The sequence below is a fragment of the Rhinatrema bivittatum genome, chromosome 5 (assembly GCF_901001135.1).
Source record: "Rhinatrema bivittatum chromosome 5, aRhiBiv1.1, whole genome shotgun sequence".
In the NCBI taxonomy this organism is placed as follows: domain Eukaryota; kingdom Metazoa; phylum Chordata; class Amphibia; order Gymnophiona; family Rhinatrematidae; genus Rhinatrema; species Rhinatrema bivittatum.
Window position 1 is genome coordinate 9,832,413 of NC_042619.1, and position 71,240 is coordinate 9,903,652.

The following is a 71,240-nucleotide window of genomic DNA, read 5'->3' on the forward strand; positions in this document are numbered from 1 at the left end:
AGCCACTGGATGTTGAACAATGAGAAACTGTGACTCTCGTGGGGTAATATATTTGCGCTCTACTGCCTCCTGAACCATACCTTGAATCAAAGTTTTTAACTCATCCGTGGGGTCATTTACAAGAGGTCTGTATGATAGAGTGTCACTTAATTGACGTCTATTTTCAGACACGTAGTCTGAACTATTCATTAAGACTATTCCCCCTCCCTTATCAGCAGGTTTTATGACTATATTTGGGTCCCAAGCTAAGGCCCTCAAAGCATTATTTTCATCTTTACTAAGGTTGTAGTGTATACTGTTTATTATTTTTCAGCCCATTGATCTCATCTTGCACCAATTTTTCAAAGATCACTAGTGTAGGGTCATATGGCTCTGGAGGGACCCATTTAGACTTCGGAAAAACTAATGATGAGTCTGGGGCAGGGGGTGAGTCTTTGAAGAAGGCCTTGATTTTCAATGACCTAAAAAAAGGTGGACTTGAATGTCAAATTGGTCTGGCACCACTGTGGGGACAAATGATAAACCCTTCCTAAGTATTCTAAGCTCAATAGTGGAAAGTGTCCTGGAAGACAAATTGAACACCAAGTCTTGTTCATTCATTGCCACGGGTTCTGATATGGGGTTCCATCCGTGAAGTCTTAAAAATAACATTCCGACAAATCAATTTTTAAGACTCAAGATTGCTCTGCACCATGAAGCAGGACTATATGAACCAAGCTAAGCAGATGCAGTCTTGGTTTCAACAAAGAGAGTACCCCAGCAACAGGGATTTATTATTTTTACAGCAGAGTAGGGACACTAGTCCCCAGGTTAATTGTATATTGCCCTTTTGTTAGTAAAACTATTTCGCAGATCATCAAAAAACATTGGATAGCTTTATCATTGGAACAACATTTCCATAGTGACCTTAGGTTTACCTACCGTAGAGGTAAAAATATACGGGATACATTAGTACATTCAACATACTCCGATGTCGACATTAGGTCTTGCATAGGAATGCACAAGCCATGTGGGCATTGTTCAGTGTGTGATCACACCTTCACTGTAACTGAATTTATACATCCCACTTCCAAGAAAGTTTACAAATTATATAACAATACAGACTGTGACTCTCTGGGGGTTGTATATATAATTAGTTGTCCGTGTGAAAAACTGTATGTTGGTAAAACTTCTCGTAAAATTAAAACCCGTATTATCGAACATAAATCCTCTATGAAGACAGGTAAGGGAAAGGCTCCTTTGGTATCGCATTGGATGCAGTTCTCACACACATTGTCAGATCTACGATTTATGATAATTGATGTTGGTAAACCTACGGTGAGGGGAGGGGATCTAGCGACCACCTTAATCAGAAGGGAACACAAATGGATATACACCCTCGCCTGTTTCTCCAGCCGGTTTGAATGCTGAACTCGAGTGGCATTATTTTCTCTGATATCTCATACGTCATGGTCCTTCTTAGTTGTGATTGGTTGAAAAAGTCCCCATCAGCCTCTGGAGCACTTTTTGGCCCCATAACTGAGGGTTTAAATGGCTGTCAATGTTACTTACCTAAGGCGCTCCTGTACCAAAAATTTGGATTAATCAACAAAGCTAGCAACAGGAGCTTGGGACCTTCTTAGTGTTTGGGTATTTGCCCCAAAACGATTAGAATAAAAGATAGAGAAAAGAAAGGCAAAATATCAGAATAATAATAAGAGTCAGGTGAGGTTCCAGGTTACAGAGAGCGCAATATCAGGGCAGGTCTCAGGCTCGGGGCTGCTCCGTTATTATCTCTGCTCAGATGTCATTTTGCTGCTGTTTCTCCTCTCTCCCCAGGATTATAAAGAGGTTTTCCTGCTCCTTCTTTTGTGGGAAGTCTCGGATTTCCTATCTCAGCTCTGGGAAATGTGCATCTCTGATCTCTTTGTATCTGCACAGCACAGGAGGAAATGCATTTCTGTTTCTCCTTCTCCAGGGTTGCACTGCAGGCAGATTCGGGCTCCCTGGTGTTTGCAGTTTAGATTTTGCCTGCAGCTTTCTGTTTCCAGTCTGGGATCATTTATTCTGTATTGGGGGAGGGTCTGCCTGTTTCTTGCATTTGGGGCTGAGATGAGGTCTCTGCTCCCTGTAGTTTCTGTGGGAGGATCTGTAGCAGCCCAGCTTGTTCTGCTTCCCAGTCTGCACCTCCCTCCCCACTTTCCTCCCTCTCTGTCATCAGTGAGCACCTCCCTCCCCACTCTCCTCCCCCTCTGTCATCAGTGAGCGCCGGCAGGAGGAGGAGCTGCTGTGCTGTAGGGAAAGAGCCCAGCAAGCAAGGGAGGAAAGAGACTTTCTCTCCTGCAAGAGAGGAGCCCCCAAGGCGTTTCTAATCTGCTTCAGGGACCCCCAGAGAGAGGAGAATGCCTGCAGGAGCTGCTGCTCAGGTAGGAGATTGCAGGCACTGCAGAGGCAGACCGGGCTTTAATAGCACCAGACCAGAGCTGGGCTTTGGGCTCCCTGTGTGAGAAATTGTTACTCAGGATCCAGCACTTGAGATTGCAGGCACTGCAGAGGCAGACCGGGCTTTAATAGCACCAGACCAGAGCTGGGCTTTGGGCTCCCTGTGTGAGAAATTGTTACTCAGGATCCAGCACTTGAGATTGCAGGCACTGCAGAGGCAGACCGGGCTTTAATAGCACCAGACCAGAGCTGGGCTTTGGGCTCCCTGTGTGAGAAATTGTTACTCAGGATCCAGCACTTGAGATTGCAGGCACTGCAGAGGCAGACCGGGCTTTAATAGCACCAGACCAGAGCTGGGCTTTGGGCTCCCTGTGTGAGAAATTGTTACTCAGGGATCCAGCACTTGAGATTGCAGGCACTGCAGAGGCAGACCGGGCTTTAATGGCACCAGACCAGAGCTGGGCTTTGAGCACAGTACCAGGACTGTTTCATAATTACTCCATAGTAAATCAGGAGAGAATAGTTGAAAGAAAGGTAACGGGGATAATGAAAGGGGAGCTCCGACGTCTGTGATAATTCCTGTCTGTTCTCTGTGTTTTAGGGCTGGTAGGCAGTGAGGGGTGAGAGTGGTCTCTGTTCAGCAGATTATTGATTTAAACAGAAACTTACTCTGAATTAACCCCGAGGGCCTGATTTATCGCTGCCAGGGGAAAGCTTTAGGCTTTAACTGCCCCATCTCACCTAAGGTGGGGCTTTTGCCTCTCCCCGTACAGAGCGGGCAGGTGGCTGTGATGGGCTGAGGGAGGCGGGGCCTTCAGTCCTCTCCCAGTGCATTCTGGGACAGACCACAGTGAGAGGGAGGGGCAAGAGGAAGGAGGAGGGGGATTTAAAAACGAATGAGAAGAGAAAGCAAAGAATTGCTGCGCACAAACTATTCAACTGCTGAAAGAAAAGAATGGAAAACCTTTAATTAAACAAAACATGAAAAGCTTGCATTCTAAATATAAACGCACTTTTTGGGTATCATAAGTAATTCACTGCATGCAAAGTAATAAAATCACCCAGAACCTCCCCCGTTACTGCCAGGGACACCGGTGGCCTTGCCTGAGATTAATCCTGGTAGGAAAGGCTGATGAGGAGGGGTTTTCAGACCCTTAAACCCTGATCTCAGCCCAGGAGTGCAATAAACCCTCAGTCAGAAAGGGGCTGGGGGAGACTTTGCTGGGTCTCCCTGCTCCGGGTCTGGGGGGTGAGAAAGCAGAAGAGTAACTCTGTTCTCTGCCCGGGACTTCCACACACAGGGAAACCTCTGCTCCTGCTCTGCTGAGCCCCAGCGCTGGGAGCTCTCCTGATGGACCTCATGCAGAAGGGTTTGTGTTTCAGGTGCCAGTGACCTTTGAGGACATCGCCCTCTATTTCTCCCAGGAGGAGTGGCAGCGTTTAGAAGAAGGGCAGAAGGAGCTGTACAAGGAGGTGATGAAGGAGAATTATGAGACCCTGAGCTCGCTGGGTAAGGGATCATTTTACAGGTTTATTAGCAGTGAATTCTGAGTGTGAGGGCTCCTGGTGTCACCTGGTGAGAACGTGAGAAAGTGAGCGAGGGCTGCAGGGATCACTTTGCTTCCTGTCACCTGTAACCATGCAGCAGATGCAACATGACCAGGGGGTAAAAAGTAACATGGGGCTGTGTCAGGGGGTTATAGTGAGGGTAGAATGGATGTCACGTGGGGCTGTGTCAGGGGGTTATAGTGAGGGTAGAATGGATGTCACACGGGGCTATGTCAGGGGTTATAGTGAGGGTAGAATGGATGTCACACGGGGCTGTGTCAGGGATTATAGTGAGGGTAGAATGGATGTCACACGGGGCTGTGTCAGGGGTTATAGTGAGGGTAGAATGGATGTCACACGGGGCTGTGTCAGGGGGTTACAGTGAGGGTAGAATGGATGTCACACGGGGCTGTGTCAGGGGGTTATAGTGAGGGTAGAATGGATGTCACACGGGGCTGCGTCAGAGGTTATAGTGAGGGTAGAATGGATGTCACACGGGGCTGTGTCAGGGGGTTATAGTGAGGGTAGAATGGATGTCACACGGGGCTGTGTCAGAGGGTTATAGTGAGGGTAGAATGGATGTCACACGGGGCTGTGTCAGGGGTTATAGTGAGGGTAGAATGGATGTCACACGGGGCTGTGTCAGGGGGTTATAGTGAGGGTAGAATGGATGTCACACGGGGCTGTGTCAGGGGGTTATAGTGAGGGTAGAATGGATGTCACACGGGGCTGTGTCAGGGGGTTATAGTGAGGGTAGAATGGATGTCACACGGGGCTGTGTCGGGGGTTATAGTGAGGGTAGAATGGATGTCACACGGGGCTGTGTCAGGGGTTATAGTGAGGGTAGAATGGATGTCACACGGGGCTGTGTCAGAGGGTTATAGTGAGGGTAGAATGGATGTCACACGGGGCTGTGTCAGGGGTTATAGTGAGGGTAGAATGGATGTCACACGGGGCTGTGTCAGGGGGTTATAGTGAGGGTAGAATGGATGTCACACGGGGCTGTGTCGGGGGTTATAGTGAGGGTAGAATGGATGTCACACGGGGCTGTGTCGGGGGTTATAGTGAGGGTAGAATGGATGTCACACGGGGCTGTGTCAGGGATTATAGTGAGGGTAGAATGGATGTCACACGGGGCTGTGTCAGGGGTTATAGTGAGGGTAGAATGGATGTCACACTGGGCTGTGTCAGGGGTTATAGTGAGGGTAGAATGGATGTCACATGGGGCTGTGTCAGGGGTTATAGTGAGGGTAGAATGGATGTCACACGGGGCTGTGTCAGGGGGTTATAGTGAGGGTAGAATGGATGTCACACGGGGCTGTGTCAGGGGTTACAGTGAGGGTAGAATGGATGTCACACGGGGCTGTGTCAGGGGTTACAGTGAGGGTAGAATGGATGTCACACGGGGCTGTGTCAGGGGGTTATAGTGAGGGTAGAATGGATGTCACACGGGGCTGTGTCAGGGGGTTATAGTGAGGGTAGAATGGATGTCACACGGGGCTGTGTCAGGGGTTATAGTGAGGGTAGAATGGATGTCACACGGGGCTGTGTCAGGGGGTTATAGTGAGGGTAGAATGGATGTCACACGGGGCTGTGTCAGGGGGTTATAGTGAGGGTAGAATGGATGTCACACGGGGCTGTGTCAGGGGGTTATAGTGAGGGTAGAATGGATGTCACACGGGGCTGTGTCAGGGGGTTATAGTGAGGGTAGAATGGATGTCACACGGGGCTGTGTCAGGGGGTTATAGTGAGGGTAGAATGGATGTCACACGGGGCTGTGTCAGGGGGTTATAGTGAGGGTAGAATGGATGTCACACGGGGCTGTGTCAGGGGGTTATAGTGAGGGTAGAATGGATGTCACACGGGGCTGTGTCAGGGGGTTATAGTGAGGGTAGAATGGATGTCACACGGGGCTGTGTCAGGGGGTTATAGTGAGGGTAGAATGGATGTCACACGGGGCTGTGTCAGGGGTTATAGTGAGGGTAGAATGGATGTCACACGGGGCTGTGTCAGGGGTTATAGTGAGGGTAGAATGGATGTCACACGGGGCTGTGTCAGGGGTTATAGTGAGGGTAGAATGGATGTCACACGGGGCAGTGTCAGGGGTTATAGTGAGGGTAGAATGGATGTCACACGGGGCTGTGTCAGGGAGTTATAGTGAGGGTAGAATGGATGTCACACGGGGCTGTGTCAGGGGTTATAGTGAGGGTAGAATGGATGTCACACGGGACTGTGTCAGGGGTTATAGTGAGGGTAGAATGGATGTCACGGGGCTGTGTCAGGGTTTATAGTGAGGGTAGAATGGATGTCACATGTGGCCTGGGACTGGTGCTGCTGTCATTAGTCCTAGCTTAGTAGCGCTGTTGCAGGTTTGGGTGTTCTGACTTTCTTATATTTTGTTTCCTGTGGGTCTATGTTGAATGTTAAGACTTTGATATTGTCTGTGTTTTATTGTAATCCACTGAGATTTGAAGATCAGATGAATCTAAATGTTATAAGTAAATAAATAAACAGAGGACCTGGTATGACCGGTGAGTGTGGTGACACTGCTAATCAATAGCAATCATAATGCAATCAAACTTGACACAATCACTGAAGTAAAGTTACCACCGGAGTAGAAAACCTTTAAAAAGGGAGACCCTGAGAGAACGAGGAAATTAATTACAGAAAAACTAAAAGGAGTGTTTGCAAGGGTTAAAGGTTTGCTTGAGGTGTGGAGATTGTTTAAAAATTGCCAAGAAAAAAGTCCAAAGAGAATTGAAATGTAAAATCACAAAAATACAAGGAAGAGCTCCTCAAACTGCTACATTACAATAAATAAATGCCAATAAATATATCTGCAAGAACACGCTGTTATAAAAAGTTAAATTAGCATTTTAGGACCTTCATAATCACAGGCTGAAGACAGCGCCACTGGCTCTTACTGTAAGTGATGGTTACCAAGCTCTTATTTTAATCATTGGTCTTTTGTTTGTATGTTTTTAAATATTTTGTTTGAAATGAAAATGAACTAAATTCTGTTTTCTTTTCGTCCTGCGGACTAGTCCATACAGGTGGAGGCAGAGACAAACATGTGCTGCCTCAGCAGATGTGCAGACGTGTGCTGCTGTAACAGACAGATGGATTCTTAGTAACTTACTCCTGTGGTGTCTCTAGCAGGAGGAGCTGCAGTCTGGAGCAGATGTGCAGATGTGTGCTGCTGTGACAGACAGATGGATTCTTAGTAACTTACTCCTGTGGTGTCTCTAGCAGGAGGAGCTGCAGTCTGGAGCAGATGTGCAGATGTGTGCTGCTGTGACAGACAGATGGATCCTTAGTAACTTACTCCTGTGGGGTCTCTAGCAGGAGGAGCTGCAGTCTGGAGCAGATGTGCAGACGTGTGCTGCTGTAACAGATAGATGGATTCTTAGTAACTTACTCCTGTGGTGTCTCTAGCAGGAGGAGCTGCAGTCTGGAGCAGATGTGCAGACGTGTGCTGCTGTAACAGATAGACGGATTCTTAGTAACTTACTCCTGTGGGGTCTCTAGCAGGAGGAGCTGCAGTCTGGAGCAGATGTGCAGATGTGTGCTGCTGTGACAGACAGATGGATTCTTAGTAACTTACTCCTGTGGGGTCTCTAGCAGGAGGAGCTGCAGTCTGGAGCAGATGTGCAGACGTGTGCTGCTGTAACAGATAGATGGATTCTTAGTAACTTACTCCTGTGGTGTCTCTAGCAGGAGGAGCTGCAGTCTGGAGCAGATGTGCAGACGTGTGCTGCTGTGACAGACAGATGGATACTTAGTAACTTACTCCTGTGGGGTCTCTAGCAGGAGGAGCTGCAGTCTGGAGCAGATGTGCAGACGTGTGCTGCTGTGACAGACAGATGGATTCTTAGTAACTTACTCCTGTGGGGTCTCTAGCAGTAGGAGGTGCAGTCTGGAGCAGATGTGCAGACGTGTGCTGCTGCTGTGACAGGCAGATGGATTCTTAGTAACTTACTCCTGTGAGGTCTCTAGCAGTAGGAGCTGCAGTCTGGAGCAGATGTGCAGACGTGTGCTGCTGCTGTGACAGACAGATGGATTCTTAGTAACTTACTCCTGTGGGGTCTCTAGCAGTAGGAGCTGCAGTCTGGAGCAGATGTGCAGACGTGTGCTGCTGTAACAGATAGACGGATTCTTAGTAACTTACTCCTGTGGTGTCTCTAGCAAGAGGAGCTGCAGTCTGCAGCAGATGTGCAGACGTGTGCTGCTGTAACAGATAGACGGATTCTTAGTAACTCACTCCTGAGGGGTCTCTAGCAGGAGGAGCTGCAGTCTGGAGCAGATGTGCAGACGTGTGCTGCTGCTGTAACAGATAGACGGATTCTTAGTAACTTACTCCTGAGGGGTCTCTAGCAGTAGGAGCTGCAGTCTGGAGCAGATGAGCAGACGTGTGCTGCTGCTGTAACAGATAGACGGATTCTTAGTAACTTACTCCTGAGGGGTCTCTAGCAGGAGGAGCTGCAGTCTGGAGCAGATGAGCAGACGTGTGCTGCTGCTGTAACAGATAGATGGATTCTTAGTAACTTACTCCTGTGGGGTCTCTAGCAGGAGGAGCTGCAGTCTGGAGCAGATGTGCAGACGTGTGCTGCTGCTGTAACAGATAGATGGATTCTTAGTAACTTTCTCCTGTGAGGTCTCTAGCAGGAGGAGCTGCAGTCTGGAGCAGATGTGCAGACGTGTGCTGCTGTAACAGATAGATGGATTCTTAGTAACTTTCTCCTGTGAGGTCTCTAGCAGGAGGAGCTGCAGTCTGGAGCAGATGTGCAGACGTGTGCTGCTGTAACAGATAGATGGATTCTTAGTAACTTTCTCCTGTGAGGTCTCTAGCAGGAGGAGCTGCAGTCTGGAGCAGATGTGCAGACGTGTGCTGCTGCTGTAACAGATAGATGGATTCTTAGTAACTTTCTCCTGTGAGGTCTCTAGCAGGAGGAGCTGCAGTCTGGAGCAGATGAGCAGACGTGTGCTGCTGCTGTAACAGATAGATGGATTCTTAGTAACTTTCTCCTGTGAGGTCTCTAGCAGGAGGAGCTGCAGTCTGCAGCAGATGTGCAGACGTGTGCTGCTGTAACAGATAGATGGCTTCTTAGTAACTCACTCCTGTGGTGTCTCTAGCAGTAGGAGCTGCAGTCTGCAGCAGATGTGCAGACGTGTGCTGCTGTAACAGATAGATGGATTCTTAGTAACTTACTCCTGAGGGGTCTCTAGCAGGAGGAGCTGCAGTCTGGAGCAGATGTGCAGACGTGTGCTGCTGTGACAGACAGATGGATACTTAGTAACTTTCTCCTGTGAGGTCTCTAGCAGGAGGAGCTGCAGTCTGGAGCAGATGAGCAGACGTGTGCTGCTGCTGTAACAGATAGATGGATTCTTAGTAACTTTCTCCTGTGAGGTCTCTAGCAGGAGGAGCTGCAGTCTGGAGCAGATGAGCAGACGTGTGCTGCTGCTGTAACAGATAGATGGATTCTTAGTAACTTACTCCTGTGGGGTCTCTAGCAGGAGGAGCTGCAGTCTGCAGCAGATGTGCAGACGTGTGCTGCTGTAACAGATAGATGGATTCTTAGTAACTTTCTCCTGTGAGGTCTCTAGCAGGAGGAGCTGCAGTCTGCAGCAGATGTGCAGACGTGTGCTGCTGTAACAGATAGATGGCTTCTTAGTAACTCACTCCTGTGGTGTCTCTAGCAGTAGGAGCTGCAGTCTGCAGCAGATGTGCAGACGTGTGCTGCTGTAACAGATAGATGGATTCTTAGTAACTTACTCCTGAGGGGTCTCTAGCAGGAGGAGCTGCAGTCTGGAGCAGATGTGCAGACGTGTGCTGCTGTGACAGACAGATGGATACTTAGTAACTTTCTCCTGTGAGGTCTCTAGCAGGAGGAGCTGCAGTCTGGAGCAGATGAGCAGACGTGTGCTGCTGCTGTAACAGATAGATGGATTCTTAGTAACTTTCTCCTGTGAGGTCTCTAGCAGGAGGAGCTGCAGTCTGGAGCAGATGAGCAGACGTGTGCTGCTGCTGTAACAGATAGATGGATTCTTAGTAACTTTCTCCTGTGAGGTCTCTAGCAGGAGGAGCTGCAGTCTGCAGCAGATGTGCAGACGTGTGCTGCTGTAACAGATAGATGGATTCTTAGTAACTTACTCCTGTGGTGTCTCTAGCAGTAGGAGCTGCAGTCTGCAGCAGATGTGCAGACGTGTGCTGCTGTAACAGATAGATGGATTCTTAGTAACTTTCTCCTGTGAGGTCTCTAGCAGGAGGAGCTGCAGTCTGGAGCAGATGAGCAGACGTGTGCTGCTGCTGTAACAGATAGATGGATTCTTAGTAACTTTCTCCTGTGAGGTCTCTAGCAGGAGGAGCTGCAGTCTGGAGCAGATGAGCAGACGTGTGCTGCTGCTGTAACAGATAGATGGATTCTTAGTAACTTTCTCCTGTGAGGTCTCTAGCAGGAGGAGCTGCAGTCTGCAGCAGATGTGCAGACGTGTGCTGCTGTAACAGATAGATGGATTCTTAGTAACTTACTCCTGTGGGGTCTCTAGCAGGAGGAGCTGCAGTCTGCAGCAGATGTGCAGACGTGTGCTGCTGTAACAGATAGATGGATTCTTAGTAACTTTCTCCTGTGAGGTCTCTAGCAGGAGGAGCTGCAGTCTGCAGCAGATGTGCAGACGTGTGCTGCTGTAACAGATAGATGGATTCTTAGTAACTTTCTCCTGTGAGGTCTCTAGCAGGAGGAGCTGCAGTCTGCAGCAGATGTGCAGACGTGTGCTGCTGTAACAGATAGATGGCTTCTTAGTAACTCACTCCTGTGGTGTCTCTAGCAGTAGGAGCTGCAGTCTGCAGCAGATGTGCAGACGTGTGCTGCTGTAACAGATAGATGGATTCTTAGTAACTTACTCCTGAGGGGTCTCTAGCAGGAGGAGCTGCAGTCTGGAGCAGATGTGCAGATGTGTGCTGCTGTAACAGATAGATGGATTCTTAGTAACTTACTCCTGAGGGGTCTCTAGCAGGAGGAGCTGCAGTCTGGAGCAGATGAGCAGACGTGTGCTGCTGCTGTAACAGATAGATGGATTCTTAGTAACTTTCTCCTGTGAGGTCTCTAGCAGGAGGAGCTGCAGTCTGGAGCAGATGTGCAGATGTGTGCTGCTGTGACAGACAGATGGATTCTTAGTAACTTACTCCTGTGAGGTCTCTAGCAGGAGGAGCTGCAGTCTGCAGCAGATGTGCAGATGTGTGCTGCTGTAACAGATAGATGGCTTCTTAGTAACTCACTCCTGTGGTGTCTCTAGCAGTAGGAGCTGCAGTCTGCAGCAGATGTGCAGACGTGTGCTGCTGTAACAGATAGACGGATTCTTAGTAACTCACTCCTGTGGTGTCTCTAGCAGTAGGAGCTGCAGTCTGGAGCAGATGTGCAGACGTGTGCTGCTGCTGTAACAGATAGACGGATTCTTAGTAACTCACTCCTGTGGTGTCTCTAGCAGTAGGAGCTGCAGTCTGCAGCAGATGTGCAGACGTGTGCTGCTGTAACAGATAGACGGATTCTTAGTAACTCACTCCTGTGGTGTCTCTAGCAGTAGGAGCTGCAGTCTGGAGCAGATGTGCAGACGTGTGCTGCTGCTGTAACAGATAGACGGATTCTTAGTAACTCACTCCTGTGGTGTCTCTAGCAGTAGGAGCTGCAGTCTGGAGCAGATGTGCAGACGTGTGCTGCTGCTGTAACATATAGATGGATTCTTAGTAACTTACTCCTGTGGTGTCTCTAGCAGGAGGAGCTGCAGTCTGGAGCAGATGTGCAGATGTGTGCTGCTGTGACAGACAGATAGATTCTTAGTAACTTACTCCTGTAGTGTCTCTAGCAAGAGGAGCTGCAGTCTGCAGCAGATGTGCAGACGTGTGCTGCTGTGACAGACAGATGGATTCTTAGTAACTTACTCCTGTGAGGTCTCTAGCAGGAGGAGCTGCAGTCTGGAGCAGATGAGCAGACGTGTGCTGCTGCTGTAACAGATACATGGATTCTTAGTAACTTACTCCTGTGAGGTCTCTAGCAGGAGGAGCTGCAGTCTGCAGCAGATGTGCAGACGTGTGCTGCTGTGACAGACAGATGGATTCTTAGTAACTTACTCCTGTGAGGTCTCTAGCAGGAGGAGCTGCAGTCTGGAGCAGATGTGCAGACGTGTGCTGCTGTAACAGATAGATGGATTCTTAGTAACTTACTCCTGTGAGGTCTCTAGCAGGAGGAGCTGCAGTCTGGAGCAGATGTGCAGACGTGTGCTGCTGCTGTAACAGATAGACGGATTCTTAGTAACTCACTCCTGTGGTGTCTCTAGCAGTAGGAGCTGCAGTCTGGAGCAGATGAGCAGACGTGTGCTGCTGTGACAGACAGATGGATTCTTAGTAACTTACTCCTGTGAGGTCTCTAGCAGTAGGAGCTGCAGTCTGGAGCATATGAGCAGACGTGTGCTGCTGTGACAGACAGATGGATTCTTAGTAACTTACTCCTGTGGTGTCTCTAGCAGTAGGAGCTGCAGTCTGCAGCAGATGTGCAGACGTGTGCTGCTGTGACAGACAGATGGATTCTTAGTAACTTACTCTTGTGGGGTCTCTAGCAGGAGGAGCTGCAGTCTGGAGCAGATGTGCAGACGTGTGCTGCTGTAACAGATAGATGGATTCTTAGTAACTTACTCCTGTGGTGTCTCTAGCAGGAGGAGCTGCAGTCTGGAGCAGATGTGCAGACGTGTGCTGCTGTGACAGACAGATGGATTCTTAGTAACTTACTCCTGTGGTGTCTCTAGCAGGAGGAGCTGCAGTCTGGAGCAGATGTGCAGACGTGTGCTGCTGTGACAGACAGATGGATTCTTAGTAACTTACTCCTGTGGTGTCTCTAGCAGGAGGAGCTGCAGTCTGGAGCAGATGTGCAGATGTGTGCTGCTGTGACAGACAGATGGATTCTTAGTAACTTACTCCTGTGGTGTCTCTAGCAGGAGGAGCTGCAGTCTGGAGCAGATGTGCAGATGTGTGCTGCTGTGACAGATAGATGGATTCTTAGTAACTTACTCCTGTGGTGTCTCTAGCAGGAGGAGCTGCAGTCTGGAGCAGATGTGCAGATGTGTGCTGCTGTGACAGACAGATGGATTCTTAGTAACTTACTCCTGTGGTGTCTCTAGCAGGAGGAGCTGCAGTCTGGAGCAGATGTGCAGACGTGTGCTGCTGCTGTAACAGATAGATGGATTCTTAGTAACTTACTCCTGTGAGGTCTCTAGCAGGAGGAGCTGCAGTCTGGGCTTCCAGGAAAGCAGGCCAGAGCCCTGAAATATGTAAAGAGCCCTGTACAGGCAAAGAGTTCTGTCTGTCCTGCTGGAAGGAAAAGCCCAGGAAATGGGATCCCAGGGCCTGAATATCCTGGTTAACACAGACTCCCAGGGTGGCAGTCCAGGCCCTGATGTGTCCCTGGTGTGAGCAGGAATCGAAGAAGAAGGTGGCACCTCGGGTAAAGCTGAGGAAGTCAGCATGGCTGATCGATCCAGCATGTTATGTTTGACTTGGGATTGTAGCATTTAGCTTTGGGAGCCTGCTTCAGGTAAAGGGAGCTGTGCTCTGTAATTGAGGTTACAAGTTCTCAGCCGTGAGATGTTCCTGTGAGGGCGTTTTACCCACAGGCAGGCAGGGCCAATGAGGAGTTGCAGAAGTGCTCATGAGCAGGCTGTGCAGCTGATTGCCTCCTTGCAACTCTAGCAGCCCCCTGGGCCGGACTCAGGTGCGGAGGTGCAGTTTATCATCCTGGAACCTGGTTGGGAGATCCAAGTCCCAGTGCCCTCTCTTATTCCAGCTCCTGGCCAGGTTTTGGTTTGTAGAAGGCTCAGTACCTTGTTTAAAAAATGAAAAAATCTCTTAGAGCTTATATAAGGTTCTAATGGAGTAAGAGGAATAAAGAACCTGTGGAAAGGCAGTGGTACCCAGTCTTGAGCAGGCTCAAAGGCCTCACTCACCCGCTGCTTGTGCCACACACACAAAAAAAATTCCTAGCATGTAGACAGATGGACTTAGGACCAGTGGGTTTGTGCTCCCCTACCAGCAGATGAAGACTGAGCAAGTTGATGTTACAGTCTATATATAACCTTGCAGTGACCCCAGCCTGCTAGTGTTCTCCATCTCCAGCAGATGGAAGATGTGTATCTCCCTGTGGGGATTGCTTTGAGCATTTTGGAAGGAGAAATCTGAAATTCTAAATTCAGGAAAAGGAAGCCCCGCTCTCCTGTGGTGATACCTAAAAGCCCCCCCAGGTGAAAATTCCTGAGACGATTTCCATGGTCCCTCAGCAGTGTGCCTTGTTCCGGTAGCTGGGTTTCCCGGCATGGACTTAGCTGATAGTTCAGCTGAAAGGCAGCAGGTGCAGGAAGTCAAGCACAGTGCTGACGACAGATGCCCTCTCCCCCCTGCAGCTGGAGACCGTCTCTGTGCTCAGCCAAGGTTTTAAAAAAGGAGAGAGTTTTGCCCTGAATCAGAGACAGTTAGAGGGGTTTCAGGACTTCCTCCGGTCTCTGTTCTCGGCGCACCGAGCCGATGTTCGTTTCCGCTCTTGTTAGGGTTGGGGAACTGGGCAGGCTGGAGGGTTCAGCGGCCCCGGTGGACTAGGCCCAGCACTTAGGCTTTTTTCTTGCATGCCGCGTGGTAGGCCACGGTGGTCGTTTTTGCATGGTCTTGTGCATGTTCTGCTGCCCTCTATAGGCCATCGGTGCGCACAGGGCGTTGGCTATGTGCATGCATTATGTGCTCAGTTCTTGGGTGCGCTATTTAGGAGCACAAACATTTCTACAAGCTTAACTTAGCGCACAGATTGTGCATGCGCCTTGCCATGCTTTCTTCTAGGCGCTTATTTTTTGGGCGCATTTCATTTTTGATTGCGAGCCGTTCTGACGCACATCTACTGCAGGGATGGTGCCGGTAAGCAAGAAGCCTAAGCATCTTCCTATTTGTGTTGCCTGTCACATTTGGGCTTCTCAACCTGACCTGGTTTCTAACCTGTGTCAGAGATGCTCAGACGCTCAGGGAGAGTTGACTTCCTTGGATTTTGCTAAGCCTGGCTCTTCCCATTCTGCTGATGGGTTGGTCATGGCCTAGAGTGAAGGGACTCCACATCTTGGTTCTCTCTTGATTCTCTTTTGGTTCTCTGCAGGCGAGGGCTGTTCTGTGGGACCAGTTCCAGTCCCTTCTGGACCCGGGTGGAATTTTTTCAAGGCTTATAAGCCTTTTTCCATGCGCAGTCCTCCACATCCCATGGACCCTCAGCCAGTGGCTCCTCCCTCTTCCAGTCTTATGCTTAAGCGCAGGAGCTCGCCTCGGCTTCCTGTGGGTGTTCCCGACAGGAATCCGGATGGCACTGATTATGAGGTTGATCCTGAGTCCCTGGAAGATGGGGAAATTCCTCTGAGGCTGGAACCGTATCGGACCGTGTTGCGGTTCTTTCACAGAGATGAACTGCCGGCTATGATTTCCCAGACCTTGAAGCAGCTGGGTCTCCCTGGTTTGGATGCTATGTCAGAGCCGAGGAAGAATCCCATTTTGGTTTCCTTACGTAAAGCCTCTTGTTTTTTCCCGGTGATGGATGCCATCCAGGAATTGATTGATCTGGAATGGGATGCCCCAGAGGCAAATTGTAAAGGGGGTTGGACATTGGAAGGCCTGAGCCCCCTGGATCCACCTGTGAGAGAGTGTTTGCATTTTCCCAAAGTGGATGCTCTGGTTTGTGCCGTGTCTGTCCGCATAGAGGAAGGAGCGGCCTTGAAGGATGTGCATGATAGAAGGACTGAGGCTATTCTTAAGCGAGCCTTTGAGGCAGTGGCGATGACTTTACAGATTGCCTCCTGTTGCGCCCTAGTGGTGAGATCTTGTCTGCTTCTCTCTCAGGAGGTTGATGAGTCCGGAGGGAATCCCAGAGCGGTTATGGAGCCCACTGCCACCTTTTTAGCAGACATAGGCTGTGATTTGGTCCGGACCTCGACCAGAGGAGTGGTTTCGGTGATAGCGGCCAGGCATCCACTCTGGTTGTGAAATTGGTCAGCTGATGCAGCTTCCAAAGCCAATTTTATCAAGATGCCCTATAAAGGCTGTCTCTTGTTTGGGAGTGAGCTGTAGAAACTGGCTAGTAAGCGGGGTAAAAGAGGATAAGAAATAGTTACAGCATCCCTTTCATATGAGGGGTCGTGTCTGGGGTTCCAGGCATTTACATCCCTCCATAGGGACGACCTTTCAGTGGACTCGGCCTTTTGGTAGGTCTCAGACCTTTTGTCAGCCCAAGAGAGGAGCGGGCTCGGGTGCTGGACCTTCCCGAACTTCCCAATGAAGGTTTGCTAACCCACCTTCTGGAACAGGAAATAGGGGGACATCTCTCTCTCTTCTATCAGAGGTGGTTCGAGATCACGTCTGACCAGTGGGTCCTGGAGGTGATAAGCGAATGGTATGCACTGGAATTTTGCAGTATTCCTCAGGACGTGTTCATGGTGTCCTCTTGCCATACCCTGCAGAAGCAGCAAGCAGTGGAGTTCATGCTTCAAAGGCTCCTCAGACTGAGGGCTGTAGTTCCGGTGCCCAAGCCTCAAGAAATTATGGGGTGATATTCCATTTATTTTGCTGTGCCCAAGAAGGAGGGCTCCTTTTGTCCCATCCTGGATCTCGAGGGTCAACCGTCACTTGAAGGTGACTCATTTTCGAATGGAAACTACGCTCTCTGTGATAATGGCGGTGCAGTCGGGGGAATTTCTGACCTCCTTGGAACTGTCAGAGGCTTATCTTCATATTCCCATCAGATTGGAATATCAAAGCTTTCTACGTGTGCAGTGTTGAGGCACCATTATCAGTTTCGGGCGCTGCCTTTTGGTCTAGCCACCATTTCCAGGACATTTTCCAAGATTATGGTGCTAAATAGCAGCGGCCTTGTGAAAAGAAGGAATCATGGTGCACCTGTATTTGGACGACTGGTTGATTCAAGCCAAGTCTCAGGAAGAGAGCTGCCTGGTGACAGCCAAGGTGATCTCCTTATTGCAGGAACTCGGTTGGGTGGTGAACCTGACCAAGAGCAATCTTCAACCATCTCTGTCATTGGAATATCTGGGGGTCCGATTCAACATGGGACAAGACAGTAGTTTCCTACCGGAAGTTCGGACCCAAAGAATGATGTCTCAAGTCTGTCAGTTGATGAACAACATACGCCCGACAGTTTGGTCCTACCTACAGGTACTCAGCTTGATGGCAGCTACCCTGGAAATTGTGCAGTGGGCAAATTTGAAAATTGAAAAAACTGTCTTTGAAGCTGAGAAGAGATTTCTGTGGGGAAAACCATGATTCTGAGACCCACCCCCTCCCCTGACATCATCGCAAACAGAGCCGGGCAGTTTGAAAGGCGCCAAGCAAGCACCCTTTCGTGCAACCCTTTGTGTTATTTCTTTAATATGCTCCTTGTTATACCTTTTGCTTAATTGTTAAGAACTTTGATTTTGATGGTTTTATTTTTGTAATCTCTTAGCCTCAGGTACAAAAATTTTAGATTGTAAGCCCTTTTAGGGGATAGTGAATTACCTATTGTACCTTATTGTAAACCGATGTGATATCTCTTTTTGAAATGAACATCGATATATAAAAATCGTAAATAATAAAAAAATATGCATCCTCTTCAACGCTCTATGCTATCTCATTGGAACCCGCAGTTTCAGGATTATGCAGTTCGGCTCCTCTTCCCAATGGAAATCTGCTCCCACCTCCAGTGGTGGTTGCAGGAGGATCATCTGAGAAAGGGAGCTCCTTTGTCCTCGCTGTCCTGGTTGGTACTCACGACAGATGCAAGTCTCCACGGTTCGGGGGCTCACTCTCTGGAGTTAATGGCCCAGGGGCGCTGGAACGCCGAAGAGTCCCGCTGGAACATCAATCGCTTGGAGGCCCAGGTGGTACGTCTGGCATTGAATGGGTGGAAGCTCATCTGTAGATGATCTCAGCCTCTCACACTGCAAGAAAAGACAATGTAAGAGCAGACATTCTCAGCAGGGAGAGTCTGGACCCAAGGAGAGTTGGTGTTGTCAGCTGATTGTGGATCACTGGGGCCTTCTGTTCCTAGACCTGCTGGTGACTTCTCAAATTGTGAAGGTTCCTTGATTCTACATTCGCAGGAAAGATCTGTGGTCCCTGGGAACAGATGCTCTCATACAGGCCTGGCCGGAAGACAGATTGCTTTATGCCTTTCCTCCATGGCCCTTGCTGGGCAGGATAATTCGCAAGATCGAAGGCCACAGATGGCTAATACTCCTAGTGGCGCTGGACTGGCCCAGGCATCCATGGTTTGTGGATGTTCAATGACTCCTGGTGGAGGCCCCCCTTTGTCTTCCACTGCACATGGATCTGCAACAGCAGGTACCGTTTCTTCACGAAGATCCGACTCGATGCTGTCTTACGGTTTGGCCCTTGAGAAGGCTCACCTATCATAGCGTGGTTATTCCTCTTAGGTGATTGCTATTTTGATTTCTGAGTTGCAGGCCTTGTCTTGCTAGAGGTGATTCCTTTAGGTGACTCCGGGGGCATTGCAGCTGTGTACAATTCCATCCTTTTTGCCCAAGGTAGTCTCAGACTTTCATTTGAATCAGTCCATCTCCTTGCCATCCCTGGATAAGTGTTGTGTTTGTGGCATTGTGGACCCTTGGACGCAATGGAGGTGACTCCGCTCACAGGGAGGAACCCCATGGGGAACCACTGCGATAGGCTGACACAGATAGCAGACACAGTATGGATAGAGTCTTTATTGTACTACTTGTAGATAGGTGGTGAAAGCAGGAAGGTAAGGCACTGATCCATGAAGTGCCAGTACGTTCAACAGGCTCAGAAGTATGGTCTCACCCAGATGGTCATGATAGGCAGGAGCCCGCAGTGCGGGTAACACCGTGGCTGGTGGGTGGAGTTGGAATGCCGGATCATAGAGGGTACTCACAGAATGAAGGCATTTCCTGGTGGTAGAATGGTGGAACCGAAGGTCCGTGGTGCAGGATATGAAGGTAGATAGGTCCTCAAGGAGCGAGTACCCAATGGTCCGATATCCTGAAAGTAGAATAGAGAGAGAGACTCCCTTGGAGCGGTTGTCTTAGTTAGTGAGAAACCCTGAAGGAAAATTGGAAGCAAGAGACCCCCGAGGAGTGGGTGTCTAGAGCTTCTTCCTGGAGCGAGGCCCTTAGCGTGAAAGCGGTGTCTAAGCGTGCAGCTTAGAGCAGTCAGAGTAGCAAAGCGAAGTCTTTCCTCACTCAAGGTGGTAGCGGAGGCGGTGGCTAGATATACCCAGAGGTACTGACGTCAGGTGGTGGGGCTGCCCCCGAGGTTCCTGCCATGACGTGTACTTGAGAGTAGGAGATGTAGGTGCTTGCGCCCTAGGAGGCCACGGGAGTGAGCATGGTGGATGGGGACACCCATGCTGGTCTGGAAACGCCAAGGCCCTTGGCACTCGGCACCGGAGGCAGCCATCTTGCCCAAAGAGAGTGAAAGGGGTGAAAAAAAAGAGGTAAGGCAGAGCGGTCACATCCGTCTGTGACCGATGGACGCAACAATAAGGTCAGGGATGTGGAGGAGTTTCGCCTTTTGCGCTCCTTGGATGTTTTGTCATGCGGTATCTGGAGATCTCTGAGTCTTTTCGAAAGATGGATCACCTATTTGCTCTCCATGTCGGGAGTAAGCAGGGTGCTCTGGCTTCACAGATTACCAATGCTCGTTGGATTGAGGTGGTGGTCACGGCTGCATATGTGAATGTTGGAAAGCCGTTGCCTAGTCAGGTTAGGGCTCATTCTACTAGGGCTCAGGCAGTGTCATGGGCGGAGCTTAGTCTGTTGTCTCCCATCAATATCTGCTGAGCTGCGACGTGGTCCTCCTTACACACTTTTTCCATCGTCTGGATGTGCAGGCCCGGGAGGATGCAGCCTTTGCACGTGCCTTGTTGACTGGACCGCGAGCAGCCTCCCACCCTGGTGGGGAGTAGCTTTGATACATCCCAAGGGTCCTGAGTCCTTCTGTCTACACGCTAGGAAATGGAGAAATTACTTACCTGATAATTTAGTGTAGACAGATGGACTCAGCTTCCCACCCTCAGCTGCCACATGAGTGTGTCAGTTGTCCTCCTGTGGGGCTCTGGGTCCCAAGGGATTACTGGTAAGTCTTCATCCAGTCCTAGCTTGGGGTACCTAGAATCTTGTGTGAGTTCAGTGTTTATGGTTGGTTGAGTACAGTTCTGGTTATCTGTTTTTTGTTTTTTTTTAAATTTTATTTTCAATGCATTTTCAAATATTATAACAAGAATACCCTTGTACTGAAATACGGATAAAATCCCCTGGCTTTGACTACCCAGGGTCGCAACCTTGATTCCTGCATCCTGGCAGAAAGTAGTTCCGGCAAACCAAGTAAACAGAATTTGGTAAAATTGAAGTGGAGTTAAAAAAAAAATCTTTTATAAGACCGTTCAAAGCATGGGTCTGCTTAGGGTTTGCAATTCATTCCTGCTTATTCTCTCCGAGCTCTATGACCAGATATTGGTCAAACATCTGTTCCTGGATCCCTCAAGGCTCCTCCCCCTCTTGGGTTAGCAGGAGCTCCAGATACTTGGTGAGGCAAGGAGCAATACAAGGAGGGAAACTGGCCCCTCCTTTTAAGCAAATACTTAGTGCTGGACCGAAGGGTATCCCTCTGCCAACAGAAGCTGTTTTTAGATGGCTTTCAGTTTTAATTTTTTCCCCAAGTCTTTTGTCTGGGAGGCCCTCATATTTGCCTCTAAGGGGGAACAGATCTTTACTGTCCTTCAGAGAGTTGATCCGTTGGCGTAAACCTTAGAGATTGAGAGGAGACTGGGGTCAGAACCGGCGAAAACTGGATCGGAACCCTGATGGGGGACCAAAGGGGCCGGGTCCAGGTAGATGACAAAGGTCAGCTGGCTAAAATTCCAAACATTTGGTTGCAGATTAGGCGTTCTAAGAATCAGAACCTAGTGCCTGACCGTTGGGTGCTCTGTGCCAACTTAGAAATCCAAGAGTGCCCAGGCTAATTGCAGTATCTTGCGATTGTAGGTTAGAATGAACATACCAGAGGCCTTAATAGGGCAAGCTCTCACAGAAGGAGCTGTGGCCCTATGAAAGGGCAGATGAGGCGACTCTCATGAGAGGAGTTTTGGGTCAGACGAGAAACTTGTTAACAAGAAAAGGGAAAGCAGGAACCAGGATGCTTGGGTCTGCTGGGAGAACCGATGGCTGATATCCAGACTTGGGAGGAGGTATCGGCTAGAAACCCGTAATTCTTACCAAAAAGAGCACAATATTCTCTGGCCAGCCTTGGTGCTGTAAAGACTAGGCTACATAGAGAGGATAGGTAAGGATGTAAGATTAGGACCACTGGTAAGGCGGAAGTGGTCCATGTAGCATGCCTTAGAGTCGGGGGCCTCTGAGAGGTCAGTGTTATGAGAGGTACAATATGTTGGGGGAAGAGTCCAGGATCTTGATCAGTCCTTCACTAAGGGATAATGGGAGGAAGGCCGTCGGACAAGCCCCGCAAAAAAGCAAAGTCAACATGGGTTCAAGTTAAGCATTTCAGCTACATTTCCTTCTGAAAACGTTAGCGATATGCAGGGTGACTGAGTGTATGAACTCGTAAAAGCTTCCTGTAGAATGCGGGCTTATTGCAAGGAACAGGAAAAGGAAACCTACCTCATGTCACTTGCATATTAGGATACAATTCTTTTGAGGAGTCAAGATCACAAGTTTTCCACTGAGGGAAGTCTCCTCAACTTGGTAAGGAGCTTACTGTGGAGGAGATTTACCATCACTTTCTTTCAAGCACTATAGAGGAGCATCTCTTGGACTTGTTGGGAGTCTGTCTCCTGGGTGTTCTGGAGCAATCCTTCAAAAAAAAAAAAGGATCAAAGGGATCACGGTGCCCAATATGTCCCCCAATTGTTTTGACAATAATGGGACATGTCATTTTTTATGAATGCGAAAGGTCAAGGTTAGAAGCGAAAGCTCAGAGCATGAGATAGGCTTAAGGCTCCTCGAGGATATCTGAAATTCACTACTGAGTGCAGGAACTCAAGCGGATGGCTATATTTGGCCGCAGAGGCCTGCAGGAAAGAAGTGACTTCAAAGACAGCAAGTGCATCATGGATTAAGGAAGCAATTTAAGGCAGCGTACGTACCAAAGGCAAAGCTAAGATTCAAAGCCTAAAAGTACACTTGGCGAAGGCCAGGCAGTGTCCCCTGCACCAGGCAGACCAGTGACCATAGGAAAAATCTGTAGGGCAGCTACAAGGGCATCTCAGTGTACATTGACAAAGTATTAGAGGTTAATAATTTTAAAGGAAAAAAAAAAAGACATGGCATTTAATATGAAAATCTTGGTAGTAGGCCTAAGTAACTCCCACCCAGGATAAGATCTGCTCAGATACATTCCACCTGTTAGGACTAATCTGCAGGATGAAAAGAAAGGTGAAATTTATACTTACCCGTTAATTTCCTTTCCTTTAGTCCTTGCAGACTAGTCCAGGACCCACCTTGAGAAAACAACTGTGGTTTAAAAAAAAAGGGGGGGGGGGGTGAGTGGACTTATAGTATATCTGTATATTTACATATACACAGATGCCTATAAATATATATAGACATATGGATAGAATTTAGCTAAAAGAGGGCCTTTCTTCCAGCAGAGAAATGCAGCCCAAGGGAAAGGGAGCAGAGTGTATCCTCAATTCTTGACCTTTGTGGTTTGGCTAAGAAAATTATTCTTGTGGAGAAATGTCCTTTTTTTTTTCTCTCTTTGTATTTCCAGGGCAACCTTAGACTCAAAATTACCATCGGCGAGTGCAACATTGTCCATGCAGAATACAGTAGTCCAGATTGGTATTTGGGTTCTAGGCCTAGTATCCAAGAAAGAGACACTGGTGATGGTAGTAGGTTCTTGTTAGAACGGCAGTTGTGGAAATCAGAACTAACAATGGCTCCTGGTTGGTTTCTAGCTTCGGCATAACATACTGAGGAGCTGAGGCAGCACCAGGCCTTTCATAGAGAGTGAAGTCAGCTCTTGAATGTTTGTCTCTGCCTCCATCTGCTGGCCAAGGGGGCACATCTCACCTGTATGGACTAGGCTGCTAGGACTAAAGGAAAGGAAATTTATGGGTAAGTATAAATTTTACCTTGTCTCATTGAGCTATAAACGCTGTCCTGACCTAGAACGCTGAATCACTAAACAGTAGTCAAACGCTGCAACCTGATTATCCAAAAGCAAGAAAAATCACTTAAATGTAGTTGAATTAAGATCCTGTATTGGAGTCCCAACATGAGCCGGTTTTGGAAATATCTTCTTACCGCAGGAAGCTAGTGCAGCCAGACCGTTGTAACAGTTCCTGATGTCAGCGTTTGTTGGGCCTATTAGCAGCGTGTTGCCTGAAACGCCAGGGTGCCTGTTCTAAAAACAGATTCAAAGCCGCCATGTTAGATTAATTCTGCAAGCAATCATCCTTCACCAGATAATGTTGCTGCTAGGATACAGAATACGTCTATAACTTTATTGTGCACCCTGAAAAATAACTCTGGCATCCCGTAGTGGATCACTCGATAACATGCCATGGTCTGATAACAAAACCAGTAAATCGCAATCTGATCCTATAATAAAGAATACCAGTCCACTTCTTGGCTGAGGCCTGTGGGATGAACAGTTTTCAAAGAATACTGTGATTCCAGAAGTGCTCGCAAAATTTATTTATTTATTTATTTATTTAAGTTTTTTTATATACCAACCAAAATCTTGTTACCCCTCTTACAGTCTGCGTTACACGTTCTGTGACTAACCATCTCGGCTCAGAAAAAAGGTGTCTCCTATCCATGCAATGTTGTATCATGGGCGATTTTGTTTTACGTGTTGCTAAATAGCTCCTGTGTTCATTTAGACGCTGGTCTTTTAGTTTGACCCACGTAAAAGAGATCGCGGGGCAAGTGATGGCATAGACTATGCAGCTTGATACTGGTGCTTCTGTCAGGAGGTCGCCGTTCCGAGCCACTGATGGTCTGTTCACAATGTGAACCCTGTCCATAGCTAAAATGACCATATGAAGCGGCTTTCTTTTGTAGTCTTAGATACAAATTCTGTGTTCTTGCCATGGGAAGAAGCAAATCATGGTAACTCCTGGACCGTTTGATGCCACTGTACATCCTAATAATGGACACTGTTTTCCCACTCTGTCTGAGGGTCCTAATACGTATTTAAGATGCGTGTCCTGTCGGACCTCCTGTTAGTAAAGCAGTAACGTCTCAATTGGCATACAGTGCTCTCTTATGGCCCACGTAGAAATCCTCTCTCCATGAAGCAGCTTTTCAAAACTTGCCTTGTCAGAATAAAGATACCTTAGTGGTAAAATCTGGCTGGTGGGCAAACTTAACCAGAGTCTCCTGGGATGGAAGCTCTCAGATCTCAAAAGATTGTTCCATTCTGTCGACCTATGATGAATGGCAGTCTGAATGTCTAAAAATGACAAGGGGACCAAGTTATAGTCAATAGTGAACTTCAGAGGGGAAGCAAATGTTTCCAAGCATTGCTGAAAATTGAGATGCGCCATACAGACAGACAGACAGACAGACAACGAAACCACTCTAGGCAGCCTTGATACCTCAAATTAAAAAAAAAAAGTTCTCTCCCACATCCCACTAGTCACTAAACATCATTGGGGGCATAGTGCCCCCGTCCTCTCTCCCTGCCCCCTAAAGGTATAACATAAAAATCACTGGGGACTCCCATCCCCCTCAAGTACCCCCCATATGTTAAAAATGGATCCAGGCTGCCTCATTGGGCCGTAGGGAGCCCCTTATCCCCTGGCCCCAGTGAGGAAGCCTGGACCCATTTTTAAGGCTCAGGGGTGTGCGGGGAGAGGGTTGGGATAGAGAATGCCTGGGGGAGGGGGGAGGGTCCCTGCATTTTATACCTTTGGGGGTGGGAGGAGCGGGAAGGGGGCACTATGCCCTCAACAATGTTTGCTGATTAGTGGGGAGGGCGGCATTGCCACACTTGTACATAACAATTTGTTTTTACTTTGAAATGTCACGGCCACCCAGACTGATGGCCTTGGGTTGAGCTGAGGGTCAGCTTTGGCCCCTGCTCAACTTCTTTTTGCCACAGCAGCTCTTTAAGGTGATGGCAGTCCCTTGAGGTTGGGGGTCACAATCGCACTTAAAGAGCCGCAAGCCATATTCTTTTGTTCTGTGGTATTTGGCTGTCATACAAAAGAAGGCCGATAGATAAGTAAACGAGTACTCTTTTAAACGTTTGACGATTGAACTACTAGAATATTCAAAAAGACGTCAAACAACAAATATCTTTTGAACTTAACTACGCACGCTGTACAAACATCTCAACACCCAGAGAAATTTCTATATTTCTTATACGTCATAAGCGACCTTCATAACGCCCTGCAGTATTCTTGGGCATTGCTGCTCCTTCGTTATAGTGCTAAAGGGCCATTTTTAATCATTGGTCATGCACAATTTAACTATATTTTTACTTTTTTGTCTTTTTCAAAGTTATGATAAAACTCAATGTTATGGCGCAAGGGAATTCTTTTCAGAACATTAATTATTCATGCCTCCTGCCGCGGGGTCGTAATGATAACACCTGCGGATGAAATTAATATGAAATGAAATCGTGAAAAAAACCTCTTGGAACCTGGAGCACCAGCAATATAAATCCGATAACAGAGAGGTCCCTGAGGCAGCTGGGACGCGAAACGTGATCACGTTGGACCGATCTGCTATCTCCTCAAGGAGAACATATGACCCTAACCTGAACAGAGCAGAATGGAACTCCGCCATCTCAAGGGAAGTACCCAGTATCGGCGAATGTTCTGAAAAGAATTAGTCAAGAATACTGTAGAGCGTTATGAAGGTCGCTTATGAAGTATAAGAAATATAAACATTTCTCTGGGTGTTGAGATTTTTGTACAGCGTACGTAGTTAAGTTCAAAAGATATTTGTTTTGAAGTCTTTTTCAATATACAAAAGAATGAGCCATAGAGCCGTGATGTATTTTCAGGGGAAGGGCCCATTATTTTGGCAGCACTCTCCCCATGATAGTGGGACTCCTCTCGTGAAAAAACATCTCAGCTTAGTGACTCTAGGGCTTAATTTCTTATAAAGGGTGTTGTTCCAAATATATTCATTGGCATTTATTTTTCCTAACATAACAGTTTAAAGAGCTGTTTATTGTTTAAAAATAACATTTTGGAAGCCCAGATAAAATGTATTCCATGCATGAAAAAAGTTGAAGGAAGACAAAATAATGCCAGCATGGTTTAAAGATAAGGTAAAGAAAGCAGTTAAGGCATTATTCAAAAAATGAAATGCAAACTCAAATGATGAAAATAGGCAAGGGCAAGAACATAATTACTGGCATGTTAGATATAAAAGAGTAGTTAGACACAGGCCAAGTGAGACTTTAAGGAAAAGCTTGCCAGTGAGGCAAAAATTAATAATACAAACCTTTTTCTTTATTTTTCTTTTCTTTTTAATTTTCAAAATACTTATACATTATTATATCTTGACAAAGAAAAAAACAGAAAAATTCAGACAAATAACAAGGGAAAAAATTCAAGAGTGATCAACTATAAATTATCTCACTCAGACCATATAATTGGGGAGAAACTCTATGAATTCAAAAATTAAGATAAAGTTAACCACTTTACATTACTATAGGACCTCCAGACCTTAAAGTCAGTATTCCTTATACCAGCTGGAACAACCCTAAAAGTTTTTTTCAAGTACATTCAAAGCAAAAAGCCTGTGAGAGTAAGTTAGGCTGCTAAATGACTGAGGGGAAAAAAGGATACTCAGAGAGGACAAGGAAGTAGCAGAAAAACTGAATGAATTCATTGCTTCTCTCTTTACGGAGGAGGATGTTAGAAACATTCTTTAATGATGGAGATTCTGAGCAACTAAAGCAAATATCTGTAACAATGGAGGATGTAAATAGATATTGGCAAACTAAAGAATAAGAAATCACCAGGGCCGGATGACCTCCACCCCAGCATTCTAAAAGAACTAAAACTTGAAATTGCTCACCTGTTGACTAATAATCTGTAATCTTTCATTTAAAACAACCATGATTCCTGAAGATTGAAATATGGCAAATGTGATGCCACTTTTTAAAAAGGGCTTCAGAGGTGATCAGGGAAACAAGAGAATGATAAGCCTGACATCATGCCGGGCAAGAAGCCATTTTTAAAAACAAAATCACTGGCCATATATATACGCAAGGCTTAGTGGGGTAGAGTGAACATGGTTAGAACAAGGGGGAAGTCTCGTCTTGCTAATCTTTTAGAAATTTTGAAGTAGTAAATAAACATGGAGATAAAAGTGAACCAGTTGATAAAGTGTTTTTGGACGTTGAGAAGGCATTTGATAAAGTCCCCGTCAGGAAATTACAGAATCATGGGATAGGAGGCAAGGTTATACTGTGGACTGGTAACTGGTTAAAAGGCCGGAAACAGAAGGTAGGACTAAATGGTCAGTTTTCCAACTGGAGAAATGTTGTGAGTGGAGCACCAAAGTGATTGATATTGGGACCTGTGCATAAATGATTTGGAAAAAATTAGCTGCGGCAGTCAAAAAAGCAAACAATGTTAGGAATTATTAGGAAGGGAATGGTGAATAAAACGGAAAATGTCATAATGCCTCTGTATCGCTCCATGGTGAGACCGCACCTTGAATATTGTGTACAATTCTGGTCGCCGCATCGCAAAAAAGATATAATTGCGATGGAGAAGGTACAGAGAAGGGCAACCAAAATGATAAGGGGAATGGAACAGTTCCCCTATGAGGAAAGGCTGAAGAGGTTAGGGCTGTTCAGCTTGGAGAAGAGACGGCTGAAGGGGGGGATATGATAGAGGTCTTTAAAATCATGAGAGGTCTAGAACGGGTAGATGTGACTCGGTTATTTTCACTTTCGAATAATAGAAGGACTAGGGGGGCACTCCATGAAGTTAGCAAGTAGCACATTTAAGACTAATCGGAGAAAATTCTTTTTCACTCAGCGCACAATTAAACTCTGGAATTCAATGCCAGAGGATGTGGTTAAGGCAGTTAGTGTAACTGAGTTTAAGGTTTGGATAAGTTTATGAAGGAGAAGTCCATTAACTGCTATTAATCAAGTTGACTTAGGGAATAGCCACTGCTATTAATTGCATCAGTAGCTTGGGATCTTCTTAGTGTTTGGGTAATTGCCAGGTTCTTATGGCCTGGATTGGCCTCTGTTGGAAACAGGATGCTGGGCTTGATGGACCCTTGATCTGAGATATGGCATTTCTTATGTTCTTATGAACAATGAGTGACATGATCAAATTTGTAGATGATACAAAATTATTAAAAGTTGTTTAAAAAAGCAGTGGAATGTGAAGTAATGCTGGGCATCTGTGGTAAATTTTCAGGAATTCTTTCTCAAACTCCTTTTGCCAATAATACTAACAGCTGCCAGGAACTAGAGACTAGGAATGTGCATTCGGCAGCCATTCATTCATTCATTCATTCATTCATTTCACTGTTACACCTGTACCTCACAGACTTAGAGTACATGCATGAATAGTTATGCATGTAACGGTGAAATGAATGAACGAATGGCCACCAAATTCACATCCCTGCTTTACTATTAACAATTATAGGGATGTGCATTCAATGGCTATTCGTTCATTTGTTTCGCCATTACGTATATATGCATGTACTTTACGTCTGCGAGATACACACCTACTGACAAAACGAATGAACGAATGGCCGCTGAATGCACATCCCTAGCAGAGACTGCACTTTTAAGCCTTGCTACATGGCCGAAACAGCTTAAGGCAGAGAAAACCAAAGATGACATAGCTACTGCATGCTAGGAAACAGACAGTTATTCTTTAGCAGCTTACTTTTACCTGATTCAGTAAAAAAATAAAGTTGTTCTGCTTTATAATTCAGCACAATACATCGCTCACCTTACACAGTCAGTAGGAGAGGCAGAGGTGCAATAAAGCTTCCTTCAGATAATGAGGATTGTGTGTATTGAGATTCTCTTATCTCATCCCTGTAACAGGCTCTCTGACTGTCACCCCGGATATTATATCCCACATTGAGCGAGGGGAAGAGCCGTACATCAGGGAGGAGTCGGGATCAGAGGAAGGAGAAAGAGGAGAAAGCAGCTGCTCAGGTGAGTCCAGGAATAAGAGGGACGGGAGCTGCAGAGACCCCTTCACAAGCCCCTCTGGGATCTCTTTAATCACTGACCTGGTTATGATCTCCCTGCGTATCTTGTCAAGCCTCACTGCTTACACTGCTCTCGCTGTGGCCTTCACCCTTCTTTACACTCCCCTCACTCCCAGCTGTCAGCCTTACAAGCTGTGACCGCCTGCAAGCTATTACTTCTCTCTTACCATCATCTCCCCGTTATATCACAACCTTCTCCTCCTATTATTTTACCTAAGGAAGCACCTCCTGCTTTTACCACTGCCCTCTGTTTGGAGTCAGCTTGATCCAGTCCTGGTTTTATCTCAAAGCTCCGTGTGTTTCTATTTTACTCTGTACAGGAACAGGAAGTGCTTTAGCTGCCTCTCCTGGTCACTGTTTTAGGTCGTGTCCCAGGATCAGAGGTTCTGTGCTGGAGTCAGGAATCTCCCAGTGGGGAATTCTCTCCATCATTAATTGAAAATCTTTTCTTCCCTGCTCACCCTGACCTCCCCTTAATTCAGAGCCCTTCACGTCTCTGAAGCGGCTCCAGCAAACAGAATAATGACTTTGTGTTTTCTTTTTATGTAGGAAATGAGGATCCCAGAAACAATAATCCAGAGCGACATCACAGGGAGCTCATTGATAATGAAAAAGTAAAGAAGATTTTATCTGAAAGAAAGAGAGAGGAGACTTCTCCATGTGCTGACTGGGGAAAAAATTGTATCTTAGAAAAGAATCAGAAGAATTCAACAGCAGACTCAGCCACCAATTGTAATGTGTGTGAGGAAAGTGCCTGTAATATCACAGGTACAAGGGAAGAGCAGAGAACAGAACAAAGATGTGCCTGTGATGCATGTGAGATTCATCTCAGAGATCCTGTACCTCTGGAATCACAACAGAGACCATGCACTGAGGAGAGAACATCTACCACTACAGTCTATGGGAAAACCTTCAGTCAGGATGGAGAACTACAGGAACAAAAGAAAACATACACTGGAGAGGGACTTTTTTCATTTGCTGAGTGCAGGAATGGTTTCATTAAGAAAGGAGCTCTTGAACATTATGAAATCCACAGAGGAGAGAGAGCATTTCCATGTACTAAATGTGATAAAAGTTTCATTACAAAATCAAGCCTAATATTTCACAGGAAAATCCACAAAGGGGAGAGACCATTTTCATGTATGGAGTGTAATAAAAGATTTAATCAGAAGACAAACCTTGAAAAGCACCAAAGAATCCATACTGGAGAGAAACCATTTTCATGTACAGAGTGTAGTAGAAGCTTCAATCAGAAGATACATCTCACAAATCACCTAAAAATCCACACAGGGGAGAGATCCTTTTCATGTACTGAGTGTAGTAAAAGTTTCAATCAAAAGGTAACCCTTTTAAACCACCAGAAAATCCATACAGGGGAGAGACCATTTTCATGTCTTGAGTGTAGTAAAAGCTTCAATCAAAAGGCAAGCCTCTTAAACCACCAGAAAATCCACACAGGGGAGAGATCATTTTCATGTACTAAATGTAGCAAAAGCTTCAATCAAAAGGCAAGCCTCTTTAACCACCAGAAAATTCACACAGAGGAGAGACCATTTTCATGTATGGAATGTAGTAAAAGCTTTAAATGGAAAATAAGCCTAACAAACCACCAGAAAATCCATGCAGGGGAGAGACCATTTAAATGCACTGAGTGTGGTAAAACCTTTGTGTGGCAGACAGCCCTCCGAAACCACCAGATAATCCACACTGGGGAGAGACCAGTTAAATCATTTGAATGTACTGAGTGTGGTAAAACATTTGTTTGGCAGACAGCTCTCCGAAAGCACCAGATAATTCACACTGGGGAGAGACCATTTTCATGTACTGAGTGCAGTAAAAGCTTCAGACAGAAGATAACCCTCATACGACACCAGAAAATCCACACAGTTGAGCGATCCTTTTCATGTACTGAATGTAGTAAAAGCTTTAAACTAAAGAAACATCTCACAAACCACCAGAAAATCCACACAGGGGAGAGATCCTTTTCATGTATTGACTGTAGTAAAAGCTTCAATAAAAAGGCAAGCCTCTTAAACCACCAAAAAATCCACACAGCTGAGAGACAATTTTCATGTCTTGAGTGTAGTAAAAGCTTTAATCAAAAGGCAAGCCTCTTTAACCACCAGAAAATACATAAAGAGGAAAGACCATTTTCATGTATGCAGTGTAGTAAAAGCTTCAAGTGGAAGATAATCCTAACAAACCACCAGAAAATCCACACAGAGGAGAGACCATTTTCTTGTATGGAGTGTAGTAAAAGCTTCAAGTGGAAGACAGGCCTAACAAATCACCAGAAAATCCACACAGGGGAGAGATCCTTTTCATGTACTGAGTGTAACAAATGCTTCAATCAAAAGGTAAGCCTTTTAAACCACCAGAAAATCCACACAGGGGATAGATCCTTTTCATGTACTGAGTGTAGTAAAAGCTTCAAACAAAAAGCAAGCCTCTTTAACCACCAGAAAATCCACACAGAGGAGAGACCATTTTCATGCACGGAGTGTAATAAAAGCTTCAAATGGAAGAGAAGCCTAACAAACCACCAAAAAATCCACACAGGGGAGAGACCATTTAAATGCATTGAGTGTGGTAAAACATTTGTGTGTCAGGCAGCCCTCCGAAAGCATGAGATAATTCACACTGGTGAGAGACCTTTTAAATCATTTAAATGCACTGAATGTGATAAAACATTTGTGTGGCAGACGTCCCTCCGAAACCACCAGATAATCCACACTGGGGAGAGACCATTTTCATGTACTGAGTGTAGTAAAAGCTTCAGACAGAAGATAAACCTCACACGTCACTGGAAATCCACATAGGGCAGAGGTTTTTTCATGTACTGAGTGTAACAAAAGCGTCAAGCAGAAGATAAGCCTAACAAACCACCAGAAAATCCACGCAGGGGCGAGACCTTTTTCATGAAGTGAGTGTAGTGTAACTTCAATCAAAATGCAAGCCTCTTAAACCACCAGAAAATCCACTGAGATGAGAGAACCATTTTTATATATGGAGTGTAGTAAAAGCTTCAAATGGAAGATAGGCCTAACACATCACCTGAAAATCCACACAGAGAGAGATCCTTTTCATATACTGAGAGTAGTAAAAGCTTCAATAGAAAGACAAGCCTCTTAAACCACCAGGAAATCCACAAAGGGGAGAGACGATTTTCATGTGCTTCATGCAGAAGATAAGTCTAACAAACCACCAGAAAATTCACACAGAGCAGATACCATTTTCATGTATGGAGTGTAGTAAAAGCTTCATATGGATGATAGGACTAACAAATCACCATAAAATCCATACAAGGATTCCTTTTCATGTACTGAATTTAGTAAAATATTTCAATCAAAAGGCAAGCCTTTTAAACTACCAGAACATCCACAGAGGGAACAGACCATTCTCATGTCCTGAATGTAATAAAAGCTTCAAATGGAAGAGAGGCTTAACAAATCACCAGAAAATCCACACAGAGGACAGATTATTTACATGTATTGAGTGTAGTAAAAGCTGCAGTTGGAGGACAAACCACAGCGAGATTGGTAATTGCAGCACAGGAGAGTAGAAAGTTCTTTTTTACTCAACGCACTCTGGAATTTGTTGCCGGAGGATGTGGTTAGTGCAGTTAATATAGCTGTGTTTTAAAAAGGATTGGATAAGTTCTTGGAGGAGAAGTCCATTACCTGCTATTAAGTTCACTTAGAGAATAGCCACTGCCATTAGCAATGGTTACGTGGAATAGACTTAGTTTTTGGGTACTTGCCAGGTTCTTATGGCCTGGATTGGCCACTGTTGGAAACAGGATGCTGGGCTTGATGGACCCTTGGTCTGACCCAGTATGGCATTTTCTTATGTTCTTATGAGAGAGTGCACAGCCAGCATAGAAAAGAGTGGTAAAACTGACAAATGCAGATTCTTCAGGAAAAGGTTACACATCTCATCACTGGGTGTGATATGCTGTGATATGCTGATGTCAAATGGCCTATATAACAGAGAAACACAGCAAGATAGCACAGTTTATTCATTGGAAGCTGTGTACACATTTAACATTGACATATCAAACATTGGGAGCACAACCCTAATAGAATAGTGGAGAATGAAGAAGTTGTGATCATCTGAGACTATTCTTTACCCACAAACAGGAACATTTTTGTGTGAAAACCAGATATTGTGTTGAAAGATAAGAACAGCATTGCTGATAGGGGTTCAGTGCCCAGCAATTATTCTGTGGATCGTATGGAGAAAGCAAAGATCCTTAAGTACCAAGAGATGCAGAGACTGAGAAAATATGGCAGAAAGATACTGAAATAATCCCAATCCTATTGGGTGCCACTGGTCTGATTAAGAAGAATTTTCAAGTGCATCTTGATATCTTGCCTATTAAGATTACACCTAATGAACTGCAGATGGAGGCTCTCTTTGGTACAGTGCAAGTACTAAGAAGGGCATGTTGAGGTTAAATGCACGGAGTAGCAGTTGCTATCCTTAAGAGAAACATGAGGTAAACTACATGGCATGGCAGATACTGCCATAAGAAGTTTGCTGGGCAGACTGGTTGGACTATTTTAGTCCTTTTCTGCTGTCATTTCTATGTTACTATATGCCCATCATGCCAGGGCTTACAAATGAGGTTCATTCCTGTCATGGTATGTGCAAAAGCAAGCCTATTTGGAGAAACTGCCCCTGAGAGAGATCACATTCATGTGCCGAATAAAATGAAAAACTTCATAGAGCACCAAAAAGTCCACAGTGAGAAGGGACCATTTCCCCTGTATTGAGATTGGCATAAGATTTCCCTTACACACTGATGAGAAGCCATTTTCTTGTTTTGAATGTAGTAAAAGCTTCTATCACAAGGCACCATAAAAAACACAATGGTCGGGTGGTATGGGGGAGGGGAGGGACAATAATAGTTCTCCCACCAAGTCTTGCTGCATACCTTACTGCTATTATTTATGCTTTGTAAAGTGTTACTGGACCTACGCAGCATTGTGCAGATAAGCATAAGAGACAGTCCTTTCCCCATAGAGCTTACAATGTAGTCAAGACAAAGATACATGACAAGGATCTGTGGTAAGTGAGTTTATTGTAGGGAAGTACTTGGGATGTAAAAGCAGTTTAGAAAAAGGTGAGTTTTAAAACTGGATTTGAATATGGCAGAGAGTTACTAGGCCAGAAACAAAGGAGAAAAATATCAACCCCTCCTTGGAAAATACAAAATCATTACATGTGGAGATGTCCATGATGGGTGAAGACATCAAAAATAAGAGAAAGATTCAAAATCTCAAGCTGAAGTATGTTACATTAACAGTAGAAGATCTTAAATTCATATTATCCAGTAATAAATTGAAAATAGCAGTAGAAGTACAAGAGATGGTATATGAAGAGAACAGGGAAGATATGAAAATAAAATATTTAGACAAAACCCAATGCAACTCTGTGGAGAACTGGGAAAGAACATGAGTGCAGGTAAAACATCAACCAAAGCTGAATCAGAAGAGTTTGGGAGAAACTTATATGTGGATCCTGTTAGACGGAGTCCTGTTATCTAGCCCGGTCTATCTTACGGGACTCCCGGGATGGGAACCCAAGTCAGACGGTGGATCCCTGTGAGGGTGGGGGAATAAGATTCCAGAGCAGGAAGGCCCAAGACCAGAGGAGGAAGCTCCAGGAACTATGCCAAAAGCCTGTATATTTGAATATGTTCCAGGGGGTGGAGTCTGGTGTGGTTGGGACATGCATACTTTTTTATTTTAGAAAGCACCAGGCCAATGTAATCTGCAATAAATTGAAGTTAGATTTTAGAGCAGGTTTTTCTTAACACGTGGAATGCAGTGAGCTAATGAAATGCAAATATACCAAAGTAAAAAAAAGCATGCTAAACTGGCTCATGGTCCATTTGCATGCCACTGCTGAAAAATAAGATCGAGTTCCCCGATCTTTGAAGTGGAGCACCTTCCCTCTTGTTTAGCCCGTGTTGGGCCAGACCAAGTGGGTCATCCCAGCACTTAAAAAAAGGGCATCTTTGGATCTGGGTCCAAGTTGGGTCAAGTCAAGGTTAGGTCCTGTTTCCTCTCCCAGCTCCCTCCCTTTCACCTTAAAAAAAAATCAATCCATCCTAACAGAGCTACCCCTGGAAATCCCCCACCCCCACCCTGGAACCCCAGCTGAAGAAGACCTCACTTCCTTTGGTATGGCTTTTCCCTTACTACTGGCAGCAAATTGGTCCTTCCACTGTCTCCCTCCACCAATTCCCTTTCACAGCCTTCAGAAAGGGGATTGCCCTTTTCATGGATAGATGAATGTGGAGGGACAAATCGGCAGACAGTGAAAGAGTGAATAAATGAATGTTGTGTACTTGATATGCACAGGTTCTAAAATATGTGTAAATGTACTCTTCCACATATGCACATTGTCACAGGGACCTCAGGCAGCAGTAACAAGGCTGTCTGCTTTATCCTCAGTATCGGGAACCTTGTATAAAAGAATACAGATAGAGTCCTCTAATCTAGGATTTCATTTGACTCTGAGACATACACGTTTGAGTAACAGAGAGATAATACAGTTTTTGACAAGACCAGTGAGGACGGCTGTGACCTTTCTCTGAGATTATATGTCTTCAGCTAAAAGACCTGGCAGGCGTCCCAGACAATAACTCAGTGCAAAGTTCCTTGTAAGCCGTTAAGCTGTTAAGACTTGCCATATAAGAAAAGTAACACATTTTTAAGCACATAAGCAAGTAAACAATTACTAGAAGCTTTTTAAGCCAGTCAAAATAAACTATAAATAATATAACTGCAATATAGCTAGACAGCTGAACAGAAAGATGGGCATACAGCCAACTAAACATAAATAGATAAGATAAGCAGATAAGTGTATAAGCAAATAAGCAGCTGAAAGGTATAAATAAAGTAAGAATTGTGAGCTCAGGGTTGCTGTCTTAGAACTCAGCCATGACTGGGGATATCAGTCTGAGACTAATTAACCTGTATAGGTAAGCTAACCATTTTCTTTTTTCTGTATCCAATTTAGAAATGACTTGATAAACCTGGTCATATATAATAAAAAAGTATTTTCTTTTATTGAATATTCTTTTGTCTGATTATTGAGCTCTGTCCTTATAAAAGTATTGCTCTCATACTAATACATTAACTCTTAGGAGCAATGATGTGTTACACTTGTATGACATGGGGCCCTGGACAAAGAGTGTAACCTATAAGGGTATTCCTTGTTATTGATTCTTTCATCCAATACTACCCTGACAGAGCAAACCCGAGACAGCAGGTGTAAAAAATATGCGTGAATTTATATTGATGTTAGCCGGATAAGTCTGAAGGGCCTCCAGCCTTGACAGCAACTCATGGATCCTAGCCTGGTACTCCTTCTCAGGAGTTGAGGTGGGTTCATGGTGCATCCCCCATTCCTTTGTTCCTGTGGATTCTGAGCAATAGCAGGGTTTTTTTGGATGATCCTAGATGGTCTGAACCGCTGGTACTATTCTCCCAATATGTTGGGGTGATTTAGAGAGCTTCTTATAGCCTCTTGATCTTACTCTTCTTGATCCCCCTCATTACAGTAGCAAAGGAAGGAGGGTCCCTCCTCTTTTCTGCTAACCCAATTTTCATCACAGTCACATCTTTTTTTAAAAATTTATTTATTTATCAAGCTCTTATATATCGTCGTTCAGACTGGCCATCACAATGGTTTCCATGTATAAAACATAAATAACAATAAATTAAATAAAGAGCAATTGTTCTTAAAATCTAGTAAATAAAACAAATAAGTGAATACAATAAACAATTAAGAACTTAATAAAATACAATCCAATTAAAACAATTGAAATATACATTAAATTACTTGCTGTATATTAAGTTCCTCCCTTTCAGTTGTAAAAAGTTAAGTGCCTGATGTTATGTAAATAAATACTTAAAATATTAAAATGACATTTAAGATAGCTCTCATTCAATGCCTCCAAATGCGGTTCTAAAAAACCAGGTTTTCAAAGTCTTTTTAAAAGACTTTCTCTCATCTGACTATCTGTTCAATTCGAGCCCTGTCCATGTCCTGTGCTGTGATTGCCCCCTTTCTCACAGCTTTAAGTAGGACAGGCTGTAGATGGGATGCATATTGAGAGAGCATTTCCCCAGGCCTCTGCATGGTAGTTTTGACGTGGATAAAACAATCCTCTTTGTCTTCTGTACTACCATAGGTGCCTTCTAAAATGTCCAAGCAATCCTGGGCAGTAGCATCAGACTTGGAAAGGGTCAGAGACATTCCTGCATCAAGGGCAGGGGAATGCAAACTCTCTACCACCCTCTTCTTTTTCTACAGCTCAGTGCATTCCATCCAGTGGTCAAACTCCTCCTCTCCTGGTGGACTGGGCTCAACTCCTGAGAATGCTCTCAACCTCTCGTATGGGCTGGTATTGTAATGGGGCTGCAGGCACTTCTCTAACCTTCCCCGTGGTGCCAATCAGTTTGTCAGGGGAACAGGCTGGCTGTCCCTCACTTCTTGATAGGGCCTGTAATTTTTCCTGCCAATTATTAGAAGGCTGGGATAGAACATCCACCCTCCCACTGGGGCTGAGGGATCAGACACTTTACTCCCCATAGTGACTAAGGGAACAGATATCTCTTCTCCCAGTGAAATCGTAAGAGGTGGTTTGTTAGGATCTAATCCATAAGAGCATAAGACATTGCCATGCTGGGTCAGACCAAGGGTCAATCAAGCCCAGCATCCTGTTTCCAACAGAGGCCAAACCAGGCCTCAAGAACCTGGCAATTACCCAAACACTAAGAAGATCCCAGGCTACTGATGCAATTAATAGCAGTGGCTATTCCCTAAGTAAACTTGATTAATAGCCATTAATGGACTTCTCCTCCAAGAACTTATCCAATCCTTTTTTTGAACCCAGCTACACTAACTGCACTAACCACATGCCTTAGAGCAAGTACAGAAAACGTTCACCCTCCCCTGTGCATCATCATAAAACCTCCCCCTAACCTTTATTTGCCCCAACACCTGGAGTTCGTTTAGGTCAGGAGTTTGTTTAGGTCATGCTCAAAGGCAGCTGACTCCATGTCCTCGGGGACACCATTCACCAATATATAGCCCGTGACAAGTTAACCCCTTCACCTCTACACCAGATTTTCAACACCAATACATCCTTAGCATCCATTTTACCCCAATCTTCCAGTTCTGTTCATAGTAAGAAAAATCAAAATCAATCAAATTGATCTCAGCAGTGCCTCCAAAAATTAATGTAACACCCCCTTCACCACTTACCTCGCGGGGGCCTTCCTGGGTTCGGGACTGACCTGGTGGGAGCCCCCCCTAGGGCAGACTCCGTCGGTCCTCGCGTTCTTGGTGCCTGCACCTGGGGAAGAAGGTGTTAGTGGGTGGGATTTCCGACCCTTCACCCCAGGAAAACAAATGGCGCTGTGAACAAGCCTGGCAGTACGTACAGATATATACAGGTTTCTTAGAGCAGGGGTTCGCAACCTTTTTTCTATTAGGACTCACCTGGCAGATAATGCTTACAGGCGAGGCACACTGAACACTTGACCATCATGGGACTAAATGTAATCATATACTCTGCATCCACAGGAACCTGCCCCCCCGCCCCCCCCCATACCCAAACAATGGATGCAGAGCAGAACTAGGATATTTCAAATACAACTCGCTATATAGAAAGGATTTTCTGATTCTGGTGCTATCTCAGTAACAGAAACACAAACTCCCTTACTGCCAGGTGCATTGTAAAATACAAAACCTGAAACATAAAAGCACTCAGCACCTGTGTAGCAAACCTTCCATACCATTGCAACACTAATTCCAAGAACTCAAACAGCAATAGCCCTTCCTATGAAACAGCAGCAGTGCAGCACCAGTGCATGTGATATGGTTGAGCGGTGTTTGGATGGATCCTTGGGAACTGTGGCAGATGACCACGTCCATGGGGAGGAGCCCCGTGGGGAGCCACAGTACTGGGCTAGACTCAGGACGCACAAACACAGAGTTAGTTCTTTATTATACAGCTTGAAGTGCACCACCAGAGGTGGCAGTAGTGAGGCAATCTGGTAGTAGCAGGGACCTCGGCAGTCTCAGGCCACCTAACTATGTACATTTCTACATGACTATGTACATAGAAACATAGAAATGACGGCAGAAGAAGACCAAACGGCCCATCCAGTCTGCCCAGCAAGCCTCACACATTTTCTCTCTCATTCTTATCTGTTTCTCTTAGCTCTTGGTTCTATTTCCCTTCCACCCCCACCATTAATGTAGAGAGCGGTGATGGAGCTGCATCCAAGTGAAATATCAAGCTTGATTAGTTAGGGGTAGTAGGGGTAGTAACCGCCGCAATAAGCAAGCTACACCCATGCTTATTTGTTTTACCCAGACTGTGTTATTCAGCCCTTATTGGTTGTTTATCTTCTCCCCTGCCGTTGAAGCAGGGAGCTATGCTGGATATGCGTGAAGTATCAGTTTTTTTTCTTCTCCCCTGCCGTTGAAGCAGGGAGCTATGCTGGATATGCATCAAAAGTGAAGTATCAGGCACATTTGGTTTGGGGTAGTAACCGCCGTAACAAGCCAGCCACTCCCCGCTTTGTGAGTGCGAACCCTTTTTTCCACATTTCCTCTTGCTGTTGAAGCTTCACTACATCACTAATCACTAATCACTACATCACTAATAGGATGTCAAGCAGCACACTTATCTATGCGTGGTTAATAGTCTCAGGCCACACAACTGTATACATTTCTACATGACTATGTACATCACTAATAGGATGTCAAGCAGCACACTTATCTACTCATGGTTAATAGTCTCAGGCCACACAGCTATATACATTTCTACATGACTATGTACATCACTAATAGGATGTCAAGCAGCACACTTATCTATGCGTGGTTAATAGTCTCAAGCCACACAACTATATACATTTCTACATGACTATGTCCATGGCTAATGGGATGTCAAGCAGCACACTTATCTACTCATGGTTAATAGTCTCAGGCCACACAACTATATACATTTCTACATGACTATGTACATCACTAATAGGATGTCAAGCAGCACACTTATCTATGCGTGGTTAATAGTCTCAGGCCACACAACTATGTACATTTCTACATGACTATGTACATCACTAATAGGATGTCATGCAGCACACTTATCTACTCATGGTTAATAGTCTCAGGCCACACAACTATGTACATTTCTACATGACTATATACATCACTAATAGGATGTCATGCAGCACACTTATCTACTCATGGTTAATAGTCTCAGGCCACACAACTATACATTTCTACATGACTATGTACATCACTAATAGGATGTCAAGCAGCACACTTATCTATGCGTGGTTAATAGTCTCAGGCCACACAACTATATACATTTCTACATGACTATGTCCATGGCTAATGGGATGTCAAGCAGCACACTTATCTACTCATGGTTAATAGTCTCAGGCCACACAACTATGTACATTTCTACATGACTATGTACATCACTAATAGGATGTCAAGCAACACACTTATCTACGCGTGGTTAATAGTCTCAGGCCACACAACTATATACATTTCTACAGGGTAGCAAGGACACTTAATATTTGGCAATTTGGGGTTGTTGGCACCCACAGTATACAAAAACATAATAAAAGGAAACTCCAGAGAACACCCAGTAACCAATCCTATTTAGCAAACCGATGAATTTCAAACAGTGTGAGCTTAACAAGGGATGTAATATGTGTCAGCAAGCCTGGCGGCGTGCCCTTGCCAATCCGGGCCGCCCGGACTACTCCATCATTTGTGTTGTGTATGGAAAGAGAAATTCTTTTTTTTAGTCTTTTTCTTCCAGAGAAAAATTTTTAAATTCATCAATTATGCATTTAAGTTGTGCTAATAATGATCCTGGTTCAACAGCGGCTGATGCTTCTCACTTAAGCTTCATCAGGAGCCCCACAATCATAATAACAACTCTAATATGTTTGATCCCAATTCTCTTCATAAACTCATAGCTTCAGGACTAAGAGCATCTCTTCATACTATCTTAAAGAAGGAGGAACCTTTGGCTGGAAATTCCTGGCTCTTGTGATAGGATTCCCCACAGTATATCACCATGTAGAAGGACCTCTTGCATTCCTGCTTAATCAAGTGTTATTATCATCCTCCTCTTTTTATCCCAAGTCTCACCCATGTGAAAAGATGCAACTGGGCTGGAGGGCAGTGTTGACCTGGGGGGGGGGGGTCCATTGTATCTAAACTGCTGTCATCTTCTTGGTGCTGCTTCCACTCCGTTGAAAGCTCTGTGCCAACACTGGGGTCCATGCCCTTTTGGGGACCCGACTGAAGCTCTAGACCTGGGGACTGGGGTTCCCTTCCTCCTAGGGACTGTTCAATCTGCCTCTGGGATCCTCACCTTCTAGCAGTGCCACTCAATCTTCTGCTGGGGTCATCTTGCTTGAGGGAGACCATGGGTCATCTCCAAATCTGCCACTGGGGTCCCCTTCCTCCTGGGGGAACACTCAATCTTCTGCTGGGATCCACACCCTCCTGGGGGACTGCTCAATATGCTGGTGGTGACCTCTTGCTCAAGAAGGACCCATGATCACCTCCCAATCTACCACTGGGGTCCCCTTCCTCCTGGGGGACCACCACCTTCTGATCTGCTGCTGTCCTTCAGTTCTTCTCCCTTGGTAGGAGGGTTTTCCCTGACTTGGGTTTTGCAGTTCCACTAGGCTCATGGCTTGTTTAGCATTCAGTGATTTGGGCCATCCGCAGTCTCAGCTGTTAGTGATTTTAGCTCTGCTAAGCTCATGGCCAGTCATTCGCTGTTACCAAGCCTGGATGAATCAACTTCTCTCAGCCAAAAGGCCAAGATCCAGGCAGGACCATGGAAAGAGAATATGTACACACCCTTCCATCCTATCTGGCCTTTTGTTCTGTTGTCTGGGAACTGGGTACCCAAGGGACTGACTCCCCTTGTTAGTCAGGGTGAGAATCTGTTTGCTTCCTAGGACTGTTTTTTAGTACATTTCTCTCATAAATCCATTTCTTATTCAGAATTCTCTAATGTAGGACTTTTCTAGTCATAGTTCTGTGATTTAGGATTTTGCTGTCCTTTGATTGAAAGTGATATTTCACTGTAAGTTACCCACAGTAGTCCAGAGGGATGTGACATGCAAATCCCCTACCTGAGTCTCTGACTCATCTATTCAATGGTCATTTAAGCACCTTTACAGTAAGGGGTCTGACAACCTTTTCAATCTCATTCTGAGTTTCCTAGGCTGGTGGCTCATGTTACATAGCTGCATTGTCCTCTTTTTTTTTCTCTGCTGCAGTTCACTTAATTGGTAGCACCCTCGTTACCCTCTATCCCTTAGGAGGAGGGGGCTTTCACCACCTATGATTATTAATAAGGATATGCCTTCAGTTACATATCTAACAAGTAGGCATCATCCATGGATACAAGGACCGGCTTGTTAATTTACAGTGAAGAATATTTTCCCTTTAGTGTCATACTAAATATGACAAAGGGGGGAATTTGAAAACATTTTTCTGTAAAGCAAGAATAGTTAAATAAAAGATCATTACTGCACTATGAAATTCCAATGATCAGACTTTTTAAAAGTATCCAAGGTTGCTAAAATACCAAAATATATGCTGAAATTCTAGAATGTATGTGGCAAGTCAAAAAGTATATCAAAGGTCAGCCTTAAGTATTGTTCCTGCCTTTTGGGCTCAGTTTACAAGAAATACATTACTTACAAGAATTCAGCCTTATTAACATGTATGAGATAAAATTGTAATGTCAACAAATTAGGAAAATGTTATGCAAACAAACTAGTTCATTGGTACATGAATAAGAAATGGGCACATATTTAATCTCTTAAGAATATAAGAACATAAAATATGCCATACTGGGTCAGACCCAAGGGTCCATCAAGCCCAGCATCCTGTTTCCAACAGTGGCCAATCCAAGTCACAAGTACCTGACAAGTACCCAAAACATTAAGCAGATCCAATGCAGTCTATCAACAATATTCTCCAAGACTGCTTCTGAATCGCTTTGCTAGTAATCTTGCATTCTCCTGGGATATCCCATACTTTATCTAAATAATCTTTCTTTTAGCTGTAGTGTTTAGTGTTTATTTTATAGCCCACTACAACCTGATTCAATGGCTCTGTTGCATTAAGCGACAAACACTAAGGATCAGACCAAGGTATTGTTTTCACATGTGAATGAAAGGATGTGTCATTTGTTAAAGAATGTCTTGAAAAAAAAGATCTAATGTACGTCCTTTTTCATGGGTCGAGCATTGCACCATTTGTTCACATCCAATAGCATGCACAATGTTTAAAATATCTGCACAGTGAGGTAGCAATGAGCATGTGTTAACAAGAAAATTAGACTCCCCAACAATTAGAGAGCTGTTTAAATCGATGTTACTGGACACCAAGGCTTCAATTAGTGGTGAAAAAATTGCGTTAACATACCCTTTGGCTCCAAAGCCCTGTAGAAAGAACAAGAAGCTTGAATGGAGCTGGAACGACAACGTAGTGAGTGTAGTAAAAATCAGGGAGTTCAACTGAGCAACCGTTTCCTGCACCCGGCTGCCGGCGCTTTTTTTAACCTTTTGTTTTTTTATTTAGTTGTGTTTTTCCTCCTACTTATTGTTGCAACAATATTAAGTAGGAGGCAGTACAGAAAAGCAGTTTTTTTCTGCTTTTCTGTACTAGTTTTAAGAGTGCTCAGCTTTTAACGCCTGCTCCAGGCAGACGTTAATTTCTGATCGCTAAATGTGCCTCCTACACGCACATTTCTTTTTTTGGCATCGAGAGTAAATACCTAATAACCTCATTCACATGCACTTGTATGTGATGAGCGCTATTAGATTCACTCCGTGATGGACGTGTGTTGTAGAGGTTTAACCGTCTCTTTTTAGTCAGTAAGGAGGCCCAGACAACTGATCCGTAAAGATAGACTTTTATTGCCAGCAAGATGCAGCTAAGACAAAGGCTCAGTACAACTGCATGCCCCTCCCCTCCAGGAGCAGACTCTTATGCACTTTACAGTTCTTATCTTTTACACATGCGTTCTAAGCATTGCTGAGCAAGCATATTCCGGCTGAAGGGGCTACTGACCCCCTCTCTAGACACCCTGGAACTTTCGTGAAACTTCTCCCATGTTCTGCAGGAGAGGCTGCTGGGACTTGCAGTTCTGGAAAGGAATTCGCGAGTCTGCAGTAATACAGCCCATCACATAATACATCCATTGTTCTAATCTAGGTTACAGCAGTGAAAGCTTATCAGAGAATAAGAACAGCGAAGCCAAAAAAAATGAAAATGTGCAATGTGCTGACAGAGAGTTTCTCAATGTCCTAATTACAGCTGTATTGCAGACTGTAAGTAAACCCGTCATGAAGGAGGGAATTCTGGTACATGAAGTCCTTTGTCAGGTTGAAGCGTTCAGACCCCTTCAGAGGTGCTAATAGAGGTGCTTGCATAAGGGGATGAGTTAGCACCTCTACAACCCGCGTCCAACTGCGGGTTATACAGAGCACTCGGCTGAGCGCACTGATTGCATCGGCCCCTTTATATTTTGCACAGCACAGGAGAAAATGCATTTCTGTTTCTCTTTCTCCAGGGTTGCTTTGCAGGCAGATTCTGGCTTTTTATTTTACATTTTTTATATTCCACTTTTTCACACTTTTTTCAGCATTTCTAAGCAGGTCACATTCAGATACTGGAGGTATTTCCCTATCCCCAGAGGGCTCACGACCTAAGTTTGTACCTGAGGCAATGGAGGGTAAAGTGACTTGCCCAAGGTCACAAGGAGCAACAGTGGGACTCGAACCCTGGTCTCCTGGTTCATAGCTGGGGTTTGGGGTTTGCAGTTTAGGTTTTGCCTGCAGCTTTCTGTTTCCAGTCTGTGATCATTTATTCTGTATTGGGGGAGGGTCTGCCTGTTTCTTGCATTTGGGGCTGAGGTGAGGTCTCTGCTCCCTGTACTTTCTGTGGGAGGATCTGTAGCAGCCCCGCTTGTTCTGCTTCCCAGTCTGCACCTCCCTCCCCACTCTCCTCCCCCTCTGTCATCAGTGAGAACCTCCCTCCCCACTCTCCTCCCTCTCTGTCATCATTGAGCACCTCCCTTCCCACTCATTTCCCCCTCTGTCATCAGTGAGCACCTCCCTCCCCACTCTCCTCCCCCTCTGTCATCAGTGAGCACCTCCCTCCCCACTCTCCTCCCCCTCTGTCATCAGTGAGCACCTCCCTCCCCACTCCCCTCCCCCTCTGTCATCAGTGAGCGGCAGGAGGAGGGGGAGGGGCTGCTCTGCTGTAGGGAAAGAGCCCGGCAAGGAAGGGAGGAAAGAGACTTTCTCTCCTGCAAGAGAGGAGCCCCCAAGGCGTTTCTAATCTGCTTCAGGGACCCCCAGAGAGAGGAGAATGCCTGCAGGAGCTGCTGCTCAGGTAGGAGACTGCAGGCACTGCAGAGGCAGACCGGGCTTTAATAGCACCAGACCAGAGCTGGGCTTTGAGCTCCCTGTGTGAGAAATTGTTACTCAGGGATCCAGCACTTGAGATTGCAGGCACTGCAGAGGCAGACCGGGCTTTAATAGCACCAGACCCGAGCTGGGCTTTGGGCTCCCTGTGAGAGAAATTGTTACTCAGGGTCCAGCACTTGAGATTGCAGGCACTGCAGAGGCAGACCGGGCTTTAATAGCACCAGACCAGAGCTGGGCTTTGGGCTCCCTGTGTGAGAAATTGTTACTCAGGATCCAGCACTTGAGATTGCAGGCACTGCAGAGGCAGACCGGGCTTTAATAGCACCAGACCAGAGCTGGGCTTTGGGCTCCCCGTGAGAGAAATTGTTACTCAGGGATCCAGCTCTTGGCAGACCGAGGGAGGTTCTGTCTATAATCCATCTACCAGTGCATTCTGGGACTTGCAGTCCGGCTTCTCCGAAGGACAGCATAGCCCAGGTATCCTGCCCTGAGTTTCTGCTCCAGGAATAAAATGATCCCTTCCTTCCCAGGCTGTGTGTGTGTGTGTGTGTGTGTGCCAGGGATTTCTAGTGTCAGTTTCCTGAAATTAATAAAAGGTCTTTGGGACCTTGGAAGCAGCTGTAATGGGATACCTGAGTTTCTGTCCGGGGGGGTTATACTGACTCTTTCATGTGCAGGCGAGTACTGGGGCAGGGGGAGGTGAAAGGGAGAGAGTAAAGCAGCACTGTCAGATATAAATGCCCTCCTATTACTGGCACTGATGTGCTTACTCCCAGGCTGTCCCAGTGCAGGCATTACATCTCCCATTTTCACAGCCCGATTTTTATCTGTGGATGCGATGATCTGTGGCTGGAAATCTTGTGGGGTTTTTTCCCCCCCATTTTTAATATCCTGTGGGTCTGGTGGTGATCTGTGTTTTTGGAGGGTAACTTTCCATGGTGTCCACGACTCGGCACAGAGACGCAGAAGCGGGGCCTGTGCTAAAGTGAAACCCTGCGGAGCGGGCCGCACAGCCTGTGAAATAACTTGCAGCCAAGGCCCCCCCAAGTTTCGGGAGGTGCCCCCTTCTCTAACCCAGGGATGCGCCCGGTGTGTTCGTCCAGCGTTAGATGTTCAGCGCCGCGTAGCCGGCCCAGTTCTGCAGCTGCGGGCACAGGGAGATGGTGGCAGGCGAATCGGATCGGTTTCCTTGATGGGGGGGGGGGGGGGTCCGCTCCTGGGGCCCATTCTAGATCTGGGGTTCAGGTCATTTTGCCAGTGATGCCGAGGTCCGAAATGCGAGGAAGCGATCCAGGACTGGGGGGGAGGGGGGGAGACGGTGACGCTCGGGAAGCAGGAAAGAGACCCTGGGGGGGGGGGGATTGTATCTAATGCTGGCAACATGGCAGATCGGTGCAGCAAGGCAGCGGCCGGTGGGGGGCACGTGGAGAAGAGGAGGTGATTGTGCCACTGTCCAGGTCACCCCTGACACCTGGAGACTGCAGCACTGGAAGCGGATGGGGAGCTAATGCAGAGAGGGGGCCGAGGGGTCTGCGAGAGAGGCTCCATGAGATGAGACTTCACAACCTAAACCTAAATACCGCCCACTCGCGTGAAGCAAGAGGCAAGGGTCCTCAGCTGCGAGGAAGTGAGTGTCACTCCCGCGAGCACTCATGCTCACCTCTCTCTATGCTGCACCCTCAGTCCTAGGAAGAATGGCGGCCTCCGCCGACCTGCCCGGCGTTCCCGGGACGGCGTGGGCGCCGCCGACCGCCATCTTGTTTCAGGAACCGCCTAAGGCGCACGCGTGCAAGGGGCGCCTTTGTACAGGTCACGGCGGGAACCTCAGGGGGGCGTCCCCTCCGGATGACGTCGTCTCGCTGCCGTGCTTAAGCTGACCGGCCCTACGCTTCAAACGAGTTAGCAAGGAGCTCCCTCGTTGCTGAATCCGCTCCATCCTTGGACTTCCGGTTCCAGATTCCTTCTGGGCGTGAGACGCCCTGGGTACCCGCTCCTCGCAGGGCCCTTCCCCGTTCCTGGCTATCCGCTCCTCGCAGGGCCTTCCTGCCTTGCACTGCTCCCTGTCCCGCCTCCCGGGACCTCTCCTGGTACTACCTCCTGTGAGTACATTACTACGGGCTTCAGCGATACCAAGCCTTTCTCTGCAGTGTACCCCGTGCCTCGGGCCACTACCGTATCTTCCTCAGTAGGAGTCGCTCCGGTGTACCCTGCGCTGCAGGTCATCGCCGCACCATCCACGGGATCCTCCTCCGAGTCCCTGCACCTCAGACTGCCTCCTCCTCATCATCACCGCAGAACAGACATCTTTGGCCTCTGCGGGCCACTACCGGATCTTCACATCGCAGGTATCACCCTGGCTGTAGCCCTCTGCTCAGAACTGTACCTTGACTACACCTCCCGCTCCGCGGGCTCTGCTTTTCCTTCCTTCATGATAAAGTCCTTATCACACAGCTGTGTCCAACCCCGCTGAGGCCGCGCCTGCCGACCGGTGAGGATCACAGGGCTCACGCTCTTACGATACATAACGCCAGGCAGAGAGGCTCGCTGGCTGACTGAACCTGCTTCTTCGTATGGCTGGAGTAAGGTTACTCCGGTCAAAGCTGGAGTAACGCTTCCGGCACTGTTGTCGCTGGCACTTAAACCCAAGGGACAGACAAAAAGAAAGACTTTGGCCACATACCTGGATATCGTGTTACAAGGGACACCCCGCTTCCCCCATCCCCCAATTAAAACGTGCGTTTGGCCTGTGCTAAACATGCATTTTCCCCTGCGGTTTCCTGATGTGCAGGTGATTGCATCGGCCTGGTACATTGCTCTATGCCTGCGCTAGATACATTCACTCTTGTCTTTGTTGACCTCTATTTATCTGCGCAAATGCCTTTGATAATTGTCCTCCTGCAGTCTTAGGGAAATACAGCCGGGTCTATCTGGCAGGCTGCAACAGCCTCAGTAGTGTTCTTAGCTAATTAGATCAGGATGAGATGACAGAACCAATTAGCAGCTGTGTCTCCTGCCACCCTACAAGATCAGTAATAAGTACAAGCCTTAGGGGAGATAGAGGCCTGTGTGAAAGGCTGCTCAGGGAACCTAGGAGGCCAGAGATTGGTAAATAAACATACTAGTGTGAGGAGTTATTCAGATCAGACTGCAAAACCTCTGCTCCTGCTCTGCTGAGCCCCAGCGCTGGGAGCTCTCCGGATGGACCTCATGCAGAAGGGTTTGTGTTTCAGGTGCCAGTGACCTTTGAGGACATCGCCCTCTATTTCTCCCAGGAGGAGTGGCAGCGTTTAGAAGAAGGACAGAAGGAGCTGTACAAGGAGGTGATGAAGGAGAATTATGAGACCCTGAGCTCGCTGGGTAAGGGATCATTTTACAGGTTTATTAGCAGTGAATTCTGAGTGTGAGGGCTCCTGGTGTCACCTGGTGAGAACGTGAGAAAGTGAGCGAGGGCTGCAGGGATCACTTTGCTTCCTGTCACCTGTAACCATGCAGCAGATGCAACATGACCAGGGGGTAAAAAGCAACACGGGGCTGTGTCAGGGGTTATAGTGAGGGTAGAATGGATGTCACACGGGGCTGTGTCAGGGGTTATAGTGAGGGTAGAATGGATGTCACACGGGGCTGTGTCAGGGGTTATAGTGAGGGTAGAATGGATGTCACACGGGGCTGTGTCAGGGGTTATAGTGAGAGTAGAATGGATGTCACACGGGGCTGTGTCAGGGGTTACAGTGAGGGTAGAATGGATGTCACACGGGGCTGTGTCAGGGGTTACAGTGAGGGTAGAATGGATGTCACACGGGGCTTTGTCGGGGGTTATAGTGAGGGTAGAATGGATGTCACACGGGGCTCTGTCGGGTTATAGTGAGGGTAGAATGGATGTCACATGGGGCTGTGTCAGGGGTTATAGTGAGGGTAGAATGGATGTCACACGGGGCTGTGTCAGGGGTTATAGTGAGGGTAGAATGGATGTCACACGGGGCTGTGTCAGGGGTTATAGTGAGGGTAGAATGGATGTCACATGGGGCTGTGTCAGGGGGTTATAGTGAGGGTAGAATGGATGTCACATGGGGCTGTGTCAGGGGTTATAGTGAGGGTAGAATGGATGTCACACGGGGCTGTGTCAGGGGTTATAGTGAGGGTAGAATGGATGTCACATGGGGCTGTGTCAGGGGTTATAGAGAGGGTAGAATGGATGTCACACGGGGCTGTGTCAGGGGTTATAGTGAGGGTAGAATGGATGTCACATGGGACTGTGTCAGGGGTTATAGTGAGGGTAGAATGGATGTCACATGGGACTGTGTCAGGGGTTATAGTGAGGGTAGAATGGATGTCACATGGGACTGTGTCAGGTGTTATAGTGAGGGTAGAATGGATGTCACACGGGGCTGTGTCAGGGGGTTACAGAGAGGGTAGAATGGATGTCACACGGGGCTGTGTCAGGGGTTATAGTGAGGGTAGAATGGATGTCACATGGGGCTGTGTCAGGGGTTATAGTGAGGGTAGAATGGATGTCACACGGGGCTGTGTCAGGGGTTACAGTGAGGGTAGAATGGATGTCACACGGGGCTGTGTCAGGGGGTTATAGTGAGGGTAGAATGGATGTCACATGGGGCTGTGTCAGGGGGTTATAGTGAGGGTAGAATGGATGTCACACGGGGCTGTGTCAGGGGTTATAGTGAGGGTAGAATGGATGTCACAAGGGGCTGTGTCAGGGGGTTATAGTGAGGGTAGAATGGATGTCACACGGGGCTGTGTCAGGGGGTTATAGTGAGGGTAGAATGGATGTCACACGGGGCTGTGTCAGGGGTTATAGTGAGGGTAGAATGGATGTCACACGGGGCTGTGTCAGGGGTTATAGTGAGGGTAGAATGGATGTCACATGAGGCTGTGTCAGGGGGTTATAGTGAGGGTAGAATGGATGTCACACGGGACTGTGTCAGGGGTTATAGAGAGGGTAGAATGGATGTCACACGGGGCTGTGTCAGGGGTTATAGTGAGGGTAGAATGGATGTCACATGGGACTGTGTCAGGGGTTATAGTGAGGGTAGAATGGATGTCACATGGGACTGTGTCAGGTGTTATAGTGAGGGTAGAATGGATGTCACATGGGACTGTGTCAGGTGTTATAGTGAGGGTAGAATGGATGTCACACGGGGCTGTGTCAGGGGGTTACAGAGAGGGTAGAATGGATGTCACACGGGGCTGTGTCAGGGGTTATAGTGAGGGTAGAATGGATGTCACATGGGGCTGTGTCAGGGGTTATAGTGAGGGTAGAATGGATGTCACATGGGGCTGTGTCAGGAGTTACAGTGAGGGTAGAATGGATGTCACACGGGGCTGTGTCAGGGGTTATAGTGAGGGTAGAATGGATGTCACACGAGGCTGTGTCAGGGGTTATAGTGAGGGTAGAATGGATGTCACACGGGGCTGTGTCAGGGGTTATAGTGAGGGTAGAATGGATGTCACACGGGGCTGTGTAAGGGGTTATAGTGAGGGTAGAATGGATGTCACACGGGGCTGTGTCAGGGGTTATAGTGAGGGTAGAATGGATGTCACACGGGGCTGTGTCAGGAGTTATAGTGAGGGTAGAATGGATGTCACATGGGACTGTGTCAGGGGTTATAGTGAGGGTAGAATGGATGTCACACGGGGCTGTGTCAGGGGTTATAGTGAGGGTAGAATGGATGTCACACGGGGCTGTGTCAGGGGTTATAGTGAGGGTAGAATGGATGTCACACGGGGCTGTGTCAGGGGTTACAGTGAGGGTAGAATGGATGTCACACGGGGCTGTGTCAGGGGGTTATAGTGAGGGTAGAATGGATATCACATGGGGCTGTGTCAGGGGTTATAGTGAGGGTAGAATGGATGTCACATGGGGCTGTGTCACGGGTTATAGTGAGGGTAGAATGGATGTCACACGGGGCTGTGTCAGGGGTTATAGTGAGGGTAGAATGGATGTCACATGGGGCTGTGTCAGGGGTTACAGTGAGGGTAGAATGGATGTCACACGGGGCTGTGTCAGGGGGGTTATAGTGAGGGTAGAATGGATGTCACACGGGGCTGTGTCAGGGGTTACAGTGAGGGTAGAATGGATGTCACACGGGGCTGTGTCAGGGGGGTTATAGTGAGGGTAGAATGGATGTCACACGGGGCTGTGTCAGGGGTTACAGTGAGGGTAGAATGGATGTCACACGGGGCTGTGTCAGGGGTTACAGTGAGGGTAGAATGGATGTCACACGGGGCTGTGTCAGGGGTTACAGTGAGGGTAGAATGGATGTCACACGGGGCTGTGTCAGGGGGGTTATAGTGAGGGTAGAATGGATGTCACACGGGGCTGTGTCAGGGGTTATAGTGAGGGTAGAATGGATGTCACATGGGGCTGTGTCAGGGGTTATAGTGAGGGTAGAATGGATGTCACACGGGGCTGTGTCAGGAGTTACAGTGAGGGTAGAATGAATGTCACACGGGGCTGTGTCAGGGGGGTTATAGTGAGGGTAGAATGGATGTCACATGGGGCTGTGTCAGGGGTTACAGTGAGGGTAGAATGGATGTCACACGGGGCTGTGTCAGGGGGGTTATAGTGAGGGTAGAATGGATGTCACACGGGGCTGTGTCAGGGGTTACAGTGAGGGTAGAATGGATGTCACACGGGGCTGTGTCAGGGGTTACAGTGAGGGTAGAATGGATGTCACACGGGGCTGTGTCAGGGGGGTTATAGTGAGGGTAGAATGGATGTCACACGGGGCTGTGTCAGGGGTTATAGTGAGGGTAGAATGGATGTCACATGGGGCTGTGTCAGGGGTTATAGTGAGGGTAGAATGGATGTCACACGGGGCTGTGTCAGGAGTTACAGTGAGGGTAGAATGGATGTCACACGGGGCTGTGTCAGGGGTTATAGTGAGGGTAGAATGGATGTCACACGAGGCTGTGTCAGGGGTTATAGTGAGGGTAGAATGGATGTCACACGGGGCTGTGTCAGGGGTTATAGTGAGGGTAGAATGGATGTCACACGGGGCTGTGTAAGGGGTTATAGTGAGGGTAGAATGGATGTCACACGGGGCTGTGTCAGGGGTTATAGTGAGGGTAGAATGGATGTCACACGGGGCTGTGTCAGGGGGTTATCGTGAGGGTAGAATGGATGTCACACGGGGCTGTGTCAGGGGTTATAGTGAGGGTAGAATGGATGTCACACGGGGCTGTGTCAGGGTTATAGTGAGGGTAGAATGGATGTCACATGGGGCTGTGTCAAGGGTTATAGAGAGGGTAGAATGGATGTCACACGGGGCTGTGTCAGGGGTTATAGTGAGGGTAGAATGGATGTCACATGGGACTGTGTCAGGGGTTATAGTGAGGGTAGAATGGATGTCACACGGGGCTGTGTCAGGGGGTTACAGAGAGGGTAGAATGGATGTCACACGGGGCTGTGTCAGGGGTTATAGTGAGGGTAGAATGGATGTCACATGGGGCTGTGTCAGGGGTTATAGTGAGGGTAGAATGGATGTCACACGGGGCTGTGTCAGGGGTTATAGTGAGGGTAGAATGGATGTCACACGGGGCTGTGTCAGGGGGTTATAGTGAGGGTAGAATGGATGTCACACGGGGCTGTGTCAGGGGTTATAGTGAGGGTAGAATGGATGTCACATGGGGCTGTGTCAGGGGTTATAGTGAGGGTAGAATGGATGTCACACGGGGCTGTGTCAGGGGGTTATAATGAGGGTAGAATGGATGTCACACGGGGCTGTGTCAGGAGTTATAGTGAGGGTAGAATGGATGTCACACGGGGCTGTGTCAGGGGTTATAGTGAGGGTAGAATGGATGTCACATGGGGCTGTGTCACGGGTTATAGTGAGGGTAGAATGGATGTCACACGGGGCTGTGTCAGGGGTTACAGTGAGGGTAGAATGGATGTCACACGGGGCTGTGTCAGGGGGGTTATACTGAGGGTAGAATGGATGTCACACGGGGCTGTGTCAGGGGTTATAGTGAGGGTAGAATGGATGTCACATGGGGCTGTGTCAGGGGTTATAGTGAGGGTAGAATGGATGTCACACGGGGCTGTGTCAGGGGGTTATAGTGCGGGTAGAATGGATGTCACATGGGGCTGTGTCAGGGGTTATAGTGAGGGTAGAATGGATGTCACATGGGGCTGTGTCAGGAGGTTATAGTGAGGGTAGAATGGATGTCACACGGGGCTGTGTCAGGGGGTTATAGTGAGGTAGAATGGATGTCACACGGGGCTGTGTAAGGGGTTATAGTGAGGGTAGAATGGATGTCACACGGGGCTGTGTCAGGGGTTATAGTGAGGGTAGAATGGATGTCACACGGGGCTGTGTCAGGGGGTTATCGTGAGGGTAGAATGGATGTCACAAGGGGCTGTGTCAGGGGGTTATAGTGAGGGTAGAATGGATGTCACACGGGGCTGTGTCAGGGGTTACAGTGAGGGTAGAATGGATGTCACACAGGGCCATCACTGTCCTCTCCAATAGGGAGAAGATGTTGGCTGCCTTAGTGAGGTCATCAGGAAAAGGTGGTGCTTGCGAGGAGAAGTGCATCTTGCACTGATTCAAGAGCCCTCGGCATTGCTTGGGGTCTCCAGTGTATAAGGATGGAACCAGCAGCTGTCATATAGGATAGCTGGGGACTACTGGGGGTGGCGTCATGGAAGTAGATGATGATGAAGCTGCTGCAGTGCGTGAGGATGTATAGTTGCATGGACATTCGGTCCATGGAGGTGGCCAGGATTTCTAGGATCTTTTGCTGATCTTGAAGCTTGTGGGCAAGACCTGGAATGGTCTGCAGGGATGTCAATTCTACTAGGTCCATGGTCTTGGCAATCTGTTAGAGTCATGGATCCTTGGACCGAGGTGGAGTTGGTGCAACTTGTAGGTCCCACCATCGGCAGGCAGAGGTCCAACTCGAGCTTTGCTTATATCAGCCAACTTTCCCCTTGGGTTGAGCCTTTGGGTGCCTGTGCCAGCAGGTCTTAGGTGGGCTCCTCTGCTGGAGGTTGGAAGGTCGATAGAGGTCACTAGGTTGAACAGATGTATCTGGGTGCAGGCTGGAGTTGGTCACCGGCAGCGTTCAAGAATGTCCAGAAGTCAGGCAGTGGTCAGTGGCAGGCGGCGTTCAAGGATGTCCAGTTGGCAGGCCAAGGTTAATAACGGGTATCTGTCCGTAGGGAAGGTGGGATGGAGAGAGAGGGCAGAAAGGATAGGAGTAGCACAGGAGGCAATGAACACATAAGAACCCGAAGAGTTAAAGAGAAGACCACGGAGATTGACTGACAAGATGAGGACCACAGGATTCAGAGAATGAGGATTCCAGACTGAAGAGTGAGACACTGGAACTGAAGAACATGAAGCTGGAATGCTGGCAACACGCAATACTCACCTGTTGCTGAGGCACTGGAGGAGTGTCTGCAGGGGCCTTTTATAGGCCAAGAGAATGATGTCATCAAATGGCGCCCTTTGGCCTTTCCCCACGCTGACCCTTTAAATTAGAGGATGTCAGGCGTGATTGCACCTCAGGGGACGCATGGCCTAACAGAATTCGTGGCGTCCTGCCGCAGGAGTTGGCAACGGCATTCCTCTGTGCTGAGGTGCAGCATTCTGCCATGCTGGAGAGAGAGGTAGTCTGGCAACAGTACCCCCTCTTAAAACCCCTCCCTGAAGCTCAGGGTTATTGGGGGTGACGTAAATGGAACTCCTTTAGTAGGTTGTGGTCTAATATGTCGGAGGCTGGTTCCCAGGAGTTTCCTCCGGGCCGTAGTTCTTCCATGACAGAAGGTATTCCATCTTTCTACCCCTACAGCGTGAGTCCAGGACTTCTTCAACCATGTGTATTGCATCCCCATCAGGAATGAGATTCAGTGGTTCGGGTGGTGCCCTAGAGGGCCACGAGAACACCAGTGGTTTGAGCAGCGATACATGGAATACGTTATGTATCTTTAAAGTAGCTGGCAGCTTCAAGTGATATGTAATGGGCCCCAGTTGTCGGAGTATAGAGAATGGTCCAATGTATTGGGTGGCCAGGCGCATAGACAGGACCCGCAGGCTCAGGTGCTGTGTGCTCAGCCATGCTTTGTCTTGAGCTTGAATTGGGGGTCTTCTGTGGGCATCTGCAGTTTTCTTGTCCTTATCAGTGGCTTTCTGAATTAGGAGTGTGGTTCGTGCCCATAATTCTTGCAATTCCTGGGCAGTCAGTTGGGCTGCTGGTGAAGTAATGTCATAGGCAGTGGCAGAGGAGGCAACATTTGTTTCCCCTAGACCAGTTAGAAGGGCAAGGAGACCATGGCTGGCTACCGTGGCTATTGTGGGCAAATTCAGCCTAGGGCAGGAGAGTGGCCCAGTTGTCCTAGCGCTTGTTGACATAGGAGCAAAGGAAGGTCTTGAGATTCCGGTTAGTCCGCTCCGCCTGCCCGTTTTCTTGAGGATGGTAGGCGATAGTGAAACCGAGTGTAACGCCAAATTTCTTACAGAAAGAACGCCAGTATTTTGCAGTAAATTTTACCCCTTGGTCCCACAGTATGTGCTTTGGCAGACCATGCAGACGAAAGACATCAAGAGTAAACAGGCGTGCCAACTCTGGTGTGAAGGGACGGCTCGGTAGTGGAACACATGCATCTTGGCTGTGTGGCCTAATGGATAAGGCGTCTGACTTTGGATCAGAAGATTAAGGGTTTGAGTCTGTTCATGGTCACTTGTGCAGTTTTTCTTCAAGAGGACAGAGCTTACTAAAGCTTTCAGAACACGTCTGCTGAAGTTGCATAATTGATTGAGATTCACAACATCTTAGCAGTGATTATTTTTTTGGGCAGACTGGATGGACCATCAGTCCTTTTCTGCTGTTATTTCTATGTTTCTATGAAGTGTGCCAACTTAGAGAAATGACTAATGATAACCCAGATCACTGTGGCGCCGCCTGGGCCACCCTTTTCTCCGAGGCCCATTCCACAGAATAAAGGGGCTTCCTCAACCAATGCTGCATACATTTAGAGCTCCAGGCAGCCCTATTTCCCACAGACAAGGCCAAGGTCACTTACATCTTGTCTCTGTTGGAGAGTTCCACCCTGGCCTGGGCCTCCGCCCTTTGGAAGAGAGACAATCCACTCCTGCAAACCTGGACCATTTCCTGTGAGAGTTTCGCCTTATCTTCGATGAGTATGGCCACACCTCCTGCAGCAGCCAACTCCTCCAGATACGGCAAGGTACCAGGATGGTTGGAGATTATGAGGTCCACTTCTGCACTCTGGTGTCCGAGCTCCAGTGGGGTGAGGACAGCTTGACTACCATATTCCGGCAAAGCTTATCCAAGCATATCAAAGATGAGCTGGCTGGCCGGGTCACACCAACCACCTTGTAGGCTTCATCAGTCTGGCCATTCGCTTGGATCTTCAATTCTAGTCATGGGCAAAGGAGAGAGGTTTGACTCAATGCACGATCCATTTGGCTCCAAGCTTTCAGCGCCCAGTAACCTCCACTGGAGCTTCAGAACCAGTAAAACCACCAGAAGAACATATGCAGGTGGACCTCCTCAGGCTATCACCAAAGAAAGGCTGCGGTGAAGGCGCCTTAACCTTTGTCTGTATTGTGCCACTCAAGGGCAATTTGTAGCTCAGTGTCCAGCCAAGCTGGGAAACTCCAGGACCTAGGACTGGTGAGAGAGGCCACCCTAGGTTGACCCTGTTCTCCCCTCCCAAAATTCTGGTACCAGTCCATCTTTCGGTTGGGCAGACTCTAATTGAGACTCAAGCATTCTTAGACCTGAGTGCTAAGGATAATTTCATCAACGAGACGCTGGTGCACCGGCATGGTCTCCCCATCATCCAGTTGGAGACCCCGCTCACAATATCCTCAGTTTATGGGAACCCCTTACCTGCTGAGTTTCAATGACACCGTAACACTCCTGATGCAGACAGGCCTGCTCCATTGGGAGAAGATCATCCTATATGTTCTACCTAAAGCCATCAATGATGTCATCTTGGGCTTACCCTCACTTATGCAGCACCAACCTAACATTGACTGCCAAATGGAGCATCTCCTGACAGGCACGATGCCTGTCAAAGGTCCAACCAGTCATTTCTCTCACCCAGATAGGGACTCCAGAATAATCTTGTCTGCCTCCGCAGTAATCTGCATATGTAGATGTCATCGGTAAATGGCAGGCTGAAACCACTCCTATGATTGCTTCCAACCAAGATGCCCCCCCCAGGGGGAGGGTTTACCCTCTCTCCGCCCCAGAGACCGAGGCAATGTTGAAGTGTATCCTGGAGAAGCTCGGGAGTCTTCCTCCCCTCCTAGAGCTCAAATTAACATTGGACCAGCCAAAAGAGTTTTTATATTTTTAAACAATTGCTCACACTTACTAAATAGGATTCATTTTCCATGTATACATCAGGGGCTTTGCAGGTGACTCTCGAGGTTTGTGACCATCGTAGGTAACCCCAGGCCTCACGCAGGAGAATCTTTCTCCCCAGGCTGGGGGTGGAAGAGCTTACAGAGACCGGGCTGGCGAAGACCTCTCATCTCCCAGCTGTGGGGGCAGCTTCATGGGTGCCTTCAGTCTGTACAGACTCCTCACTGCATGCCTGTGGATCTAAAAGTGCTGCCCGTTCATTGTTACCTGTCCTTGGGCCTCTCCCAGAGGGTGACAGGAGCTAGAACAGACAACAGTCTCTCCTTGGTCTCTAGATGTGTCCTTCTGCCTAAATTCCTCGACAATATCCAGGGCCCATGGGCCTAGCAGAAGATGCTAATTGACTACTGTGAGATAATGAGGTTTGTGCATACTGATATGAGACTAATAATTTGCACTCTTCATAGTGGGCCCCAGACTATAAAGATAAGTAGAGTTTGCATGACTTCCCTGCACGAGCAAAGCCTCCAAGCAGAGCCATGATAACTGAGGGTTGAAACAATCTTGTTGACGTGAATCCATGAACTTCTGTAGGCTTCAAAATGTTCTAAGTCCTGAAATTGTGTGAATCACACCCAAGGTGATCACTGGAATAATAATGCACTTATCTCATCCCTGGAACAGGCTCTGTGACTGTCACCCCGGATATTATATCCCACATTGAGCGAGGGGAAGAGCCGTACATCAGGGAGGAGCCGGGATCAGAGGAAGGAGAAAGAGGAGAAAGCAGCTGCTCAGGTGAGTCCAGGAATAAGAGGGACGGGAGCTGCAGAGACCCCTTCACAAGTTCTGCTCTTTAATCACTAAACAGATGGTCCTGATCTCCCGCAAATTCTCATACAAGCCTGATATCAGCCTTTCGTACCCTTATTCCTAGTAGAATGGGTAGGGGGCATCGCCCAACTTTCAGCCACACAGGATTCATGTCTTCTCCTGTAGCCCTTAGCTGGGATATGTAATCAAGTCGGCCTGAGGCCCACTCCTCCCAATTTCATTTGCCTTGGCCGACCTCGCCTCCTCTCCTGAGACGTAGCCCTCTGTGTAAGGGAGCTTTGCATTCACCCTCTTTTTGTCTTCTACTGTTCCAGGTGACTGAGCTCACAGTTTCCGTAATGTCCACCACCAAGGTCCCCTCCCATTTCTTTTACCTGCTGCTCGCCCTCCTGCTCTTACCACTGACCCCACCCGCTGTGCCTGTCCTGCATAGGTGGGGCTATAAAAGAGTCTGTAAGCTCTTCCGGGCAGGGACCCTAGCGAGCTCTTCTTTGTGCCCCTTTCCCCAGGGTGTGGATCCTTTTGGTTGGGGGGGGGGAAGGTTTGCTTTCAGGGCCCAGTGCTGGGGTGACTTCCCCCTTACTGGAATTCCCTGGGAGAGGGGTAATCTCGTCACCGTGCGCTATGTGCCAAAAACCCACGCAGGACACACTGGGGTAGTGTTCAAAATAAAACTTTACTGTTCAGAAGTTTTATTTATTTATCACGTTTTATATACTGTCCTTCGGTAATGCCATCACAACGGTTTACATATTTAAGCAAGGGATATGAAGGTTTACAAATAACAAAAAAGGGAGAGATAGGTAAGTAGTACAGAGATTATCATCAGGGTAAAAATAAGGTAAATGTACAGTCAGATTAAGGTAAAGAGAAGTGAGGTAATAAAAAGCATGGGCAAGGTTATGTTCTCAGCTGGAGATGGTTCAGAGTTAAGTTGATCTTGGTAACTGAGCAAGCTTTCAGATCATTTGAGAGTTCAGTTGATGAGATGATGATGTGAGAGTTAGGTAAATAATTGCACATTTCCTAAGGGGTAGACAGATGGTCTCAGGAACAGTGGGTTATGCACCTCTGCCAGCAGATGGAGATGGAGCAAACTGTATACATAACCCTGCTGTGACATCAGCCTGCCAGTATTCTCCGTCTCCAGCAGATGGTGGACGTGCATCTCGCCACTGAGGATTGCTTCAGATTTTAGAAGGAGAATTAAAAAAAAAAAAAAAAAAAAAAAAAGCCCCGCTCTCCTGTGGTGATACCAAGTGGTCCCTCCCCCAGTTGAGAATTCCTGAGGTGATTTCCATGGTCCTGCCGATGAGCGCCTTGATCCGGTAGCTGTTTTTCCGCCGGCGTGGACTTAGCTGATTGTACAGCTTTAAGGCAGCGGGTGCAGGAAGCCGAGCGGGTGGTGATGGCAGATGCCCTCTCCCCCCTCAGCTGGAGACCGTCTCCGTACTCAGCCGGGAAGGGCAGAGCTCAGGTAAATTAAAAAAAAAAAATAAATTAAAAAGTCAGACAGTGTAGAGGGGTTTTGTAGGACTTCCACCGGTCTTCGTGCTCGTAGCGTTGTTCTGACATTCATTCCCGCTCCAGTGAGGGTTAAGCCTGGCAGGTTGAGCAGCCCGGGTGGGCTAGGCCCCACAGTTAGTGGTAGGCCACAGCAGCGTTTTCACGTTCTTCTGTGCATGTACAAATGCCCTCTACAGGAACGTCGGCGTGCGCGGTGCGTCCAGCTCTGCGTACAAATGGTGTGCTCGGTTTTGGGCACACTTCCTGGGTGCACATTTTTTTAAGCATATCGGTGGTGCGCCCAGATTTTGGCACACTGTGGGTGCGTTTGAGTTTTGCGATGCGACGCACATTCTCAGCTGACTGACGAATAATGGCGCCGGTGACCAAGAAACCTAAGCGCCTTTCTCTCTGTGTTGCCTGTCATATTCGGTCATCTTAGCCTGGAGGTCCCTCTAACTTGTGTCAGCGCTGCTTCGAGGCTCAGGGAGAATTGTCTTCCTCTGATTTTGCTAAGCCCGGTTCTTCCCAGCCTGATGAGGGTCTGACTAAGGATCTGTCTGGAGGTTCGCCGGACCTTGGAACTCCCTTTGACTGCTTCCTCCGCAGGGGATGGCAGCTCAGTGGGCCCCCCTCCAGTACCTTCTGGTTTTGGCCTGGATCCTTCTGCCTTTTCTTGGGTAGAGTTTTTTTTCAAGGATTGCAGTCCTCAGTTTCTCCCACTCCTGTCGGGTCGGACCCTCTGCGGGTGGCCCTTCCCTGGTCCACCACCAGGGCACGCCTCGGTTAGCTGCGGGGTATTCCCGAGAGGAACCCGGATGGCACTGATGATGAGGCAGATGCTGATTCCCTGGAAGATGGGGGAATTCCTCCAGGGCTGGAACCGTATCGGACCGTGTTGCGGTTCTTTCACAGAGAAGAACTGCCGGCCCTGATTTCCCAGCCCTTGAGGATGCTGGGAGTGCTTGGGGCAGATTCCATGTCTGAGCCTAACAAGAATCCCATTTTGGTTTCCTTGAGGAAAGCCTCTTGTGTTTTCCCTGTTCTGGAAGCCATTCAAGAATTGATTGATCTTGAATGGGGCGCTCCGGAGGCGAATTTCAAAGGGGGTTGGTCATTGGAAGGCTTGTACCCCCTGGATCCAGTGGTGAGAGAGCGTTTGTGTTTTTTGAAAGTGGATGCGTTGGTCTCTGCCATCTCTAAGCGAGCAACTATTCCCGTGGAGGGAGAAGCATGATAGGAGAATTGAGGCCACTCTCAAATAAGCATTTGATGCAGTGGCAATGACATTCCAGATGGCTTCCTGTTGTGCCCTGGTGGCTCGATCTTGTCTGCTCCTCTCTCAGGAGGTTGATGATTCTGGGGTGAACTCCAGAGCAGTTATGGAACCCACTGCCACCTTTTTAGCAGATGCGGGCTGCGATTTAGTCCGGACCTCGGCTAGGGGAGTGGCTTCGGTAATAGAGACCCGACATCAATTATGGCTGCGTAATTGGTTGGCCGACGCGACCTCCCAAGCTAATCTTACGAAGCTGCCATTTAAAGGTTCCCTCTTGTTTGGGAGTGACTTGGAGAAACTGGCCAGTAAGTGGGGCAAATCCCCAGTTCCTCGCTTGCTGAAGGATAAGAAGCAGTTGCAGCGCCCCTTTAGTATGAGGGGTCGTCTCAGGGTTTCCAAGCAGTTTTGTCCCTATAGAGGGACGACCTTTCAATGGACTCAACCTTTCAGCAGGTCTCAGTCCTTTCATTCCAGACAACTCAAGAGAGGTGTGGGCTCAGGTGGAGGATCCTCCTGAGCCTCACAATGAAGGTTTGCCGACCCACCCCCTGAGACAAGAGATAGGGGGATGTCTCTCTCTCTTTTATCAGAGATGGGTCGAAATCACATCAGATCAGTGAGTCCTGGAGGTGATACAAGAAGGATATGCGTTGGAATTTCACAGAGTTCATGATGTCTCCTCGCCACTCCCCGCAGAAGAAGCAGGCAGTGGAATCTACCCTGTCAAGGCTCCTCAGTCTGAGGGCTGTGGTTCCACTGCCTACGTCTCAGGAAAGTATGGGGCAATAATCCATTTATTTTGTTGTGCCCAAGAAAGAGGGCTCCTTTCGGGGGATCTCTAAGGAAGTGATGAGAATTATAATGCTAAATTAATTGAACTGATGGGCAGACCATTGACCTTATGGTATTTTTCTGCGATCATTTTTCTATGTTTCTAATCCTGGATCTCAAAGTAGTCAACCATCATTTGCAGGTGACTCGTTTTCGCTTGGAAACCTTGCGCTCGGTGATAATGGCTGTGCAGTCGGGGGAATATGTGACCTCTCTGGATCTGTCCGAGGCCTACTTCCATATTCCTATCCGGTTGGAACATCAATGTTTTCTGCATTTCACAGTGCTGGGGTGCCATTATCAGTTTCAGGTGAGGCCTTTTGGTCTAGCCATCACGCCCAGAACTTTTTCAAGGTTATGGTGGTGGTGGCAACAGAGTTGAGAGAGGATGGAATCCTAGTACACCCATATTTGGACGACTTGCTGATTTGAGCCAAGTCTCTGGAAGAGACCTGCCCGGTGACCCACAAGGTGATCTCCTTGTTGCAGGAGTTTGGTTGGATAGTTAACCTAGCCAAGAGCAGTCTTCAGCCTTCTCAGTCAGAGTAGCTGGGTGGTCGGTTTGACACAAGACAGGGCAAAGTTTTCCTGCCAGAAGCTTGGATTCAGAAGTTGATGTCGCAGGTGCATCTTTTGGTGAACACTATATGCCCGACAGTGTGGTCTTATCTTCAGGTACTCAGTTTGATGGCAGCAACCCTAGAAGTGGTGCCGTGGGCAAGAGCGCATACATATCTTCTTCAATGCTCCCTGCTGTCTCATTGGAACCCATAGTCGCAGGACTATTCAGTTCGGCTCCACTTGCTGATGGAAATCTGCTCTCACCTGGTTGCAGGAGGTTCATCTGAGAAAGGGAGTTTCCCTGATGTCGCTGGATTGGTTAATACTCATGACAGATGTGTCTCCAGGGTTGGGGAGAGCTAAATAATAGATCAATGGTGCTGGAACACAGAAGAGTCTCTCTGGAATATCAATCACATGGAAGCCAAGGCAGTCCGGTTGGCATGTTTGCAGTTCAGCGACAGGCTACAGGGTCAAACGGTCCGAATAATGTCGGACAACGCAACGTTGTCTGGAGATTTCTAAACCTTTCTGGAAGACAGATCGCTTGTTTGTCCTTCATGGTGGAAGGAAGCAGGGTGAACCAGCTTCGCGGGCAACAATAGCTCATTGGATTAAGGAGGTGGTCACAGCCGCATATGTGGAGGCTGAAAAGCCATTGCCTACTTAGGTTAGGGCTTATTCCACTAGGGCTCAGGCAGTGTCATGGGAAGAGGTTAGATTGCTGAGCTACACTGTGGTCCTCCATACACACTTTTTCCAGGTTTTATCATCTGGATGTGCAGACCTGGGAAGACGCAGCTTTTGCACATGTGGTGTTGACTGGGCTGCGGGCAGCCTCCCACCCTAGTCAGGAGTAGGTTGGGTACATCTCACTGGTCCTGAGTCCATCTGTCTACACGCTAGGAAAGGAGAAATGATTACTTACCTGATAATTGTGTTTTCCTTAGTGTAGACAGATGGACTCAGCTTCCTGCCCTTGGCTGCCGAACGGTTGCTTTAATGGTCCTCCTGTGGGGCTATGTGTTCCAGTGGTTTACTGGTAAGTGCTCTTCCAGTCCATAGAGTGGGGTACATACATTCATTACCTGAGTTCAGTGCTTCCTGTTGGTTGAGTACAGTAATGGTTGACTGTTTTTAATCAAGTCTTTTGCTAGTCTGTTCACAATTGCTTTTGAGGAGGATACTGGTGGGCTGATGTTGCTGCAGGAATATTTATTTATTTAAGGTTTTTATATACCGGCATTCATGATAGAATCACATCATGCTGGTTTACAATTAACAGGAGGAGTGGGTGAAACAAGAACATGGAAGGAGTGCACAGCAACCGAGAAGTTACAATTTATTTATTTATTTTTATTTTGTGCTTTTCTATACCGGCATTCACGGTTGGTCGAATCATGCCGGTTTACATTGAACAAGGGGTGAACAATGATAGTATAACATACAATAAAACAAGGCTGGTTAAACTGGGAGAAGAGGGAAAGCTAGAAAGAATTAACAGAATGAGGCGTAAGTATTTACAGTATATACGGTATTCTGAAGGGTCTGATTGAAGAAAATGTTGATTTGAGATTTAGGCAGGGTCTGGAAAGGCTTGTTTAAATAACCAAGTCTTAAGCCTTTTTCTGAAAGTTGGGAGGCAGGGCTCTTGTCGCAGATCCGGAGGGATGGAATTCCATTTCGGTGTTCCTGCTGTAGAGAAGGCCCGGTCTCTGAATGTTAGGTGTTGTGCGGTTTTGGAATGTGGTACATGAAGTGATCCTCTGTATGCTTCTGTAATGGGTCTAGAAGAGGAATGTCGTCTGAGCGGGATTTGTAGGTTAAGAGGAGAGTGATGATGAATGGCTTTGTAGATCATGGTGATGGACTTATGAATAACTCTGAAGTGTATTGGCAGCCAATGTAAGTTTTTGAGGATGGGAGTGATGTGGTCTCTTCTCCTCGTGTTTGTTAGTATTCTGGCGGCAGTGTTCTGGATCATCTGAAGCGGTTTGGTGGAGGATGAAGGGAGACCTAGTAAAATAGAGTTGCAAAAATCTATCTTGGAGAAGATTATTGCTTGAAGCACCGTTCGGAAGTCTTGAAAGTAAAGGAGAGGCTTTACTCTTTTCAGTACCTGAAGTTTATGAAAGCAGTCTTTAGTTGTGCGGTTGATGAATGATTTTAAATTCAGACAATTGTCGATTATTACTCCTAAATCTCTTGCTTGGGTGATGAGTAGGTTGGCTGGTGGACTTGACGAGCTGTTGCTATTTTCCGGAAAGATAAGAAGGAGTTTACTCTTAGATGAGTTTAATATCAAGTTAAGGCTAGCGAGGAGGCAGTTGATTTCTTGAAGGCAGTTTTCCCAATATTCAAGTGTTTTATTGACGGTTTTTGGTGGAATATATATACTGTGACATCATCTTCTCCATCTGCTGGCAGAGGTGCATAACCCACTGGTCCTAAGTCCACACTAAGGAAAACGAAATTGTCTACACTAAGGAAAACGAAATTATCAGGTAAGTAGTAATTTCTCCATAAATGTGAATCCAGCACCACAGACTTTCTTTCTTTGATTTCAGGAGTCTTGTTCGCAGGCAAGAGAGACATCCACCCTCCTTGTTTAGGCTAAGTGGAGGTCTCCGTGGGCAGGGGAACCCCTTCCAATGATGGCCAAAATCCCATCTTTCCACAGAGAGTCCGAACCTCTCTCCCCCCAGGGTGACGATGCCGGATGGGTGTTCTCCAAGATGTAAATAGTTACAGATGTTCAGATGGGTCTTTTCCTTGTTCTTTTTCCTATGGGAATCCCAGATGGGTGGAATTTTTTTCCAAACAGCAGCTCCAGGCAGGAAGGAGGGCAAACGTCCTTCCATCTGGGCAGCTAACCAAAATTGTTCTTATCCCCCAAAATATTAGCACTGGTGTGGTTCCTTGCAGCGGGTCCCCCTCTGATGTGCAGGTCTTCCCTACCCCTGGACGTCCCAAACGCAGGGCTCCCTGTGCCCTGAATCCAGGAAAGGTCCCAGGTGTCTCGTAAGGCTCCCACCAAGCAAAGGCCAAAGTTTCCAAAATGAGTCCCAGGACACCCGCTCTGCAGCTCTGGAGAGGGTGGCGGCGGCAGCAGAGCCCTCGGCCCCTCCCAAACGGTCCCAGGCAGGACTGAGCCCAAAAACAGACCCGAGGAGGTAAAAGGCTCCACCTTTCCTCCCCCACCCCGAGCTCTCTGTGGAAAGCTGCTACATAACCTCACAGGAGGGGAAGGTCCATGCCAGCAACTCTCAAAGGGACGCACGGATCCTCCCCTAATTATCTTCCTCACTAACTGCACTAGCTGGCTTCTCCCAGGCCTTACTGGTAACCGAACTGGCCCTCGGTTACACTTAGGTTCACCAGCTGGTGCCATTTATTGCAGAAAGGTTGTCACGTCCCTGCCCTTAATCCATTCCACGCACTGCAGTCGTGATCATGGAAGGAAGAGTCGCTCTGTATTGGATCAGACCTGCCCTTCTCAGTTCCTTTCGTAACTTCCCTGGGCGTGCCTGAGGATGTCGCGCCTGAGGATGTCGCGCCTGAGGATGTCGCACCTGAGGATGTCGCGCCTGAGGATGTCGCGCCTGAGGATGTCGCGCCTGAGGATGTCGCACCTGAGGATGTCGCGCCTGAGGATGTCGCGCCTGAGGATGTCGCACCGGATGCAGGAACAGGCGCCTCACCCCCTGGTGATTCCTGGGACTTCGGGGCTGACGCGGGCAGTCCCTGCTTTCGAGGCTTGCTGTGCACTGACCTCGGCCGGTGTACGTCGTGGGTCTCTGTGGGCAGGGCGGCAGGGGAGGGAAGTGCCCCGAAGGTAAGCAGGCAGGTAAAAGAACTGACAGGACCCCCCCCCCCCCCTCTCTCTGTTTGAGGTGAAGGACCTGAGGAAGCCACAGACGAGGGAGGATCAGGAGTGGCAATCTTGCTGGATTTTTTTTTTTCTTTTTGCCTTGGGCGCGCTCCAGATGCTTCTCCACTTCCTGGCACTAAAAAAAAAATCGACTTGCCTCCTTATTGCTGTAGTTATAAGGTACGGAGAGCCCTCTTACAAGGCATTAAAAAGGATCCTTTCAACTCTTCCTACCCTCAGGGCAGCTGAAGGGACCACCTGCGGCCTACGTGACATCACGTGGTCCGGTGCCCTATTCTTATACCTCAGGGGGATCATCCAGAGGTGACCCAGCGGCAAAGCCTCGGGCGCGTAGGGTGGCACATTAGGTGGCATGACCATCATTATAGGGGGCTCTGAAGGTTTTTTTATCTGTGCAACCCTCCCACCACCAGAACTGTGTCTTGTACGATACTGCATGCAGAAGGAGAAGACGTTTGGCTGGCTGACACTATTGCCGCAAGCCCCACGATCTGGGCCAGGGCTTTCGGGCCCTTCCCACGGACACCCACGCCTGCCCTCATGTTTCCGGGACAGACCAGAAGCTTGACCGAGGATGGGCCTTCATATCCATACAGCTGGCTGCTTTCAGCTTGCGCCTCCCACTGTGAGGGAGGTGAGCACAGCCTACAGGCGTTTAGATGGTGTCCTGGCTGCTGCGGGGGATGGGTGCAGGTGGGAAAACGAGAGGGCGCGGTGGCCAGGACCAGGGCTGAGTTTTACCTTTGCAGCTGCAGTAATGCTGGACTCCCTGGCGGACGACGCAGCCGCTGAGGGTGAAGGTGGCCACAGAGTCAGGCTGCACAAAGAAGGGAAAAGAGTCCCTTTGAACTGTGCAATTTTTAAATCAGCCCTAAAAGCTCAACAGAAAAAAAACCCAACAAGTGAATGTGAAAAATACAAAGGAACAGAGCGCAGGGGAGTGCCTGGAATTTAGGGGAAGTCCACCCAAAGCCTTAAGAACACCTGAGGGCTGCAGGGGTCTGTCCCAAAACATAGAGGACTGGATCCCCCCTCCCCCCCTGTCTCATCAGTCCATGATTTACAGACTTTATTCTGCTCAGTATAAAGCTCCCTGTGTTACTGTTTTACTCTGCACAGGAACAGGAAGAGCTTTAGCTGCCTCTCCTGGTCACTGTTTTAGGTCGTGTCCCAGGGTCAGAGGTTCTGTGCTGGAGTCAGGAATCTCCCAGTGGGGAATTCTCTCCATCATTAATTGAAAATCCTTTCTTCCCTGCTCACCCTGACCTCCCCTTACATCAGAGCCCTTCACATCTCTGGAGCGTCTCCAGCAAACAGAATAATGACTTTGTGTTTTCTTTTTACGTAGGAAATGAGGATCCCAGAAACAGTAATCCAGGGAGACATCACCGGGAGCTCACTGATAACGAGGAAGCAAAGAAGATTTTATCAGAGAGAGAGGAGACTTCTCCATGTGCTGATGGGAGAAAATATTCTATCCTGGCAAATGAGCGAAAAAATTCAACAGGAGAGTCAGCCAAAAATCCTTGTGTGCGTGAGCAGAGTACCAGTAATGTCACAGTTACAAAAGAAGAACAGAGAAACCAGGGAACAGAACCAAGATGTTTGATTGATACCAGTGGGGCACAGCTCAGGGATCCTGTAACTCTAAAATCACAGCAGAGATGTCACATTGAAGAGAGACCCTCTACATGCAGAGAACATGGGAAAACCTTCAGTCAGAAGGCAGAACTACTGGAAGAAAAGAGATCGTTTTTATGTTCTGAGTGTGGTAAGAGCTTCAGGCGCAAGGTACACCTCACAATACACCAGAAAATCCACACTGGGGAGAGACCGTTTTTGTGTCCTGAGTGTAAGAAAAGTTTCAATCAGAAGTCACACCTCACAATACACCAGAAGATTCATACTGGTGAGAGACCATTTTCATGTACTGAATGTAGCAAATGCTTCAGACGTAAGATACACCTCACAATACACCAGAAAATCCACACTGGAGAGAGACCATTTTCATGTACTGAGTGTAGTAAAACCTTCAATCAGAAGACAAGTCTTAGAAGACACCAGAAAATTCACAATGGTGAGAGACCATTTTCATGTCTGGAGTGTAATAAAGCCTTCAATCAGAAGGCAAACTTAATTATACATCAGAAAATCCACACTGGTGAGAAACCATTTTCCTGTCCTGTGTGCAAGAAAAACTTTGGGTTAAAGAAAAGTCTTACAATACACCTGAAAATCCACAGTGGTGACAGACCATATTCCTGTCCTGACTGCAATAAAACCTTCATACGTAAGATACACCTCACAATACATCAGAAAATGCATACTGGTGAAAGACCATTTGCATGTCCTGAATGTGATAAAAGCTTCACCTGTAAGTCAAATCTCACTAGACATCAAAAGATCCACACTGGGGCGATATGGGTATGGGTCCTATAGAAGTAGATTTCACATCTAGAACTACTGTCATAGACTTATACCTCAAATAATATTTCTCTTGTGAAGTCTTACTGAGTGCCTTCACATGGTCACCTCCATTGTATTATATTTAGATCAGAAACTGAAATAAAAGGAAAAGCTGCCAAAGCAGTTGGTGCAAATTTATGTTTGCTGATTGGAAAAATCAAATCAAAATAGGTAGTTAAGTTATCACACCTTAGAAAAGCTGAAGGCCGACGCAGAAGGAGGTGCTGGACCAGCCAGAGCCGTTGGAGGAGGGAGCGTGTGAGATACCAGTGAATGAGAAAGGTGCAAACACATGAGGATGAGAGCAAGGTAAGACAAGCCAGGAAGCGGAGAGACAAGGAACGGCAGGAGAGAGAGACCGGGAGATGGAGGAGTTACTGGTGGGCTGGGATCCAGGAGAGGGAAAGACTACCTAAGATGAGTCTGACACGCAGAATAAAAGGCGCGATCAGTAACATCTATGAGGCCATGGCCCACACAAAGGGACAACCTGCCAATGTGATATAAATCCCATGCATTATTGCCAGGGACCATTGTTTAGGAATCAGTGGAAACAAATGACTCCTCATTTTGCCGGGTAAATATATTTGTTCTTGTTGTAATAAAAACTGATACATTCCCAGGAAAAAAAATATAATAAAAACTGAAATCGAAAATCCCTTAATATTGTACAGTGAAACTTATTACTGAGGGAATCCTACCAACAAGGATACGAGCCCAGAAGGAAAGGAGCTACACGTGGAAATGCGTGAGCTGCATAGTAAATAAACAACTCCTTTGAGAAAAGTTGAACGTCACTGCTACCTCTGAGGATCGACTGCACAATTAGTGAGAGAAATCCAACAGCTCAGGCTGAAACAGGCTGCGCTGGCAGAAGACGAGCTCACGCTTGCATGCCCAAATACATTTAAAATAACGGCAGAAGGCCCAAAACTGCAGAGATGGAAAGAAACCAGAAATGAGAGGTGGAAAAATAAATTGTTCAGACAGAATCCAGAGCAATTGCACAGAAAAATGGGGAAGACCATTAGTGGAGGTAAAGCAGCACCAGGCCCACCCGAAACAGAAACATCCCAGAGAGCAGGAGAGAGAAGCAGAACGGCTCCCCAGCAACCAGGAGAGCAATGGAAAAGGCAAATGTCGGACTCGTGGAATGGACTGAATTCCAGATTAAGAAGAGTCTCAAACCGAAAGAGCCTTGACCCTGATGGGGCGCCCAACGTTTGGCTCAGATCTTCAACATCTCTTCACCAAGACCTGAAAAACTGTAAAAATCGATTGATTAACAGCCGGAACTAACGCCACAATGGCGAATAAAAGGAATAACCCTTCTCCTTCCAGAGGGAGACCCAAGTAGCATTCCCCAAAACTATCAACCAATAACGACCCTATCCACGATCTACAAGCTGCAGACTTTAATAACATCATGGCGAGAGAGCAGAAGGGAACACGGGAGACACATCTAGACCCAAAAGCCAATTAATGCCAGAAAAAGCCAGCTGGAAGAAGAATGGAAACCTCGGTAAGGCATGGATTAACCGTAAGAAAGCTTTAGCCAGTGTCCCACACCTCTGGATAGTAAATGCACACAGTCAGTCCTGGATTGATGACAGACATCAGATCCTCCCTGGAAATGTAGCAGACTTCGCCTCATCTGAATTATAAAGATGGACATTTTGTCATTCCTATCGTCAAGATCCAGTGAGAAACATCTCAGGAAAAGATTCCCTGTTCTGCTCTTGTTTTGCCTGGCACCGAACTCATA

At 47.4% G+C, this 71,240-nt stretch overlaps 2 protein-coding genes across 2 annotated transcripts; both read left to right on the top strand.

Annotated features, from left to right (window-relative positions):
* Positions 1 to 3,877: 3,877 nt before the first annotated feature.
* Positions 3,878 to 32,918, top strand: LOC115091790 (oocyte zinc finger protein XlCOF6-like). Its single transcript, XM_029602000.1, has 3 exons — positions 3,878 to 3,931; positions 29,075 to 29,188; positions 29,794 to 32,918. Exons 1-3 carry the CDS (start codon positions 3,898 to 3,900, stop codon positions 32,061 to 32,063), a joined length of 2,418 nt encoding a protein of 805 aa, XP_029457860.1. The 5' UTR covers positions 3,878 to 3,897; the 3' UTR covers positions 32,064 to 32,918.
* Positions 32,919 to 49,054: 16,136 nt separating this feature from the next.
* On the top strand, positions 49,055 to 70,133 carry LOC115091793 (gastrula zinc finger protein XlCGF52.1-like). Its single transcript, XM_029602005.1, has 3 exons — positions 49,055 to 49,109; positions 58,791 to 58,904; positions 68,358 to 70,133. The coding sequence occupies exons 1-3, from the start codon at positions 49,076 to 49,078 to the stop codon at positions 69,446 to 69,448; spliced, it is 1,239 nt and encodes a 412-aa protein (XP_029457865.1). The 5' UTR covers positions 49,055 to 49,075; the 3' UTR covers positions 69,449 to 70,133.
* Positions 70,134 to 71,240: the final 1,107 nt, after the last annotated feature.

Bases quoted from the DNA above. Each gene is read 5' to 3' on its own strand.
- LOC115091790 (XM_029602000.1), top strand. From the start codon at position 3,898: ATGAAGGAGAATTATGAGACCCTGAGCTCGCTGG. The intron at 3,932-29,074 runs GTAAGGGATCAT...TCCCTGTAACAG, and splicing joins TGAGACCCTGAGCTCGCTGG to GCTCTCTGACTGTCACCCCG. The intron at 29,189-29,793 runs GTGAGTCCAGGA...CTTTTTATGTAG, and splicing joins AGGAGAAAGCAGCTGCTCAG to GAAATGAGGATCCCAGAAAC.
- LOC115091793 (XM_029602005.1), top strand. From the start codon at position 49,076: ATGAAGGAGAATTATGAGACCCTGAGCTCGCTGG. The intron at 49,110-58,790 runs GTAAGGGATCAT...TCCCTGGAACAG, and splicing joins TGAGACCCTGAGCTCGCTGG to GCTCTGTGACTGTCACCCCG. The intron at 58,905-68,357 runs GTGAGTCCAGGA...CTTTTTACGTAG, and splicing joins AGGAGAAAGCAGCTGCTCAG to GAAATGAGGATCCCAGAAAC.